Source organism: Chelon labrosus, assembly GCF_963514085.1.
Source record: "Chelon labrosus genome assembly, chromosome: 18".
Lineage (NCBI taxonomy): Eukaryota > Metazoa > Chordata > Actinopteri > Mugiliformes > Mugilidae > Chelon > Chelon labrosus.
Genome location: NC_140351.1, coordinates 15,241,385 through 15,313,473, shown reverse-complemented (window position 1 = coordinate 15,313,473; position 72,089 = coordinate 15,241,385).

The window sequence follows — 72,089 nt, the reverse complement described above, 5'->3', positions numbered from 1 at the left end:
CACTATATACAATTATTTTTTATACGGACAATGTTTCTAAGCGATTCATTAAATGAGAATGTGCACGAGGCCCACAAACAATAAGACTGAGGCTCAAGCAGCTCTTAAGTCTGCATTCTCATAAGTAGATGAGTTGTGCAGCAGAGGTATAAAAAACTGTTGTGAGTTGGATGCTAACATAAAAATGTACTGATTAATACTAATTTTGCGTGTTTACTTGACCTGTTTTACGGTTTGACTGTGTTGTAGTCAGCTGGGCTGCCACTGTGCTTGGAGAATGGAAGGCTGCGCTGTGTGGCTGTGAAGTCACATACCAAACCTATAACAATAAGTATGATTTATGACTTCCTAAAATGAATGTGGCACAAACAAAATTGTTCATTTTCATGGCGTGTGCAGGTATCAGAAAGTACCTTAACTTCCTTATTCACACGGGTACAACCAACGCAAGCAACTGAGACTTCTCTTTCATTTATGGTCAGTGACACTTTATAGTGGTGCAGAAAAGCGAGTGTGTTTTACTGACTGACACAGACGTGTGCACACACCGTTCCCCGAAACAGCCTTGTCTTCTTTCACTAAAAAAATACTTATCAGAAATTAGAAACTCACCCATGGTGATTTATGCAGACAGACACACACAAACCTACCCTTTGTCCTTGTAATTTATTCCCATTTATTCTCCCCTCTCTCTCTTATTTGCTCGAGTCAACAGTGTCTGATCTCCGAATCCATCTGAATAGTTGCTCTTCTTCGCCTATTAGCATGCAGGCGAGACGCCGCCGTTTTGCATGAGAATAAGCCGTTATTAAAATTGCAATCAGAAACTCAAGAGGATCAAAGATTAAATGGTTACAGTGACTGACACGTTCTGATACCGCTTTCAAGAGGAACACACATCTGAATAACCCATTGTTTACGCTCGCGTCATGATGGGAGGCTCTTTGGGCGGCAGGGTGACACGCGGTATTGCAATAACCTTCACTTGGAAGGTCTGGAATGAACTGCTCATGTTGTCAAGCAGAAGTCAAGTCCTGCTGCTGAAGTACTGTATGTTTTGAAGTAAACACAAGCTATTTTGTACAGATCTACCCTTTTCAGCCTGGTAGAATTTAGTATTCATTTCAGAAAGCAAAATGTATAACTTATATAAAGTATAATTAGGAAGGTACCATGTGGAGTATTTTAATGTATTCAATTTAACAAAAGAAATGGGGTGTTGGGTTTTCCATGTTGCAAGTTTATGCCGAACACAAACCAAGCTTCTTTTATAAATCCATTTTCTGAATTGTAAAGCATTTAATAATAAAACAATAATACAACCAGCACAACTACTTTCCAAAGGATATGCAATATGAACCTCTGGGATAAAGGTTACTGCCTGCACAACTAAGGCAGAATGAGCCGTTAATTCAGGTGCCAAGAATGAAGAATACACCAAAAAAAAAAAAAAAAAAGGAATGCAAAGGAAAGCAGTGAAAGCAGTGAAAGAAATGAGCTATCCAAAATTTGGAAGTCTGTCAACCAGCATGACAGCAGAAAATTGCTTTCTAACTCTTCTTAGCTATTACCCTAGAAACTCTTCATTTATTTTCAAGAACTTCTTTGTGTAGGTGGAGTGATATTTTACTCCTCCTTTTACCTCAGTATTGTTCACCACCATCCTCCCAAAGAAGAATCTAGTTTTGCTGCTAAATGGCTTTATATATATATATATATATATTTTATTTTTTTTTTCTGTCTGCCATAGCCAAATATACTAAGGGTGAGAGTCAACCAAACTGGTAAAGTGGTGATCAACGAAACCAAAACAATGAGCTCAAAGATTCTAAAATGCTCCATTGTTGAGGATATCTTCAGTGTCTTCAGGTGATAAATCACCCTCATTACTACCAGACACCATGTAAATATATGGATTATACCCACTTTAACATCAAATCTATCATGAAAAATACGGCCCGCTACATATTTTAGCTCAGCTCTGTTAGCGTGCCGCTGAATTCAAGACATACAGTGATGTAGAAAAATTTTAATTGTCTTTGCACAGCTCCACGGGCTGAGAAACTGCTTCTCATAACTCAGCTGTCAAAGGAAAGCAGCTAGCGAGGCTTTCGTCTGGTTTCAGACGCCGTCTTGTCAGAAACTGAGGAAATGTTGATGATGGAAAGAGCGGAAGCAGCAGCAGCAGCAGCAGCTCTGGTTAAACTACCCTACAGTACTTTAAAGCAAACACAAAGCAGAGAGCGCCCAGGATTGAGAAATTCAGACATCAGTATGCTTGTGAGAGATAAACATGAACATGACTGTGTCAAATACTGGAGTGTCTGGACTGTGGTCTCAGCCAGTGATAATGAAGCGTTTCTGTCTCGGCTAACAAGCTCTCTCTAAAAGCCGCCACCGCCGCACGCCCCGCTCTCTCACTGAAATCCTTAACAACGCATGATCACAAGGCCCCCATGTTGGCCTGTAATGTGAATAATGACTCAACGTGCTATGACACTTCTGTGATCATAGCAGGATGCGCCTCTCTTGTCTCACAAACACACAGTCACGCAGGGTGTTGTTATAGTGTGACTTCTCCCTCCACCACTTTGTCTGCTTCACTAATGTCGGGCTACGTGCCTCAGCAGGATTTTTATTGGCACCACTGCACAAACCGTGACATTATTCACCGGACCAAATGAATCTATGAGCTGTGAAATCATTCAAGGGGTGTAATGATGAGCTATCACAGATCTGTTCCGGCTTTTGCAGCAATAAAACACACCGATAGAGCTCGGGCTGTGGATATGCTGACACTTTGGAATATGAAAATCCGCAACAGCAGAGTTAGGATGCACTGCGCTTCCTTCCTATTTGCCCTCAATTCATCTTAAAGCGTATTTCTTCAGAGGCAGTGGAGACTTTCGCAAAACCCCAAAAGGATCCGCAGTATGTCCTTGTAGAGTGTGTAATAAATAACTTACAGTTAATGCACGGCTTGACAGCTTCTTAAATTTATTTTGCACTTTAGTGTCAGTTGGTCTGCAGGCAGGCACAGAAGAAGAGTTCACAAATCTTTTGATAAATTCCATTAAGAGACATTATCAGCAGTTCATTACACAGTAATAGTAATATGCTTTGGACGCTTGCGAGGTGGATTCAGTGTAGGTAAATAGATGTAAGCAGTTTAACCATTTCATGAAGCGTCACAGTAAAATTCAGAAGGAAATGCTGAATCTTGATTTGTTTGCTGTTGAAGGCTCGAGAAACGAGAAATTTGACGTCATTATGTTCTCGCAGCAGTCGTTTGGCTGTTCTCGCAGCTTGTTCTCGGCACATCATACATTATATCATATGCATATCTCAAGACAGAACATTTTTCTCGTGTGGGGTCCGGCAACTATTCTGTGATTGGTCAGAAATTGGAAGTGGGCGTGGTTAATGCGGAAAAGCTGAAATGATATTTCCGAATTTCCGAATTCCCGGATGCTAATATTCGCAGTGTGACCGCTAATCTTTCCTGTTTAGAGATCGGCATACTGTGTGTGGGTGCATGCTGAATAAACAATCCGGAGCGAAAACAACTGGCAGACATTCGAAAATAATAAGAACAGTGCGGCTCGTCATCCATCTCCTGCATCTCCCACAATGTTTAGCGCGTGTGACGTATGCTGCAGTGGGAGGGCCTATTGAAGACTTCCCCGGCACTTGAGTTTTTTGTGAAGAATAAATTACCCGAGCAGAACAAACTTTTTTCTTGTTCTCGCAGCCCTTGGAACAAATTTCTCACTTCTTGCGGAGTGTGTAACAAGGTATGGACACACCATACCGATACTGAAAAAGAGCTATTAGCTGGAAGGCTAGGAAACTAGGAGAGCGGTCCTTCGCTGAATCGTGCTAACCAGTTGGTCTAGAGGTTGTCCATTGTAGATGATCATGTTGTCACAAAAATATTGTATAAGTGAAGGCTAGGATTAGATGAAGATGACAACCAAGGAAAGCTTTCTGTGTGCCCACTGAACTCTGTTGTTTCGTTTTTCTTCTCGTGGTTCACTAGAGGACCGACTAGTGCCGTCGGTGTGTGATGAACCAGAAAGCTAGGGCCACAGAGGATGATGGAAAAAATGGCAGATTGTTGGCTTGGTGTTTTATATCCCTTCGTCTTTGCTTTTCAGTTAAAGGTTAAACATAAAAAGAAAAAAACATAAATCATGACAGCAACATTTCCCAAACCTTGACCAGGCAGTATTGGCTGTCTAACCTTACATACACTTGCAGCTATTCTCAAAACAATTCACTAAATACATGCTGACATTTGCCGAGGTTATACAGCTTTGACTGTGACCTGAGGCTAAGGCTACTAGTTGACAAAAATACTTCTACAGCCTTCAGTCTGAATGTTGTAGTTAATTACGCACACAACCTTTCAGTGCAGGTATACAAACCAGATAGTGATAAGCCCCAGCAGAAAACTGTGACAAAAGCTCACACTCACAGTGTTATGATGTGCGTAGACTTTAAAGAAAGACAGCATACAATGCATGAAACAAAGAACATGCCTCGTTATAGAAGAATGCAGAAGAATATTTCAGATTCAAGCACAACAGTCAGGGCATGTGTGTGCTGTTCACTTAAACAGTTGATAACAAAGCTAGAAATAAACTAAGCTACCAGTTTATTAGGTACTGTACACCTAAGTAGTATAACAGCTCTTAGCTCTTAAACATGCAAAGGTTACGTCTTAGCCTGATTTAGAAAGTTGCTGATTTAATTGTGGTGGTGATGAATGTAGATCCAACGTATTTACTCAATTAAGAGAGTATTTATTTTTAAGTAACGAATGCTTTTGAGCAGGGTTGCCCACACTTTTTTGGCTTGCGGGCTAATTGTTGTACAGCACCTTTAGAAAAATAGCGCTGTCCCTTTAAGAAAGATGGTAGTCTTGTTGTTGAGGTTGTGCATGGATGTGTGCTACTGAACTTGAGTTGCAATAAAAAGTAAAAAATAAGATGAAAGTTCGTCTTGCTCTTCGTTCTGGAGGTGCAACGGATAGATGATAGACTAACATCTAAATGTCAGAATCTCCTGTATGTTCCTTGTTGGCTGTGCCTGTCTCTGTGTTTTTTCTCACTGGGGGGTTGGTCTGGAGCTGGGCGGAGCTGGAGCCACTTACCTGCACACCTGCAAGAGCTCTGGAAGTCTAGACTCTGGTGGTGGTGGAGCAGACAGGCTGATGGAGACTTTGAGACTCTCCGGACAATGACATGAGGAAGACGAGGGCTGCAGGACGGTCTGAAGGCAGAGTGACATAATTGTAATGAATTTAGAGAATGGGGACTAATTGGCAAACAGACCATCGGACAGGAGCAGTGATGCTGAAATTGAGTATGAAGTAAATTTGGCAGCGTGGGAAAGCAGAAGAATAAAGCAGAATAAATTTGACCGTGGAGGTACAGAGACAGACCATGTGAGGAAATCTTCTTAATTGAACTTTTGAATAAACTTCGCTTATATAGAGGTGTCTTTTATACCATCCATAGAGTTCAGTAGCATCATAAACTTGCTAAACCTTCAATCAATCAGACTAAATTAGTGTTAGCTACATGTACCCACCAAATTGGAAATTAAGTATCTATATCATCTAGCCTCACTACATAACCTAGGTTGCTGATAACCTGATGCACCAAATTGTTTGCTGGAGAAAACACATCTGAGAAGTCGTCCTTGGAAAACGGTAGTCACTTTCAAAAAATACATGACAGGTTATTGAACGAACCATCAGTCTATCACGAGGCCTAACGCAGCAATGTGCAGTCTGAGGAGCTTTGCAAGCGAGCAATCAGTTAGTGTAGCTAGCTATACAGTATGCACATCTGTTGACGAGTCTGTCTGACTTTGTAAAGGCCAAGATATCAAAGTACTACCAGTGATGAAGGCTGAGTGTGGCTTCGCCAAAAAGATGCCCTTGAAGACTACAGAACAACTGTCGCCTGGCAGTGTTCATTCAGATGCAATGGCCTATTTAGGATAGAGGTTACTCCAAGTCACAGTACACCGATGTACATATCTCTCAGAGCTGGTGCCAAACTAGAAAGAATTCTCGGAAGCCAGGTCTCCACCACAAGAGAGAGACACGCGGCACTAGTCTTAAGAGATAAATCCCTTCTCTGTAAATATATTCTGGGCGACAAGCTGTCCTTACTTTTGGAAAGTTACAGACAAGGACATATGTAGAACTAAAGATTTCTGATTATAAAAGGGAGTGTTTCAGGGAGAAACACTTTCAGAATTGGGGTGGCAGTACCTATCATCTTAATTCTCCTTGATCGAGCTATTCAATAAATGTTTCAGCATTAGACTTTCACGCCTCTTGAGAAACATTCAGCACAGCCTCGTCACAAGACTGGCCCTTTCGTTTGTAATGGCAGGCTGGTGCCAGTGGTGCAGGACACACCACTAAGGCTAAAGCGGATCTTCCGCACATCTTTTGGCAGCACGGCAAGAAAGATTTTCACGAGATCGCATGATCTCACAAATCTTGTGAGTATTCAGCTGCCAGCTTGCGTGATAAAGCTTAGGATTTATTTGTGAAGCCACGAATGCACTGTAAGGAGAGCTCAAGTAGGTAAAGAAAGAACATGTATTGGAGAGAATATGAGCATGCGAGGTAAGTTTAGCACTTTGACTCCGATGACGGTGTCATTGAGAGGGATCTCAGAAGATGGAGGCAAATAGGGACAGGAGTCTAGATGTGGTGGAGAAGAAAACAAGAACATTGGTGGCTGAAGGAGAACTCTGATGAAGACTCATAGGTGGTGAGATATAGATGCTGAGGAGGAGGGTTGCGCAATGGATGACCTGCAGACGAAGTGACAGAATGAAAATTACTTTAAAGCACAGGGACAAGGGAATGATTGGCAGGGAGAAGGAGGGCAAATTGTTTAATGGATGAAGGTAGTGACGTAGTAACTGAGGAGGGACTAATTTTGACAGCGTGGGAAGATCAGGAAATAGAGCGTCAGCCGAAATTCACCAGAAGGGAACAGATCGTGAGAGGACAGATCTTCCTTACTGAACTTTTGCCAAAGCTTCATGTGGTTGTTTTATGAAGTACACCATTGCATGCATGTTAAATTAGTCATATACCAATTTTAGGACAACACCACATTAAAACAAATAAATAAAGTCAGAAAGGTTTGGTTGTGAAGAGCCTGGATGTTTTCAACTTTGCAGCAGCCATAGTTGCTGACGTAGTTTACAGTGTGATACAAAATCATGTGCTTTATATCTCGGAATAAAACTGCTGAGTGGTTGAACCCTCAGGTGGCACCTGGATTGTTAAATATAGGATACAGCTTATATATAGCTCACAGGAAACCTCTGCTTTGACTTTGTGTCCATTAGACATTGTCACCGTCTTTATGATATAGTCACACACAATGATTTTGAGGCTGAAGAGCATTTCAGTGCTGATTTTTGAGAGTAGCTTTACAATCAGGACAATCCGCATTGACTTGATTAGTATGAAAATGCGGTTAATGAGGTCAAAACTAGAAATCTCTTAAGTCACAACAGGCCTCTCTTGCTTGGCAGGGTCTCTCACCAGCACAGCCTCCGCCAGTGACTTAGACTACGTAGCCAATACCCCAGGGTGAATCATAAGCCCGTTGCCTAGCACTGCATCTCCTACCCATCGTTCTTCCCACTTGTCCCTCCCTCTTCTCCTCCCCCTGCTTTATAGGTGGCTCATTGCTGCCACCGCATACTGACTGCGGGGGAAAGTGACTGCCTCACCGGTCTCTGGTATCTCAGCGCCCATCTGTCATCACTGGTCAGCCTGCTTCCACGCTGTGTCCGGGGGAACATCAGGCGTGGGCTGGCCGCCCCGCCGGCTGGCTTGATGACTTCAGTGTGCGCTCACAGTCACAGAACTGCCCAGAGATTGGATTTGTGTCAAGTCGAGCGGCAGGTTTTAGCAGATATCAGCTGTAATCTTTGTGTGTCCATGTGTAGCCACTGCTGATGGTTTTCACAGCCTCAGCAGTTATCGCGTACTGCATGATTGGATGTGACTGAAGACTTCCATTCACATGACATACGTCTAAATACGATGTCTGACAGGATGACAAGATGACTACCATACAGTACAATATATAGTTCTAAGTTCGGGATTCATTATTTAAATATAGCACACGGAAAAACTGAATCCTGGAACATGATTAGTCTTTATGAATAAAACTTTCAAATTTAAACTGTCAGAAAATGTTATTTCCTAAATAAGAGCAGGAAGTTGTCTCTTCTGTAAAAGATATTCAAATTATTTGCTTAAAAATAAGACTGAATAAAAGTGTTTTAATTTCACCGCTAATTTATACGTATGTTTCACTACATTTCAGAAGTAAATATTACATTTAGCTTTTAAATACAACATATGCTCATCCCATAAACGTAATGCATTATTATAAATTAAATTGCAAAACAGCTTTCTAAGTATGGAAATGAGCTCTATTCACTATTTAATATTAACGTGCTGCTTACATTATGAATCAATTATTCAATAGTAGAACATATAAAATAGCCTTAATGTTAATTATGAAGGTTTTTCACAATGTTTTACCCTTTCAGCTACTTAAGAAAAAGGCCACTGACATTTGCAGTGGATACTGCAGGTACACATATACAGTAAGTGACCTTGTTATAACAGGCAACGCACGTGAATGCCTCTTCTGCAAACAAGAGGAATGTTTAACTGGAGCATTTGTGAAGTAGTTATAAAATTAAAACGGTTGATTTGCATGCATAGATAAAAAATGCAGACGGAGTTAAAGGGGAATTACTGTTTTTTACAACCTGGACCTTATTTCTGGCATAAAATACGATCGTTTACTCACCCATGTACCTTTTGTGTAATTTGTAGTCATTCGGGAGATATTTAGATCTGCGTATATCCATATAGTGGGAGTGACTGGGGCACCGAAACGCAGCCTCTAAATAACGCATTATCTGCCGCGAAACTCGTTAATTTCATGATACGCTAGTGCTATTCCCCGTTGAGTGAAATGAACGAGTTCGTGGCAGATAATGCGTCATTTAGAGGCTGCGTTTCGGTGCCCCAGTCACGCCCACTATATGGATATAAATATCTCCCGACTGACTACAAATTACACAAAAGTTATATGGGTGAGTAAACGACCGTATTTTATTGTAAACAAAATATATCATATCTGAGAGTCTCATGAGAGTTTGTCAAATTTCACCAACTGATTTGAATACATAGACACAAGTTTAAATTTTTTTTAAACAATGACCACAATGACATACCTATGAACGGTGCTATAATGGCATAATGGCTGACAAAAGTCCATGGTCAGATGGGAGTGCAGAGCTGTTGGGGCGCCGGCAGTCAAATGCAAATCCTTCGCGGGATCCTCTAGCGTCTCTGAAGGGCTGAAAGTGGTTAAAAGTCTGAAAATAAATTATTTATTCCATAAGTATTATAAAAAGTGACACATTTTCCACCTTCTTGGGGGATCGGCAGAAGGACGATATCTGTTCAACTCTAGCATTTCATACGGCTTCCTGAGTCCTGTAAGAGTCCATTGCTTTTTTCTCGTTTACACTTGAGGATTCATTTTCTTTCACTCGCTCTTTTCTCTCATTGAGGTTAGGTGTAGACAACAACAATACTTTTCAGAAATGATCATTTATTTATCTTGATAATTATAGAAACTTAGAAATTTGGGATGGTTAGTATAAAGAGGAGCTCATGCCACGGTCTCCACTGTTGTACACTCAGAATCTGATCACTCAAATAAAATGGTGGGCAGTAAATCCAGAGCACTAAATAGTAAAAAGGGTCCCAGACACAGCCATAGTTCATACAGCCGGGTCTGCGGGACATCTAACAACGATGTATAGTGACTGCAGATGAGTTAGGACAGAAATCTTTAGTCGCAAAGTATCACACTACTGTGTGTACGTGAAAATGACATCTTTGGGCATTTATTCAGCCACACGCGGCCCCCTCCTTAGTTTATGGCAGGGGACTGTGTGTGTACTATATCCCAGTTTCCAGCAGTAAGTGCTGAACATGTGATTCTATCAAAGGCCCGTTTCCAGTGGTTTCAGCATTTTTAAATCACTCGCTAACCCAGATTTGGTCTCTGCTGAATACCAACCCAGATCTGGTGTCTTGGCTAGCCACTCCACAGAACGCTGAATGGGTGATTTATCAGTTCTTGGAGTGGTGGGAAACTAAATGATTTATGAGTGAGCTCCTTTTTTACCCAAATCTTATTTATGTCACTGCCTCCGTTACTGTCTCTCATTTTCTCTTCTTCTTTCTTTAGAGGTCACGTCACCGTAACTTAAAGCTGGATCATAATATATGCTTTAAGTTCCGAGAGGCCCTGGGTGTTCCCGGTGAGTGCTTATGATGGATCAGAAACCGGAAGGATGTGACGTTTACTATCTAACAACAGTGACATATGTCAGTCCCAGAATGTATTCACAGTGGGATTAATCTGAAAATGCACTGGAGTAGACACACACACACACACACACACACACAAACCATGCAGGATTGTGTCAGAGTGAATTAATGCACAGGCCAAAGCATTGCCATATGCAAGTTATTGCTTATTCTCTCTTCTGCAGAGAAATGTGCCCGATGAATAAAACATTTTGCGAATAAACACGTATATTGATTTAAATATAACTATGAATATGCTATAGATTGCTCTTGAGATTTTTTCCCTTCTCCTTTCCCTTCACCCATTATTACACATTCACTGACGTTAGCGTATTTCACCATCTCTATTTTCCCATTTCACCCCTTTTGCTATCTGAGAAAAATGGATTGCACTATTATGATCATGCATTCAGGAAACGCAGCCTGGGGATATAAATTGGCCAAATGCAAACAAGTGGAAGCCGCTGATCCTAAATGTGAATCAGTCTCTAAGTCGAGAATTTTGGGCCTTGAAATGTCTGACAGCTTAAATCACTGTCACTCTGGGCAATGATGCAGAGAAAAACAGGACTGGGGGGGAGATGGAAAGAGAAAAGAGGAAGAAATAATGAGTTTTCCTGTAGTAGTCTGTCTGATCGGCCACAAAGGCCATAGTAAATATGAACAGCATTTAAATCTGAAGCCTGTCATCTGTGGCTCCATGCCAGATGACCACAGTTTGGCTTCATGCCTTTTTCATGAGCCGCCGTTGATAAAAATTCATAATCCCGATCTGCATTCTCTGATCAAAAGCCCTCCTGAAATGTGCAAACAGATTGTCACCTCGGCTGAAACAGAGACGTTCCCCTGCAAAGGGTGTGGGTAAAACCACTGCGGGACACAGGCACTCTTTCGGTATGAAAATGATGCTTGAAAGGCAAGATAAAATATTCACCAGAGAGAAATATGGAAAGATAGCGCATAGCCTTGAGCAAGCAGGGCTCCTGCTGAGAGATTCAGGGACAGAGACAGAGATAGAGGAGTGGGGAAAATGGAGAGTGAGAGGGAATGTAGAATGAGATTCAGCGAAGGCGAGACACAGAAATAGTAGGTGAAAGAATGACCAGTGGGCAATTAACACCTCTAAACTGGAAATGCCACTTGCTCTGAAGGGTCGCAACTGTTTGCAAATTTGTTAGAAAGTTCAGAAAAGGAAGGTAACACATGCCTAAAACGTTTACATGACTTATAATGATGCTCCAATTCAAAAAAATAACAAGAGTGCAGCAAGAAATCATACTAATTTTCCATCTGACATTTTGCCCCCACACTCCTTGAGAGACAAATTCAAAAAGATCATTAGATCATGGAAGAAAAGCATGATGTATCGACCCAGGACACAAAATTCTAGGTCACCATTGATTAGCAGACACAGGCTTTTTGCTTGCCTCTCTGTCACTGCCGGGCCTTGACTTTATTTTTAGGCGCCTGCTGATCGATAGGAGGCCGCTTTGTGCGAGCCTCAGTGGCATTGTGCCTCCCCGTGGAGCCTGTGTAGGTCAGACCAAAGCGCTCCAAAAGGTTGAACCAATGATGGGAATCAATGGATGGGAAATGTCAACTAACATGGCTGTTTACCGCACCGGAGGACACTTTCTGGACACATATTGTTTCATGCGAGCAGATGTCTGAAACCCTGTCCATAGTCATCATCTCTTTAAAACAGATTACGATCTGAGACAGGAGGCTAAAGAAGGTTGTGACATTCCACCTATACAGACACAAGTGTCTGGTCGCTTTATTTATGCCGTTAAATGATGCCGCAGTATTTGCCATTTGTTCGATTTGGCAAGTATATGTTGAACCTCAGTTACTCTGACTCTATTTCTGCAGCTGGTGGTAATGATGACTGTATTTGTATTGTGCACATAAATTGGCACAATACAAATTGGCTTCGAGACACGATAAATTCATAAACCTCTAGATGAATAAAAATAAACCTCAAATAGTCTATATAGTAGTGTCCCCAAGGTGTTTTTTATGTGCTTTACCAGTTAACCACATGCAGTCTTACTGTACATGTCAACATGTCTTTTGAGCTTTGCTGCTACAATATTCCAGATAGAGTACAGTCCAGTGAGTGGACATGGACCACCTTTATCAACTTAGAATCATGTCATTTCGTCACCAGGATCATTTTTTGTTCACCTTTTGGCACTGTTTTGGCCTCCACCAAGGGAAAACTCTTAAATCTCCTCTCACAAGCTAGCCTGGAAGCTAGTCCAACTTCCTATGCCCACAATTTATTGGGAATGTAATTAAGTGGGAATGGATTACGCTGTGGCAAAGATCTTCTGTGCCAATCAAATCATTCGGGAGGGCTTTAGTGACGGACAGAAGAACAACAGCAACGTAGCCAACCCTGACATCTGAGCGCCGTGGAGTTAAATTTGTTTACAACAAAATGGCTCTGATTGGTTGTCAGTCAGTCGGTTGAAACATGCCCCACAATTAAATCGAGTTGCTAGACATCTGTTTAGTTGACCCTTTAGTATTTTATTGTATTGCTGCGGGTTGTAAAACCAAAACAATGAGCTGAAAGATGATAAAATGCCCTGTATAGCTGAATGTAACTGCAAGGTTGAACATAATTATTTCACCGATGGTTAATATAAAGCCTTAATATCTACTTTAAAATATACAAATCACTGGTCAACATACTAGTAAACTACAGGAGAACTCATAATTTCCAAGCTTTTGAGATTTTGTTAAATTCATACTCTTCTATTTAGATGACCTTAATGCATGAACAAATGGCTAAAAAAAAAGTCAATAGTTATATATTATAACACAAACAGGACAATTCTCGATAGTATTTTGTTTAAAAAACAATTTTTGTCACGTTCAAGCAGAAAGAGATGCCGGTGCTGTACGTCCAGATCAGTTATCCACTATAATCTCTGCAATGTGTCTGACCAATGCAGTCCTGATGCGTTAAAGTACAACACATAATACAATTAAACAAATGCTTTGGACAGAGGTGACCTGACAGCCCAATTATCACTCCACCACGCTGTTTCAAGCTCCTCTCCCTCGCTCTCTCATTTCCATGCGAGAGTCCACTCATGGAGCGAACATCCGCCCACTTATGTGAGCCGCTTGAACTGCTCGATGACTCAGCGGCGCTCCACGGTGAAATCACAATCTGTTTTTGAGAGGCACTTAAAGATTTTTAATCCCCTCTGAAATTGGCCCTGATGGATGCGGCTGTTGTTGTTTTTTTTCTTGTTTTTTTTTTTTAACATAATGGCATGACAATCTGTTTGCTTATGGTTTCAAACCGTACCCAAAGTCACTTGATTGTTTTGTGCAAAATTCTCTGGACTGCAAGTGATGCAACTGTGAGGAAAACTGGCTCAACCGCATTTTTTTGCGGGGTTATTGTGTCCACGTTTCTTTTTCTGGAGTCTGTGTCAAAAAGGTCAGAAGAAACGAACTGATGAACTTTTCATATTTAGTACACTATAGATTTATTAAGACGTTACTTGCAGACATTTTAGGTAGTTTCTTAACTTAATTATCTACTATTTTCTTTTATAATTGGCTTACAAAATATTCAGCTTAACTGAAATATATAACCTTTGAAGGGGTTTGCAACATTTAAAGGGCTTGAAGGCAAAGCCCGTTTATTCGTTTTCCTCAAACCGAGTAAGCTTTTAGGTGATAAAGTTGTCATATTGTGTCCTTTATTAAAGCACTTTTCTCTCCTACGGTGTTCTCGCCAACATATTAACATATCAGTGCCTCGAACAAGAACATTTCTATCTTGCATCACTCGGGCTCAACCCAGAACCCACCAGAAATCCCCTCCTCTCTGTTCTTTGTCTTATTCCCCTCTGGTCTCTCTCCCTTTCCCCTCTCGTCTCAGTTCTATTACAAAGCAGATATAAGTGTAAAGCTCAAAGACACGCTCAGAGATATTCACCCTTGCATGAGTGCGTCTAAACGGAACAGTACAAGTTTGTAGATTTTTCATAGATATTGTGGCATGGGTCGATGTGAAGAAACCCGCGCCTGAGTTTGTCCTCTGTACCGCCTGTACGGTGGTTTTGCGGTATCAGAGGCTCAGGTGCCAATGTGAGAGAGATAACAGGTGATTATAGAAACATCCACGCCCGAAGGCCCGGGGGTCACCCGGAAAATCTCAGCGGTGCCGCTGTCAGCAGGGCTGCGGTGCATGCAGGGCAGCAGCCGGTCAGACTGGGGCAGCTGGTTCCCTGACACACGGCTCAGAACATTGATCCCCACTACCAGGCCTGCTCGCACTCATTAGTGGCATTACTTGGAGCACTGCGGGGCCCAGGGTTCCCGCTCCAACTGGACGACAGAGCTAGTCAGCGGTCTGAGGAGAAATGATAACATACACATTTTTCAGGCCAAGGAGCACACACAAGGGCCAGACGGATTAGAGGGAGGCAGTGCAGAAGTCTTGTTTGGCCAAAAAGAAGAGAGTTTGACAATCTTGTGGCCATCTGGTCAACTGCAGCACATATTAGAGGGTGAATTGTGGATTCAGAGCCCGGAGACCTGACGACAACATCCAGGCCAGCAACTGGAATAATAAGGAGCAAGTTTAAAGTGTGCCAGAGAAAGAAAAACAACACGATTTTGCAGATATTTATTTCTGCGCTTAGAATGTATTTACCTTCCAGTGTTTATTGCAGCGAGCCAAAGTCGCAACAAACGCAACGCTTGAAATGTCAGCGTGCACATAGCGAGAGGAAGATTTAAAATCCTCCTTTTTGCCCGCCGTTGATCTGCCGGTAGACCGAGGCACAATTTCATACCGTAAGCAGATGAAATGCGAGATTTCAGCTTGTGTTTTTTCTTTTTTTCTTTTGCAAAACCTGCACACATTTACATATTTTCCAGGAGGAGAGCGTTATCTACAGAAGGTGCATTTGACAGTGCGCGGGTCTGAGGTGAGGTTTTGTATGAGAGAGAGGTTTTTCTCCCTTCTGAACTCGCCCACGTATCTCTTCACCGTCCCAATGCAGATTCACTGGTAAACCGAACAAATGCCTGCCAAGAGTCATGCATTCCTAGCCTCTTCTTGGTAGTATACAAGCTTTTTCCTGTTAAACCTTACATCTTGTTGAAAAGTTTGCGTTAGACACGACGCCCGCTTACATTTGTCGCCAATTAAAACCACCACAGCCGCACAATGAGATGCATGCTCAAGATGACAGACCGGATCAAAGTGCACAGTGGTGTCATTTCTGCAGACAAATAGCAGCAGTGTGGACTTTTAAATGATGTATTTATTCCAGCCAAGCGGCAAAGCTGTGTTTCGCATTAGGGGATGAACACTTGAAATGGATCCTGACGCAGAAAATACACGTGAGGGAAAAACTTGTCATGTCTTCTGCATCTCATGTGCGTGTGATCACAAAGTGTCACTAACACGGCATTGACAACGCGTGTTAAAAAAAAAAAAAACTTTCATTTGATCCCAGCAGCAGCGCCGCGGTGCTCCCTCAGTACCGGCGCGAAAATACGGCAGCGAAAAAGCAGAAGAAGAGCACTGATGTTTCTCCGCTTTTCTCATAAACAAACGTCTGACATTTGCCGCCTTGCGCATTCAACACCGCACATTGTACTTCTGTCAAAGAATACCTTTGACTTTCACAAGTAATTCTTGTTTGAGTGCACCTGAAAGGATGATGTGAGGGAGGCAGCCTCCAAAAATAGGATGCTTATTTATATCCCATGTTCAAAGCCTCAGATATCACTTGGTTTATCTAAATATATATATATATATATGTGAGCTGAGCTGTTCGCTTTAAACAATATCTCGGATAATAACGGAGAAATTGGACGAATATCTGAATATCAATCTGACATATGTGGTAAAATGATATTAGTGAGGACAAATGTCATCAGGAGCAAAGCTGTGAAAAACTCCGGAGTCAGTTGAGCCGTCAGATCCATCCATTTGTCGCAGAATAGCAGTCTTGCATCTGGAAAATGAATGTCTTACTTAAGGGCACTTCAGCAGGGGTTGCTTAGCATTCAGGATTTTACTTTTAGATACGAAAAAAAAAATAAATGCATTTTAGGTGTTTTTCAAATGCAGCTCTGATCTCAAGATAATTCCTTTTGTAGTCTTTGAAAGGGCACGGTGAAATTAAAATGGCGCTGCATCTATTTTAGGTGCAGACGATCCCCAACAAATTTCCCCTCATGTTACTATCAGGGCCTGGAGAGATTTTTAACAAGAGCCATGTGTTAGGTTGGGGCTTGATAGAAGGAGTGGTGGCGCTGGTTGCGGCTGGGGTGTGGACAAATGTGGGCATTTAATAAAAATTAAAAAAAAAAAAGCAACTGGGCTACAGCTTAAGAAATACTTGTGTAAGATTCTCCTCAGACAGACTGCTTCCTCCAGCCTTTGTGCTAAGCTAAGCTAAGCTAACCAACTAGCGTCAAAATTCAAGATTGGAGTCATGGTTATTGTAATTTCCACTTTAAATATGTTAATAAAAACATACAGAGCTTTAAAATACTTTTTCTCCTAGTCCCACTGTGCTACATATATGCTGACAAGACACACACAATAACTACTATGACTGCAACTGCTGCTACACAACAACAGCACTGTCACTACCTCCACTACAACACTACACAGAATACAAACTATATATATTATATTATATATATATATATTAAACTGTACACTGTTACTGAGATCTACAATTACGCAGGATTACTCAGGCATAACATTCTGACCACCTTCCTAATATTGTGTTGGTCTCCCTCGTCCAAAACAGTTGTGACTCATCCGAGAATGGACATGGGCCTTCTGATATTGTTAGTGGGGGCCTTTGGGTCCTATGGGTTGAGGGGAGGAGCCTCTGTGGATCAGGCTTGTTCCAGTGCATCCTACAGATACTTGATCAGTTTGGTATCTAATTCATGTTTTCTGAGTTGTTCCCAAATCGTTTTTGTGTGTTTGTGTGCTGCTGCTGCTATCAAGGAGTGTCATTGCTAGGGGGTGGGGGTGTCTGGTCTGGTCTAGGTGGGTGCTACATGTCTAAGTAACATCCACACTAATGCCAGGTTCAAAGGTTTCCCAGCAGAACGTTGAATTGTCACAAGATGTTATTTACGTCTCCCTGTCCGTGGTTTTAATGTTGTGGCTGATCATTGTGGCTCATATTAGTGATGGGAAACTCGATTCTTTTTACTGACTCAAATTTATATCAGTCACTCACCAAAGGAAATCATCTGATACACTGAGCCAGTCAGTGGTTTTTATGTTGTGGCTCATCGGTGTATATAAACTGTGGAGATAGTTGCGCAATATTCATCACGCAAGCATCCATCTGAGCTGGAAGTGGCTTGTGCAATGTTTGGGAGTTTGTGGTTGTATGGGAGTGGGTTTTGCATGTGTTTGTTGGGGGGTTAGTGAGTCTTAGAGGGAGTGGGGAGAGTTTTAAAAGTTCTGACGGCCTGGGTAAGGAGGCTGCTGCTGAATCTGAGTGTGATATGTATGGTACAGGCATGAGAAATGTATTGATTTTCTCATTTAGGAATCAAATAAGCATATTAACTTAAACCCTTCCTTTATCATGTCTAACTAAGAGACACTGTCATGATGCATCACTGACAAATCTTTGAGATTTTAATACTCGTTTCTTATCAAAAGGCCAAGACTCCAGGAACACGTGTAGTACATGGAACAACTTTATTCGTCCGTCACGTTTCAGCTTGTGGCCTTCACCAAGGTCATCAAGAAACACGCTGCAAAACAAAATCTGTTCCTTGTCAGTCCTTTTTGGAAGCCTGATTCTAAATTGCCGCTACACCTTTAATATCTCGAGTTAATTCCTGCGTTAAAAGACCTGTCAATCAATCTAGGAGCCACAGCTGGTGCCAATCTTTTTCTAGTAGGCGGAACCTTTTTTTAGCTCATGCGTCTTAATGACTAGGGTCACCCTGCCACCCTGTTTGAAACGGGTGCCTTACACTTCCAACCCTCTCACCACTCTACACTTCCTGTGGGAGCACACATTATCACGCGGGTGTGAGCGACGACCACGTGATGTGAGCGCGTTGAGATTTAAGGCAGCGCTTCGGTCATTTCATGGTCTTTGAGAACACTGTGGTTGAGAAACAGCTGGATGAAATTATGTCAGCGAGGCCTGCCGTGGGCTCGCCGCTTGTCTGCTGTGTCAGAAATAGCACCCAGCAGCTCTTCCTTCAATCGGCCTGAATTAAAGAGGAGCCGCGGAGCCGACAGGAGCGAGAGAGGCAGGATGCACCCCAATCTTGACAAAATGGAATGATTAAAGCGCCTGGAAACCCACGCTCAGTCAGTTTATGACAGCTCTCATTACCGTCCTTGCGATGGCGCTTTGTCCCAGACGTGCCACACACTGCCCAAATTAGCAGTCCTACATCATACAGCCTGTTTATACATTCAAACCGCACAGAACGGGCTGTGAGCGTATAGCATGTCAGGAAAGAAAAGGCAGATTCTTGGCATCAACACGTGACGGTCTTTGCATCACTTCGCTTTGAGTGTACCTGCGAGATTGCAGCAATTTCCTGGATTTCATGTCAGCTCCATGAATCTCGCAATCCTTCGTCCTTTCATCCCGCCGTAGCAAGGAGAAGCTCTGCGCCCATTGTGTGCGTTTTCAGGGGAAGAATATGAAGTTGGCAGGTACTGAGCAGGCCTGATTGGTGTCTTGAATCATTAAGAATGGACCACGGTGGTGGTGTCTGCGTGTCTGACATTTCAGAGCGACACAAAGCCAGGCCTGTCACACTGATAACGTCCCTCGGGGTGAGGTTGCGAGCGAAAAAACACCAACTTTATTTATTTAATTCTCATTAATCCCGTGCAGTCGAGGTGGCAGCTGCGCGCAGAGATTGCCACGTTTGCGGTATCTTTGTTGGCTTCTCTTTGCTATCACAATGTTGCAACTTGCATCAAAAGTGCTGCAGCTCTCTGGGAAGCATTTGTATTCTCTTGCTAGCTTCCAACTTTTGATGTAAGAATGGTGGAGTAATGTATGCAAGTGCAGAACTACTGTAAGACCTCATGGAGTAAAATCCTCTTTGCTGTTTCCCAACTGGGAGTATGGGTTCAGGGTTGAACATAATTGAGGAGAAACAGGACTTGCCGGCCAGTTAGCGGTGGACCCTGGAGTAATAGCTCATGCAGTGTCTCCACTGCCACCTCTAAAAGTAGCATACTTCTTGTTTATGGTTGTGGAGCTTGCAGTTTTAAAATTCCAATGAGGCTCGATTCAGCTCTGTCTTTATCAGGCGGGATGATTTAAGTGCACCCGGGGAGCGGGAGACTGCCTCCGCTGCCTCCTTTCACGAGGCCGGTAGAGTGTGCAGCAGGGGGCCAGTGTCGAATGTGCTTGATCTTCAAGTCTCCTCGCTGGCCCTTTGTGAGCCCGTAGCCTTCAAAGACCAACGCAATGACAAAAAATCGTTGATTCACAGCTTTTGATCACTTGTGGACGTGGGTCTCGTGATGACAGGCTTTTGAAAAGACTCTTTCACTTTAATGGAATTACTTTTTTTTTTCTATAGCTTTATATAATGAAGACACCTCAAAGCGTTTTAGTAATTTCTTGAATTATTATAATTTAATTCATTGAAGTTAAAAGGTGACTCCGGAAACTGGCCACAATACAATATGTACGGCTAAAATACGATATATAAAATACAACAAATGTCTGAATCCTGATGCTCTCTGTGGGATTTGCAGTCATTGTACATTTGAGTCATCCTGACAGTTCTCAGAGATTAATGAGCCTCATCAGGGGCAAGAGCTGTGCCACATACCTGCGTTGTTGGTAGGCATACACTATCAATGCTTAGTTTGCAGTAGGGTCCAAGCAATTTATGGTTAACGTCTTGACTGTGGAATGTGGAAAGTTTATTGTACTTTATTGGGAATAGCACTAGCGTATGATAACAAAATATTGTTGAAATTAACGGGTTTCGCGGCAGATAATGCGTTATTTAGAGGCTGCGTTTCAGTGCCCCAGTCACTCCTACTATATGGATATACGCGGCGCTCCGCTGGATCTAAATATCTTCCGAACGACTCCAAATGACACCAAAGTTATATGGGTGAGAAAACGATCGTATTTTATGGCAGAAATAAGGTCCAGGTTGTAAAAAACGGTAACAATTGCATTACACAAACCAACACAGGACAATTCAAAGTATTCAAAGTGGTTAAAATTATTGGCACTTTCTTTTTTCAGATCTCATTATTTCCTAGTGATCGTGTAGCATATAATTTAGCACACAGACCATTTTAGAGTCACCAAATAACTTAACATGCATATCGTTGGAAGGAAGCTGGAGATCCATGAGGTATGGACATGCTAATTTCATGCTGTAGGGAGAAAAGTGTCAACTGTTATATTACCTGGTATATTAGCTCCTTTTTTTTTTTTTTTTTTTTTTTTTTACAGGAAATCATGAGACCTGTGAAGGCTACCAATTTGCATCTGAACCAACTACAACATCCAGACTCTTGCTAGCACCTATACCTAAAGTGGCTCAAAGGGCTTCCGTGTAATCTGTTAAGTCACTATCTGTCGCCAAATTTGGTAACAAACCAGTGAAAGTCTCCAAAAAAACAGGCAAATGGACTGTTTCAGTTCTGACTGACTTCGAGTCCAGTTTCCTTTGGTTCGGCTTTGTTTTTTTGGATACACCATGATCTAGATGACTGGGAACCACCACAGGCATGCGTGGAAGTCCTTTTATTTAGAGTATTAGGATGTGGGTGTCTGTGGAGATACACTATATTACCAAAAGTATTCGCTCACCCATTCAAATGATCAGAATCAGGTGTTCTAATCACTTGGCCTGGCCCCAGGTGTATAAATTCAAGCACTCAGGCATGCAGACTGTGAAACAAGACATTTGTGAAAGAATGGGCCGCTCTCAGGAGCTCAGTGAATTCCAGCGTGGAACTGTCATAGGATGCCACTTGTGCAACAAATCCAGTCGTGAAATTTCCTCGCTCCTAAATATTCCACAGTCAACTGTCAGCTCTATTATAACAAAATGGAAGCGTTTGGGAAAAACAGCAACTCAGCCACGAAGTGGTAGGCCACGTAAAGTGACGGAGAGGGGTCAGCGGATGCTGAAGCGCATAGTGCAAAGAGGTCGCCGACTTTCTGCACAGTCAATTGCTACAGAGCTACAAACTTCATGTGACCTTCAGATTAGCCCAAGTACAGTACGCAGAGAGCTTCATGGAATGGGTTTCCATGGCCGAGCAGCTGCAGCCAAGCCACACATCACCAAGTGCAATGCAAGGCGTCGGATGCAATGGTGTAAAGCACGCCGCCACTGGCCTCTAGAGCAGTGGAGACGCGTTCTCTGGAGTGATGAATCACGCTTTTCCATCTGGCAATCTGATGGACGAGTCTGGGTTTGGAGGTTGCCAGGAGAACGGTACATTTCAGATTGCATTGTGCCAACTGTGAAATTTGGTGGAGGAGGAATTATGGTATGGGGTTGTTTTTCAGGAGCTGGGCTTGGCCCCTTAGTTCCAGTGAAAGGAACATTGAATGCTTCAGGATACCAAAACATTTTGGACAATTCCATGCTCCCAACCTTGTGGGAACAGTTTGGAGCGGGCCCCTTCCTCTTCCAACATGACTGTGCACCAGTGCACAAAGCAAGGTCCATAAAGACGTGGATGACAGAGTCTGGTGTGGATGAACTTGACTGGCCTGCACAGAGTCCTGACCTGAACCCGATAGAACACCTTTGGGATGAATTAGAGCGGAGACTGAGAGCCAGGCCTTCTCGACCAACATCAGTGTGTGACCTCACCAATGCGCTTTTGGAAGAATGGTCAAAAATTCCTATAAACACTCTCCTCAACCTTGTGGACAGTCTTCCCAGAAGAGTTGAAGCTGTAATAGCTGCAAAAGGTGGACCGACATCATACTGAATTCTATGAGTTAGGAATGGGATGGCACTTCAGTTCATAGAATGAGTAAAGGCAGGTGAGCGAATACTTTTGGTAATATAGTGTATTTCCACACCAAATCACAAGCCACGCACAGTTGGTGGCGTGCGATCCATCCCCCAGTACTACTACACCCGACTACTGCATCTGCCAAAGAGGGTAATGTTCAACTGAGAAGGATCTCTGAGAAGTCAAGTTCAGAAACACATCTGCAGACAACACAAAAGGAGATCGTTGAGTTTGCTGCTTTAATGGACATTCTCAATGCTTGCAATGGAGCATTGTTACAGAAGAATACATTCACCAAGTAGAGCAATTTGTTGACCTCTTTCTCCCATGTTCTAACCAACCCAACAATGGTCATTGCCTCAGAGCACATCTACAGCTTGTGCAGATGTACAGTATGAACAGAGATCACTTCAGAAATTCAGCACTGCTGCATTTATTCTAAATGCAACTTTTAGACTCACAGCATTCATCATTTATGAGTGTTCCTTGTTTTTCTAGCATATGGTGCTCCGCCGGGCCTCCTCTTCCCATATGTCACAGTGCCCAGGAGAACACGCAGTTTAAGAGTTTAACATCACTGGGCTCTTGTAGGTGGTGAAATATCACTCAATCACACGCAAACCAAGCATGAACGGGGCCCGCACTGCCTGAACAGTTGATTATCACACGGAGCGGCGCACATTAAAGTGAAGACAGAGGACTGAGCTTAATGTAATGTGAATATTTCTGTGCGAAATAGGATATGTGATTAGGGTCTACAGTAGTTTGAAAAGCGATTTGAAGAAAACCCCTTCAGATGTGATTGGATTGCTGCAACATAGGCATAAATATAGCGCAGCGCAGAACTATTGGACTGTTATTTTCTACAGTTTCATACAAGATTTGACTTCAACCACACTAAGGTAATTTTTCCAGATGAAGCTCAAACACACAACTCTTACTACGATACTGCTCTGCTAGCTACTCACAGGCTCTCACAGGAGGCAGAGTAATTTCCAAGCATTATTCGCATTATTTAGGATATTTTAGTATTCCTTTTATTACTTAATATCGAAAATGATAATGCAACAATGTAAGTTTTTATTTCACATATATAAAACCCCCTTATCCTAACCAGTGTGTGCAATGACCTTTGTTAAAATGCAAGATTAAATTAGACACAGGTCCCTAATTTAGACATAAGTGATAATTAATTGTGTGCATACTTTGGTTTTGATCTCCCAGGCCATAAACTAGGGCTATTATCATCTGCTTTTATTCTGTGCTGAAGGAAAGTCTATATATATATATATAATAAAACACAAGTACCTCTAACAGGAGGATTGAACTCACATTGTTGAAGATTATTTTAACATTTCACACAATCCTCAGTACCGTGTTCAGTGGATTCTGAAGAATAGCCATTGTAAATGTTTGAGGTAAAGAGTTGTGAGGTCTCCGCCTGCCGTGAACGCGGTATGAGCGCCGATAATACGAAGATACGAAGAAGTTGATTTATGAAGTTTTAAATTTGTTATTTCTAAGCCCTTCCACTTCCTCGCTCTCTCCGTATCTTTCAATCACGGTGAAGGTAGTGAGTGAACACATTCGTCATTAGAATTTAATTCCCCGTTTCATTGTGGTCTCCGTGGCTCGGCTGTATCAGTGACGGAGTCTATCTCTCACGCTAAAATAACCGAATTACCGACATGGCAAAGAGAGGACTATGGATTCTACCATTATCGCCATGGCAACATGAGCTGGGAGTGCGAGCTGCCGGTTTGATATTGCACTCTGAGCTCCAGCTCAAGCTTGTTAAGAGGATGGGAGTTCAGACCATTGTGTTCTCTGGAAAATGGGAGGGGGGGTGGGTGGCTGGGGTAGAAGCATTGCCTCTTATTGTGTGCAAGCCTGCAGGAGATATAATCTGAACTATGAGAGGTGGCGAGGTTTTCTAAATAAACTGATTCCAACAAGGGAAAAAAAAGGTTGTTTTTAGAGGTATTTTAACAGACTCTGGACTGTAGCCTTGACGTGTGTCATCTCTGCTTTGAGAAGATTCAGCCCACATTGTGATAACCATAATTGGTTGTGATACACATACATTATGAAAGTACAGTCAGAAAAATGAGGAAGATAAGGATGAAGATAATAAAAAGGTGGCATTTTTTGGTTTGTGGTTAGGACTGATGTCTGATTGGCAGCCTCTGCTTTTGAATTTATAATTTAAGGTAAATGAAAATAATAAATCCCGAAAAACTGCTTGATCCTTTCCCTTTTTTAAAAAATAGCATGGTAGTCTTAAGAATACTTACATAAGTACTCTGCATATTGTTGTAACAAACAATGCAATAAACAGGCCTTTCTAAATCCATTGTTTCAGCTGTAGATGCGTCCAGTCATCAGTTACAACAATGCATAGTTCTTGTCGACAGGTTGTCATGCCGCAGTCGGGAATTTCGGCGGCTAATCTGAGGTAAGGCGCAGGTGAGGACAGAGGAAATATTCAGTTCCTTGCAACATAAAAATAATACAGTAGGGACATATTATTAGCCAAAAATACTTTTTGTACAATACAATTTTTCTGTGTTACGAATTATTTTACTTTCGATTCTTTGTGATTATGTTATTCTGTGTGACCTTACTTAAGTCATTAATTTCACTGCTGCATTTATACGTAAGATGAATGTTTCTCATCTGTGGTGCTGGCCCCACTTACTGGCCCAAACGCCAGTCGGCGCTGTGTCTTTTTTGCCAGTCGGGTTAATTTTTGTTTCTACTTCCTGTTTCACTTTCTACTTCCTGTTACACTCTCAACAATTTCTGAAACTTTTCTGAAACTTTCATGAGTCATACAAATGTTTTCATCACCGAACCTCCTCGGATAACCTTTCCTCAATGTGTCCCATCTTTATTGATCCAAGACAATCAATTCGAAAATTGAGGAGATGGAGAAGCAGGCGGAAACATGCTACTACCAAGCGGACCAATCACAGCTCTTGTGGTCTGCGTCACCGTGATGCGTAGTCACATTTGTGGGGAGGTGCAGGCTACAGGGTCATATCATTTTTTAAAAAAACGGTCAAACATGGAAAATATTCAGTTAACGCGACCCCTGCTACTTGTTGAAGTCAAACAGGTTTAGTGTTATCTATAAGAAAACAGTGGTTTGAATTCAGACATTGGGGTATCATTATGTCCAAACACATTAATAAGAAAGTAAAGAGACACATAAGACCAGTAATAACACTGTGAGGAAGGTATTCATTCATTCATTCATTCATTCATTTATCTTCTGTACCCGCTTAGTCCTGTTAAGGGTCGCGGGGGTCTGCTGGAGCCTATCCCAGCTGTCATCGGGCGAGAGGCGGGGTACACCCTGGACAGGTCGCCAGTCTATCGCAGGGCCAACATAGAGAGACAGACAACCATTCACACTCACATGCACACCTACGGCCAATTTAGAATCACCAATTAACCTAATGAGCATGTCTTTGGATGGTGGGAGGAAGCCGGAGCCTGTGAGGAAGGTATTACACTTCCATAATACTCTTCATGAATCTATAGCAAGGTATAATCACCCATGAGTTACATATTCAACTTTGATTTCGAAAAAGCAGGCTCCACTTCAGGTGTTGTCTCAGCCTGTTTTCTTGATGTGGATTGCCATAATTTAGGTGTCCAATCCATTGGTTTTGGTCCTGGTTGAAGTTTAGGTCTTGTGTCCATTCTATATGGCCCTTCCGAAGGCCTCATGGTAGCCTGTGCAGGGGTTTCTCCAGCATGCTCTTCAGAAGTTGCTAGAGGTGCTTTGGGACCTGCTACAGGAATCTCTGGAGATGCATCACATACAGTGGTAGCTGCAGCAGGCATTTCTGGAGATGCAGCACGCACATATGGAGATGCGGCAGCCATATCTGGAGGTACGGCAGGCACTTCTGAAGATGCGGCCGGCACTTCTGGAGATGTGGCAGCAACACATTTCACACTGTAAGCTGTAGAATGACATTTTGGGAAGTATGCTTTATATCCTTCTTGCAGAGACTTAATAAGACTGATACCATTCTGATGTCTGTTGAGTAAAGACAAAACAAATGAACACAGGGTGTCATTTCTTGTGTGTATTTCCCAAAACTGTCTTCACTGCTGTGTCGTTTGCAATTAAAATTTGAATCACATAACTTTAACAAATGAGAATCCACACGTTTGACTGTATTTTACCATCAGTGGAAACTAATTTTGGTTATCGCGGTCTAGATTGTCCCTGTAGGTTTAAACACAATTTCTTTTGTTTACATGGAATGATGTGACTCTTCTAGTATTCTTCCAGTGATGTTGTGTGGCTGCATTGACTGAGCGCCACTAGAGGATTCACAGTATACAAAGGACACACGGAATTCAGCACGAAGCGGGAGATGGTTAAAGTGGGAGCTGAACACTTTGATTTGATTGAACCGAGTCACAGCCAACCCTAAACAGCCATTTAAAGAGGCACTGCATTCATTGAAATTGGATTAGTTCAGGGCCTCGGTGGAAAGGAGCCTGAGTAACGCGCTGACATCAAGACCGATGCCTTTACCGACATAAATACTTAAAAAAATTTCCCCACCAATAGTCAATTCCTTGCATAATGAATTAAAAATCCAATTATGGTTGCTTGTTACCGTAAACAAACACCACATTAGCATCCGATATGCAAATTAGCGAGTATCATATTACTCAGCGTGATGAATCGCTGTGCACAGATGAGAGGGACTCTGATGTGTCTGCAACAGCCTTTGATTCAGGTTGAATGTGTGGAAACCACCCAGCGCACTTACAACTCGCAGTGTGTCTGAGTGCAGTTTTTTGAAGCAAATATAATACCCATTAAAGATTCATTAGTAAACCAATCTACCAGGCACATTCTTTCATCCTATTTGGTTTGCCGGAAATACTAGCTTGCACATAAAAATGACTCAGAAATGTATTGTGGTTTCCTTTGGGTCCATGCAATGAAGTCTGAACTGGTATGCACAGTAAACCAGGGAGATAAAAAAATAAATAAAATAAAAATGCCATTTCAAAGGCGAGTTGTCCAACAGGAGCCGATGGAACTGCAGTGAAAGGATTTCAGTTCAGATTTACAGTGAAGCAATGCCACTCAATGTATGTACTTAAGATGACAATCTGACTTTGTTTCCCACAGTGTTAGTGCTATATTTACACATGTACAATATGTCAGTGGCAGCACACCACAAGAAATTTCCAAATACCATTTTAACTAAAACCAGAAGCTCATGAATAACTACTTTATTCAAGTGATACTGAAATGTGGGACAAAGAAAATTAAACTGGATTGGATTCTAACATTTGTGTTAGAAAGTTTTTGACATGTTTTATAAAGATTGTTAACTGAAATTTGGGGGATCCAAAATAGTCTGGTATGTTCACACAAGCAGCTAGAGAGCGACAAGCTACAATTTTCAATGGGCTTTGGCACTATGAAGCCACAAGGAAACACTCATGACTACAAGTCAGGGGAGATACGTGACACGAAAGTTCAGCTTTTTTTGTCACTAGCAACATTGATCGAGTTGTAGCTTTTGTCACTCGTAGTGTAAACACACCATTAGTCTACAGTCACAGTAGCGTCTTAGCTAAACTAAACGCTTACCATTGCTAACACGTGTAGCAGGTTCTAGCAGGTAGCTGCTTAACAATATTCACCATCGCCGTTTAGCATGTTAGCATGTTCCGATTAGCACTGAACACACTTACAGCTGAATATAATTCATTCTTTTGGGCATTTTGTTATAAACAAAAGTACTGGACAAGAAAAATGTTGGTGCTTTTAGATTGAAAGGTGACGTTTCAATGTAACCTGAAGGGACCATGGATGCCTGTATGAAAGTTCCATTGTAGTTCAGCCAGCGGTTAAGACATTTCAACCAAAACAATCAAATGTAAACAGAACAAATCGATGATGCTCTCCAAAGTAATTAAGGGTCATCCTCAGGTAAAATTCAACATCTGTACCAATTTTTACATCAACATCATGTACCAAATTGAATGGTTATTGTCGGGAACCAAGCAGAGAGGCAACACTGAGTTTCTGATTGAAAAAGCGTATATTATTTACCCTTCAAATGCAACCCCCCCCCCCAAAAAAAAACAAAAAAAACCAAAAAAACACATTACAAACTCAAGAGTGGTCAATAAACTATAACCATACTCATCTTTAGAACAACAAAAACTGAGTGGAAACTTTACTTAGACTTAACACAATGCCTATACATGGACATTTAAATACTGGCTTCAACAAACCAAATGAAACACAAAGGGGTTGACAAATAAACATGAACTACAACTAAATACCAAGTAAACTTAAACTAGCCATAACCCCCCCCCCCCCATGCCATGTCAGCACATGGTACAGTCTGGTCAGCTGGCTTCAGTATTTATTTAGACTCCACCCTCAGCCACGCCTTTTGCTCACCAGGAAGGACACCATGACCAGGTAGGTAAAAAAAAACTAAAATGGAGGTTAATGCAAACAAAGCAAGAATACCAATGACCTTATAATGTTAATGTCTGCACACAATGTAACACTATGTGGTTAAAAAGCAAATGAAAACTTTACAGCAATTGTGTGTTAAATGACTTGAGATTAAGAGTGGGGGGCAGATAAAACTAATGGCGAGTGTGGGCTGTGTTGACCTAACCATGTGATGGCTGTGTCCATCACAGTTATTAATCCAACAAATCAAAGTCAGTATTTAATTAATTTGAAGTTAAACCGCAATTTTGTTGTCGACTAACTTTCCTATGGACCAACATGGTGGACTGATCAGCATTGCCATCACTTGAGCTGCTAGCGTGATTAAAGAGGCTAAAGTACAACTTGTCTAGGTCCTGAATTGACACATCAGACCAGGATCACTCACAGAAGTTGTATCAATGTACATATACTGTATTGTCAACCTCTTTTTCTGTGAGACATGTTTCACCACATAACGGCACAATGACTATATTGTGTGCAGAAAGCTGCTAGTTTCATTCTGCCCCTTTCCCTACTCTCGCCTGAAGGGAGGGAAAGTGCCTTTTCATTTTACGTCAGTGTCAAAGTGCGTTCGCTGAAACACATTATGCTCCATCACAGTGTATTTGCAGGACAATGACTGGACCTAAAGGGCTCCCATTTTAACAGTGGTGCATGTCAAGGTTATTGCTGAGAAAGTGGTATTTTTCTTTGGTGGGCAGATGGAATTTCTCGCAGGTGATTTGGAACAATTTTGGTGTCAAGAATTTCCCGAATTTACTGGAACTGTTATTTGTACTTTCCTTTGATGCATTTCTCCTCATACAATAACATATCTGCCATGATGGACGGGCTAAACATTTATAGGACATGGACGCTCATTTGCCCATTCGTTAGGTACACTAGTAAAAACAAATGCATTCTAATACAACAATCTTGCACCATATACCCCTTCATGATTGTTTTAATGTTCATTTTATGTTGAAACAGTGTCGGAAAGGTGGCAATTCCACTGTCTGATCATTGTTGGAGGATGTATTTTGTGGCGCTGTTAAACTGGATTCACTTACACACAAGTGTTTCTGTGATTTAACCAAGCCCACTAACCCAAATGGGGCTGTGTCAGTACAACACAATACAATAATACTACCAACCACAGCCTCCAAAATGAACATTTTAACAAATGCTGAATACCATAACCTTCATTAAGCTAAGATTTAATGCAGGAGTGTTACATTAGAATGCATTCATTTTCACAAGTGTCCACAGATCGGAGACAACACTGTTATAGGTGGTCCATAAGCAGACACATTAAAAACCCCGCTAACAATGCTGCATGTTTTTCCCATGCCGTAAATCCTGCCCCAGCCTCCACACGCATTAGTATTCATGAAATCATAGTATTGCACGGTACTGCATGCAATATACCAAACTTTAGAGCAGTGATTGCTATATAGTTATGATAATGTGATATGCATTTTCAGGAGGTGCTCCATACAGCTGGTTTGATTGCCGTCATGTTTGCTTGCACACATTTTAATTTATTTTTCTACATCTCAACACATTTACACATCCAAATTTTAAAAAATGTCATTTGATAGCACATTCATTAACCATTAGATTTTGTTTTTTCTATGTGCATTAATGTGGTGTAAAATGTGCACAGCTGCTGCAAGTAAATGACAGCAACTGTAAGGACCAATTTAAAATTTACCTCACATGAAAATATTCATTTGAACGAGTTTTACAAGCTAAAACAAATCCATTTAAAACTCCCTGTATGGTCTTTTTGGACATCTAGTCGCACATGAGTCATAGCATTAGGTCAGGCAGAGCACTGAGGTTGCATTCTCATCAGCTGATCAAGACAGCTCATATAATTGTTTTATTGATGCATCATATATTTGTGCTCTAGGCAGCCCCAGCCTTGATTACTCCTCTACGCCTTCCAGCACCCCATCTCCTCCTCATGTCACCAAAGCTTTATTGTCATCTTGGTAACCCACTCATGTTTATATATATATATATATTTATATGTATGTGTATATGTATATATATCTGTATATGTACATATATATATTTATATATATATATGTATATGTATATGACACACACACTGCCTGGCCACCTGGATTTAACTAAGCAAATAGATACTAAGCTTCCGATTGGATAATTATTGCGTGAGTGATTATCTTTCAGCTGACAACAAGTTATTTAACCCCAACTGATGCAATGAGTAGCTTCTCATTTCTTAAACAACCATGTTGAAAGACACATCCTGTGGTCGTGGAAAAGATGTTAGTCTGTTTGAGAAGGGTCAAATCATTGGCATGCATCAAGCAGAGAAAACATCTAAGGAACTAACTACTACTAAACTACTAAAATTGGGTTAAGAACTGTCCAACACATTATTAAAAACTGGAAGGATAGTGGGGAACCATCGTCTTCGCGGAAGAAATGTGGTCGGAATAAAATCCCGATCACAGAAACATTTGGTGAAATCAAATCGAAGAAAAACAGTAGAACTCAGGGCTATGTTTAACAGTGAAAGTAAGAGCATTTCCACACGTACAATGTGAAGGGAACTCAAGGGATTGAGACTGAACAGCTGTGTAGCCTTTAGAAAACCACTAATCAGTGAGGCTAACCAGAAAAAAGGCATCATTTTGCCAGGGAGCATAAAGATTGGACTCTGGAGCAATGGAAGAAGGTCATGTGGTCTGATGAGTCCAGATTTGCCCTGTTCCAGAGTGATGGAGGCAGATGAAGTGATGCACCCATCATGCCTAGTGTCTACTGTACAAGCCTGTGGGGGCAGTGCTATGATCTGGGGTTGCTGCAGTTGGTCAGGTCTAGGTTCAGCAAAGAATGAGGTCAGCTGACTACATGAATATACTGAATGACCAGGTTATTCCATCAATGGATCTTTTCTTCCCTGATATTCCAAAATGACAACGCTCAAATTGTGAAAGAGTGGTTCAGGGAGCTTGAGACATCATTTTCACACATGGACTGGCCATCACAGAGTCCAGACCTTAACCCCATTGAGAATATTTGGTATGTGCTGGAGAAGGCTTTGTGCAGTGGTCAGACTCTCCCATCATCAATACAAGATCTTGGTGAAAAATGAATGCAACACTAGATGGAAATAAATCTTGTGACATTGCAGAAGCTTATAGAAACAATGCCACAGTGAATGTGTGCTGTAATCAAAGCTAAAGGTGGTCCAACGAAACATCAGTGTGTGACCTTTTTTTTTTTTTTTTTTTTTAATATATAGCCAGGCAGCGTATTTCTCTATCCTGTCCCACATGCCAAGCAAACGTCTCTGTTTCATTCAAAAAATCTCCCTCGAACAGCATATTCCATTTGATCAAATGGAAGCGAGGTCCGACTCTTTCTGGTGGACCACCATGGGACGTCATTACAAGAAACTATGCATGGTAGTCAATAGCAAGAGACAAATCATTTTTGATCTAGCTTGAATTGAGCCATGACGTTTGATTTAAGAGATGATTTGCAAGTAAAGAAACGCTTGATTGATTCAAAGGGTGCATAAATCGTGTCAAGATTATTAATGCCTTTATTCTGGAGGACTGGGGAGAATGCCAACTTGATGGCCATGTTGGTGATATGTAGTAAATTATGTAAGACAAGATGAAATGATACCATCTTTACGTCAATCTGAGACCAACGGAGGATCAAAAAAATTTGTCACCCCATTAACCATTTATGTACACTGGTCAGGCATAACATTATCCTAAAATTGTGTAGGTCTCCCTTGTGCCTCCAAAACAGTTGTGACTCATCAGAGAATGGACATGGGAATGCTGGGGGTGTCCTGGGGTGTCTGGCAACACAGTGTTGTTAGTGGGGGCCTTTGGGTCCTATGAGTTGAGGGGAGGGGCCTATGTGGATCAGGCTTGTTTCAGTGCATCCCACAGATGCTTGATCAGTTTGGGATCTAGTGAATTTGGAGGCCAGGTCAACACCTTGTGCTGTTCTTCGTGTTTTTTTAGTTGTTCCTAAACCGTTTTTGTGTGTGTGCCTGTGTCATGCTGCATCCTGCTGGGGATGGCTGCTGCCATCAAGGAGTGTCATTGCTATGGGGTGGGGGTGCCTGGTCTGGTCTAGGTGGATGGCACATGTCTAAGTAACATCCACATGAAGGCCAGGTCCAAATGTTTCCCAGTTTCCCATTAAATGTTCTGGCTAAAAAACTAAAACCTGAAGCAATACTGTCAGCCTCCCTGTAATGTAAGTGGGTTGGTAGCCGTGCTGATCCCACTGTCAATCAGTTCCTTCTATGAAGCTTTTTAGCATCTTTTAATTTGTAATTTACTATTTCATGTTTTGGGGGCTAAACACATCCAGCAAACCAAGCGGACCTAACAACAGTTCTCCAACCAAAATAGAGATTTAACAGAATTATGGGAAAGCTCCAAGTGGGCTGCATATACTCCTCTGCTTCTGTTGGATGTTTAAGCAGGCATTTGTTCTTCTACATTTAAGCCATAAGAACGTTTACCAACTTAGTATAGAATCTCTGCTTTGCTGTTGCTATAGAGTTTTTTTTATCTGTCCCTCAGTCTTTAAGACTACTTAGTTATGCTTTATATTCTGGTTCATCATGCTCACTAATACAAAGAATGTCATCTCCAGTTTCCAAGGTTGCAGCAGATCCACTGCATAAATATTAGAATTTAGTTCCCTAACCCTGTCACGAACTGTAACGAATGCCACAGCACGGACTCGCAAAGCCATTCTTGAAAGTATTTTCGGCATTTCGACAGTGTCTCGAAACATCGAGTGTGTTCAGTGTGCTATTAGCATTCCCCACTTAAATCTTTACTCATCCAAATGTGTAATCCCCCTTGAATGCTTTCGGTTAGCAAAAGCTTTCATTTTTCAGGGGAGGAATTTGATATCGGTGGCAGCAAGTTCCTTGATATGGAACATTTTAATGAATGTAAACACTAAGCGCAACGTGACTGCAATGGCAGCTGATAACATTTGATGGGTTTTGTTCCGTCCAGATTGTTTAAATTAGGAATGTGCTAAGTTTGGCCTTATAGACGGTTATTACGTGAATGTCCCTCCGGTGGAAGACGCTGCCTAAATCTGTCCACCAGGAATTGGCTGGATAAAGTGAAACAGAGGTGGAGAGAGAGATGATCCCAAGAGAAAGACGGATATTTCCATTTGAAAGGACCGGAGTGTCTTTTGTTCCATGTGGTGGGACGACGTTCCCCCAGCCATGCAGGAGGCGATTAGGATTTCAGAATGTTGAATATGAATAACTTGATCTTTCGTCATTTACATATTGCAGTTGTTATTAGCCTTGATCTCTAGTTTTTAGCCATTGCACAGCCATGTGGAAACACATTTAACCTTCAGTTGCTTCCCATTTACCTCCTATGGAGACAGTGCCTTCGTAATTATAACCCTCAGCAGGGTCCCACAAACCTAAACAATTTTAAGGCTTCACTTCCAACAAATCCTTGTCATGTCTGAGCTGCAGGCTAACACTAATGGAAGGTCTGGCACAGCAGTCAGGCGCTCCTTTGATAAATGGCAGACTATATCGTCCCTTAAATTCGCTGCCCTATTTTTTACAGCGCGCGATAAATTATCCCCGGCGTGAGAGCCTCTCTTGTAAATTTGCAAACACATTCTCAGAAAAGCCTGAGGAATTTTTTATTTTTTTTGTTTTACCCCAGTTGCTGGCCACCTGAGAGTTCAGAGAATAGATTGGGACGGGGAAGTTCGACTGGCAGCGCAGCATCTGCTAGAACCGAGTGTCCCAGTAATCCCGCAGGCGAAGGTGTATTTTATTTTTTATTTTTTTTTTGTTTTCGTACTTCTTCTTCCCCATATCAAAGACTGAAGCTTCACGTCAGCTGTCTGCGAGGCGGGACACTGGCCCCAGCAACAGGTGCCCCTTACTGTGACTGCACCATTGCAATTTGGATACGGAGTAGGTGTCTACAGTGATGGGTGTATTGTGTCTATTGTATTCCATAACATTGTCCTGCAGACCTAATTTGCCTGAGGCAGCACGCCTCAGAGGGAGAACAGTAATTCCAGGCGCTGGCAGTCAGAGTGATAACAAAAACCTCAAACTACTTTCATGTGTAGACTGCAGGTAATTTAATATTTCTTCATATTTTTGAGCTTTTGTCTGCGTGTCATTCTGTCTTTTGTTAGAATTATAGTTATATTATATTATAAGCTAACCAAACAACCTTGAATTTGAAGTGGTATGAGTGTCATATATAAACCTGTATATATATTTAACAGCTTAATACCTTATTCTTCTGTTTTTGTTCTAAGCCCTTTGCTGTCCTTGTTTGCAGACCAATGCCTTACTGTTTACTTGCTATTTCTAGGGAGGCTCCCTCATTAGTTCTCGCAGTCCTCCTGTCATTTTGTCTCAGCTCAACTTAACATTAATCCTTTTAAAACCATTTTAAATAAACGGCTACTTCCAGTTTTTATGCAGATATGTATTTACCAATAAATAAACGTCTCCCTGTGGGGGTCCATAATGAATCACGACGCGGTAAAGCACATTTGTAATCATAAAAATTGTGTCTTGCCGGTGGAAACCTATAATCTCCTTTGAGTTTAGAGCTTAGTTACCGTGTGTTTCTGGATGTTCGTGGAAGAGAGGGGTGGAAGAGGGAGGCAGTGCCAAGCAAACAAACACGAGCCCTACTACCTACGGGTTATTCTGCCTTGTCCGCGGCTTTTTGTTGTTGTTTTTCTGGCTTTAATTCAGGTCTAGCCTTGGGGGAAGAGTCTGCTGTGGGCGTGTTTGGCCAACTTAACCATCTCTGACTGGTTCACAGGGATGGCAATTAACCTTTCTTTTCACAGGGGTCGTAGACAACTCGCACACTGAGAGGAAAAAAATAAAAACAGATGCACGGCCTGTTGGAATACATTCATTACTTTTGCTATGTCCTTCTCATGGACATTGCAGTATCATCCAATAACGCATTATGTCAAGTGCAGCTGACAGGGTTATTAGGAAGCTGCGTTTATAGCAATTTATGCAGATAGGGGGTTGGATATGGATGGTGTCGTTATTAGTATTGAACTTTCAAATGGGACATAAAACTACAGTGTTCAGACTTCTCTTTTGATGCAGGATGTACTGTTGTGTGTGTGCGTTTCAGTATTACTGTGAACAAAAGAATACATCTGTTCTAATGCAAAACCTATTTATGCACAGTATGTATAAACATACACGCTATGAAATAATTCTAAACCACTCTTGGAAGAGAAGACAACCGCCCTCGAAAGGATTTTCTGCCGTATCCATCGTTATGTTGCCAACAGCAACCATCTGCATTTCAAAACAGACGTTTCTTTGTAGAAATTGTGATCTATTTTTGTTTATTATTTCACGGCTGCGCGCGCTGCAGATTGTACATGTGGATATCATGTTTGGCAGGAACGTCTCCCTTCCGTGAATCCTGCATTAGGAAAACAAATGCGCTGCTTGTAATAAATTAGAGAACCGTGCCCCTAATAATGTTAGAAGTGCAAATACACCCCACAGGTGCCACGTGTTGATGCACATCCAAACAAAGGAGGGGCAGAGGAGCAGTTGTTTGATTATTAACACGGTGTGAAGGCTTGGCAACAGTAGTACGCTCATATGACCAAAGGATCAAATCCCATCATATTTAATTACTCGCCTTAGTCATCAAACGATTCTTGATTAGCTAAGATAGCAACTTGGCCCACAAACTATTGTTTTAATAAAGACGGCAGACAATAAATGGTCTTTTCCCCATGAGTCTGTGAGCTGCTGTGATCTGAGTTTATGCTGCAAACGGCTCAAGTGAACGGAGCTGGTTACCTGGCTAACACGTCGCAAGGGTGCAGCCCGTCACCTGCAGCTCTTAATCTAACAGGCTGCGACACCTTTTCAATTACTTCCTGCAATACTTCCGCCGACCTTTAATGTACAGATCAGCAGAAAGCTACAGGAAGTTATGGGTGAACAAGAGCAGCCCATTCTACCCTCAGTTAATGGTGCACCCTCTCAACCAGGTGAGATATAAGCACAGCTTTGACAAACGGATAGAACAAAGCGCTAATATCACCAACCACGCACTCACCTCTTGGCTGAACACACTGCATTTGTGTGCCAAATCGTTTTAATGTGAAGCTGCAGCCGTGGCAACAATAGGAAAGCAATCCCATCGGTTTAAGTGTGATGGTGATTTAGCCTTCTGCATTCATTAAGATGTTTTCAAAGCGCTAACTGCTTGATTGGTTTCCATTAGTGCACTCTGGTCAAAGGGTTCATTGGTTCATTTAGACTTCAGGCTTGACAGTTATTGTCCGGTTTCCATGGATTTTGTTTTAAAATCATTTAAAAGGTATGTCATTGGAGGTTGAGGACAATAGGTGCGTTGGGACGTCTTCCATTTAAAGATGTGAATTGGTTTCCATTTGTTGGTTTCCATTTGTGCAGTCTGGTCAAGAGGTTTCCTGTTTCATTCCAACTTCAGGCTGGCCAATCATTCAAGGTTGAGGACAACAGGTGAGTTGGGGGTACCTCTCTACATCTTCACCAACCAAGAACTTAGAGCCAGCCCCGAAACACTAGGGCAGGGGCTACTTTCAGCTCAATTTGATCTCAAGTGGGCCAGACCAGTGACATAATAGCATAATAACGAATAAATAACAACAACTCCTGAACTATCCAGTTTATGGACAATCAGAAACCGTCTGGTAGGCCGGTTTTGGTCCGCGGGCCGTATGTTTGACATTCCTGCGCTAGGGTATTGGTTGGTGCCACCATTTTGGTAAAGCTATTTTTGTCTTTTAAATGAAGACAGTTGGGTGTTTTGTTTGTTCTTTTACTTTCTGAAGTAGTGAGTAGTCAAATCTGGCTTTGTTTGTTCATTTTCATTTGTTTGACTCTACCACATGGTCCCATACCTCCCCCACAGTTTTTCGGAGAACCTTCAAGTTTACACCTGAAGGAAAAATTAAATCACTTAAGTTTTCCCTCTACTCTGATTCCTTTAAATTATCTGGTTGTTATGTTACCATACTTAACTTCCCTTATTGTCAGGGGATGTTATATTTATATTTACTTTGCATTCCCTGTACAGCATCAGCTGCCTCTGAAGCTAAGTCACAATCATCATGTCTCCTGAGTCTGCATAAAGGACAGACTTCCAAGTCAGTGCAGCCACATGAGAGTGCTGCCGTTTTCTTTCTGCAAAATTAAAGGTTTCAATTAAGTTAAAAATTCTACCCTCCGCTAAGCACCCGCACCGATGGATGGGCATTAGAGGTGGGGGGTTTACCTCATCTGTCATTTCAGAGCTGCCATGGCGTGCCCCAAACAATGTGGTCAGCTACGGCACCGCCAGCTGCACATGTAGAGTCTGGCAAAAGCATCCGTGACAAAATTTCAGATCACATGCCAGGCCAGTCACTAAGTGACATTCCATGGAAAAAGCCAAAAGGACCTCAACAGAAACTGAATCCATATGACAGATTTTTTTTTAATGACTGGGGTTTAGAACTTGTGTTTAAATGGTCACGTATTCCACAGAAGTTTGTCCACACCACAATTAATGGCCAGTGAATTATATCTTATATATTTTTAAGTAAGACATTTTACACCAACCTCACCTCAGCAGAAGTCTAGACTGTCTACGCAGGTGTTCAGTGTTGGCTTAGTTTGACAGTTACTGAGAAGATTTGATGTCTGTCAATCAGCACCGGCATCAATGTGAGGAATCCTCTGGCGGTAGTGATTGATTTGGAGGTCTATCTCATCAAAGACCTCTGAGTGTTTTTCTTCTCTTGGAGCCATGGGTTATAAACCGTCACGAATCCCTTAAAATTGTTTTTCTCTGCACCATCCGATAGACGAGACTTAGGTTTTGTTTGCCATTACATTTTAATAAGACAGATGAGAGAGAGAGAGCGAGAGAAGGGAGAGTGTTTTCAGAAGGAAAATAAATAATCAGAGACCTGCCTGACTTGGGGCCATATTGCGAATGAATCAATTGACTATTAGAGCCTGAAGCCAGGCATGAAAATGCATCTATCTTGAGCTAAGAGATATAGAGGTCAGAGATGACACTGGAAAGATGTGTGCTCCAGTCAGATCTGTGGCGATACTGTTGTCATGTCTCTTCTGGCGGAGTGGAGCTTTTGTTCTTAATGGCGCCATACGTCAAAATGGACATAACTGTCAACCACCCACCACGGCCAAGACTGGCGATGTTTCATCGCTATTGCATCGCGGAGAAAACACATTCACAAGCATTTTGCTTGCATATCCGAATGCGATGTGGCAGTAACTCCGTTCTCTCTCTGCAGTGAGTGCAGAATTTAAAATTTACATTCTTTTTTTTTTCTGTGGTGAGAATAAACTGGGGGGAAAAAAATCTCCCGAGAAAGCAGGATTGCTTAACAAACAAAAACGGTACGACCGGTTTACCATAGTCATCAAATTTCACCTCTGTCTCTTTGTTTTGCCACATAATTGCTGCTTGGGCTCTGTTCCTTGGAAATGTGCTCAAGAAGCAACTGAGATACCCAAAAATATGACGGTCATTCATTTTTGACATGTTCCCTAAAACTTGTTGATGTGGTATCTATGGTGAAAACAAAGGATAAAGCTATGTACGTAAGTGAGCAATGTATTTTTCCTCGGGAGGAGGTCGGGGCGTATGGATAGGTCAACAAAACACCCCACTTTCACATGGGAGGCTGCTGTTTGTTTACAGTTTTGTAAATCTAATATTTATTTTCTCATAGATCTATTTCTGGTCTCAACCTAGTCTTGAAGGGAACAGTGGGATCTTTAGTGTCTAAATAAACCACTGTGTGTGTACCAGAAAGTCAAAACCTTTGTCAGTCTGCTGTTTGGTGCTGTTGAGATAGTGTACAATTTAGTTCTCATCATTAAACTCAACATTCTTTTAGATTCATGCTGATTGAAGAAGGGTGCAATTCAGGTAGCGTCACATTTCTCTTTGCTGCTTCAGATAATCGACATGTAAAAAGAATTTCTAGGAAATATTGTTGGAAAAGCAAACAGACACACTCATCGTTGATGTCAACAAAGGCTCCGAACTTCAAATGCGTTTGACAGATGCCACACATTAAAACCATTCATTACCATTAATCATCACTGTGTCACCAGTAATTACTCCATTTAAAACGGACCAGCCCTGGTCGGCCCTCTAATGAAGGTTAATGTGCTCTGCAGCCATCGTTCCTCTGCCTGTGTTGTAGCACCAACAACAACAGCTCAGTGTTCTCAAGCCTTTTACTGTAGCAGTGCCATTATTGTGTCACCGCCTTGTCTCATCTCATGCAACAACGACTGCCTGACAACACTGTGGCCGCCGTTTCTGTAATGACATGCTGCAGCATTGCCTGGTGACCGAGAGGAAGAAAATATCTAAACGTAAAGACTGGGGCATTTTCTGGAGGGATAGAAAAGAGAGCTTATTTACATTCCCTCCCAGCATTCCAAGGTGTGAAGTCAGACAGGCAGGTAAGGGATGGTTAATATCGGTGTAATGTTAGCGAGAGGATGAGCGGATTAACAATAAAATTAAAACCAGCGGAAAACCAACTAGATTACGGAACCAAAAATACATCCTTCTTCCAAAAGGAAGCAGTAAGCGAACACATAATACAGCACTGACCCGCTGTCGGCGTTCTCTGTGTTCTATCACTTTGTATGCTCTCTTCCCCCAATGAGCAAGTGACATCAGGTGCACTCAATCACCTGCTGCTGTGCTGGGGAAGGACAGTGCCTGAAAGCACACAGGAAACAAGGGTAAAACACAGGTTTGATGAAAAATGTAGTTGTAAGTTGGCCAAAGATACGCCGATCACGTGTAACATTATGACCACCTTTCTAATAGTGTGTAGGTCTCCCTTGTGTCTTGAAATCAGTTGTGACTCATTAGAGAATGGACATGTGTGTTCTGAGGGTGTCTGGTAACATGATGTTGTTAGTGGGGGCCTTTGGGTCCTATGGGTTGAGGGGATCAGTTTGGGATCTAGTGAATTTGGAGACCAGGTCAACACCTTGTGCTGTTCCTCATGTTTTTTGAGTTGTTCCTAAACTGTTTTTGTGTGTGTGCCTGCGTCAGGCTGCATCCTGCTGGGGGTGGCTGCTTCCATCAAGGAGTGTCATTGCTATCGGGTGGGGGTGCCTGGTCTGGTCTAGGTGGGTGCTACATGTTGCAAGTTCCAAACGTTTCCCAGCAGAACATTGAATTGTCACAATATGGTCACTGTTATTCACTTCTGTTATCCACTGTAAGTGGTGTTAATGTTGTGGCTGATCGCTTTATGTAACAATTTAAGAAATATAGCTTGAACTTTTGTTTTGATTTGAGCAGCTTTGCATTCATTCATCCTGTCTATGGGGCCGTCCACACGGAGACGCGTTTTGGTCTAAACGCAGATGTTTTGCATCGTTTTGGCTGATCCTCCACACGAATCCTGTAAACGCATTGCCCTAAAACGCACTTTTCTGAAACCGGGTCCCAAGGTGGAAAAATTCGCAAACGCACCTCTTGCGTTTTCGTGTGGAAGGCGAAAATGGCGAAAACGGAGAAGAGCGTTTCGATGATGTCATCGCCACACCCCTCGAGCAGCCTTCCACCTCTTATAGACGTCTCATAACAACATCAACAACAATGGCGGACTACATGCTCGTGTTCCTGCTGGAGAAGATATTGAGCCTATTAGGGTTACCAGGGCAAAATATAATTTCTCCTTAGTTTGGTTTCTTCTAAAGCCGATTTGTAAACAGCGCTCAAGCTTTATGCGCATGCTCCGCCTCTTCCTCTCCGTTTTTGGTGAATTTCTGAAACTGAAACAGCGCCACCTATAGGCCTGGAATATGAAGTAGCGTTTTCAGTCGTGTTGAAACGGATCTGTGTGGACGCGGATATTCTTGAAACGATGCCAGGGAAAACGGAGAGGGAAAAGATCGTTTTCGTACGTGTGGACGTGGCCTTAATCTGGATAAAACATCAATGGATCTTAAAAACCAGTTTGTTCTGTTTTCTAGATCCTTTTAATCGTATTTGATTTTGCATATTATTTACACGAGGCCAGATTCTTTCAAGCCAATCACTATCCACAAACTCAAACACACGTATCAACTGCATTCTTTGGGTTGTGGCAAGTTACAAAAATGGCTGTATAGGCTGCCTGTCCTGTCCCTCCTGTCAAAAGTTTTGAAAATAAAATACAGTATAATGACAAATACTCACTACAGTTGCTCCAAACCCCAAAGTAACTTCTTCAAATTGCTAGTTTTGTCTGTCGAGCAGTAAAAATCCCAAGATAATATCTAATTCACAGCGCTACTACAGGGAAAAAAAAAGCAACATATCCTCACATTTCAGTCACTGGAGCCAGGAAATTGTTGACAAATGCCAGAATGCGGTATAGAGTATTTGGAACAAGTGTCAGATGGTGAAGTCGGTGACACTGCAGTGAAATCTGCTGTAAAGCAGCGCATCTCTGTTCACTGGATCACACTATGAATGAATTTAAGTTCTCAAATATTTGTATGGCTGGCCCACTGGCCATTTTCTGTACGTGTTGTTTTGTTATCTGTAACAAGTGAAGCATTTGTCAACAGACACAGCCCATCGCCTTGTCTGGGTGGCTGAGGGGGAAGATAAAGCAGCGTCGAGGCAGACTGCCTTTCTGACAGGAAGCGAGAACAGAGGAATAGGAGCACCCCGTTTGATCTCAGAGGAGGGAGGACGCCTCACACTCTTGGCTATAGTTCTGCATACTGAGCGTGATAAGTGGGTAGCGTGTTTTGTACACAGCCGAGCGGTGTGGCGAATTCAGAAGTTGGAGTTCGACCTTTACAAGCATTTGAAGGTGCAAACGAGCAGAAGTATGTTGCGACGGAAATCTCCAGGGTCTAAAACTTACACGTAAATATTGAATAATCTCACACTGGATCGTTTTGATTCTGTTAAATTACAGTTATACTGTATCTTGTAAGTTTTATTCTTAGTGAAGCCCTCTGACATTCAGACCATAACTTCAGACATTAAAATGCTCCATTAATTCTCTTGGATAATGAAAGTGTCTCACATGGGTTAGCAGCTCTCCTAGGCAGAATGACTCCTCCCAGCCATTCAGATAAAGCAGAAACCCTGGGCTACACTGTGGCTTTAAAGAAAGGTTTCATTCCCAGATATATAACTATATAAATGGATGAGGGGATTAAAACATTCTAGTGAACGTCTCCATCGCACGTTGTTGATGATGCAATGATCTAAGCCATTGTAGAAATAAAAAAGACATTGTACTGTCTATGTGAAATAATCTTTCCGAAAACTCCTAATCACCCCGTCTATTTGTTGTCGGATGGCTCCTGAAGCTGCCGTAATCACCCCTTCAGTGATAAATGATAAAATCTAAACAGCTATATTGCCTTTTGTTTTCATTATTCAGAGCATAATGACACTGAGGCCGCTAAGTTGTTTCAGATGACACAGTTTTATCATCAGCCTCTGGTAAACCAACACAATTGGGCGGATTTATAATGCAGTCCACGGCAGTAATGGTGTTCTAATTTGCGAAAGCCTTTTCTCGCCGAGAAAACTGCAAATAAGGTGGAATACCTTGGGTTGTCACCCGAGCGGCTCTGAAAGCCTCCGTGCCCTGTTCCTGCTGAAGGCACCCACTCAGCCTACCGTTCCTCCTACCGAATGTTAAAAACAGTTCCACACTTTAACAACAAGCGGGCGATGTAGTGCAACTGCGGTAAAGGCGTCTGGAATTGTTGGAGTCAGCAGCAATGTTCTTTGTACTGAAGCGGACTGCGGTTGTTTTCGTCTTAATTAAATCACAGCCACAGTTTTAGGGGAATCTTAAGTTTTATGGACCATGTGTTTATGAAGGCAGAGACTGAAATGCCTGTAATGCACCACATGGGCAGTGCCCCCTCTACAGCAAAACACATGTGCCTAAAGGCAGCTGAGATGTTCGTGTCTGCTCAGACATAATCGACATTAGGCTGAGAGGAAGCATAATAAAGGGCATATGAAACCAGTCTGACAGAGCAATATCTTTATGAACATTAAAGGTCATCCATATTGTTAATTTCTATATGCTCACGACACTGGGTGTTCCCCACCACTTGCCGCACCACATTCAATTTAATCTCACGACATACTTATAATTCAAATTTTATCATGCTTGGCGGTATGATTTAATCATCAGATTTTCTTTGGAATAATTAATGTCAGTGACCTCTGTAAGATCAATAGGAGAAACCTCCTAATGACAAAGCCTTGGCACGGACCTTTAATGACTATCATCAGTCATTTCTTTATCTATTGATATGCTATTTATCATTGACGCAATTGATGTCATTGTCCAGGTAATAACCGGCCAATACGTTGAAAATGAGAGCAGCAGAATCCTCAAGAATGAAGGAGTTCAGACACGGAAAACATGCAGTTTTAAAGGATCTTGTAGCTACAGTGTAAAACCTTTATCTGTCCGTTCTGGCAGTGGGAGTAATTATTTAAACACTCTCTAGGCCTAGAGTACATATGACAAACGCCCTGAAGTCTACAGTCCCCAGTTGAACACTTTATTTGTAAGTCTTTCAACTTTTCCTCAATGCTGAGTTTTTCTTTTTTTTTTTTTTTTTTATCAGACGCATTATGGGATTAATATTATGCCATAATTCCAAACTCAGCAAAGAGCAACCAAGAGGTTAAGTCATATGGCCCTGCCTGAAGAATACTGACTTTTTTACAAACTGTCCGTTGCAGAGTTTCCAACCTGAGCTGTGAGAGACTGCTGCCAAAAATCATATGACTTGCAAGCTCGGCACTCTGTGGTCAATTCTCCAAAACAGCAGTGCAATACGAGTGCAAATGTACATCTGCCAACGTTTCAAAATAAAATTTTCCCCATTTGAAATTTAAGTTTCAAGTTTTCAGAACCTTTTTACAAATGCTACTAGAGCAGCTTTCAGATCCCACTTCACAGGGCTTCAAACCTGGCAAAGAAACTAATACACCAGAAGAACACTGACAAATCTGAAACAGAAAATGTGCAGGCCACCAAAACTTTGTTTTAGTCTTGCCAACCCCTAAACCCTAACCACTTACCCTAGCTTTCTAGCCAACACTGAGTTTCCTTTCAGAATTTTGTTTTCAATTATGAATTATGGCATGATATCAATCCCTATGCTTCCTAAGCTCTATTTTATTCTGCCTGACCACCAGAGCCAATGAACCCATAGAACCATAGTTACATTTGTAACTTTTTATACTTTTTATACTAGGGGTTGTACCGACTAGTCGCTTAGTCGTCTTTACTGCTGTGCCATAACACTTTAAGCATCAAGTCAGAGTAAGTGAGTCCTGACATGCAACAAAAGTACTACTGCAATGCACACTCATCTGAAAAGGCATCCACTAATGCTAACAGAGGAACGGTCCAAATCCTCTCAACAGCAGTCACTGAGGCTGCTAATCAACAAGATTGATGGTGAATTTCATCTTCGAAGCTATTAGATTTTTACTGCTGTACATGGAAAAGGCTTCAAGGCTACACTATCCTGTCTTACAAAACAAGTACTATTAAACGTTTTTGACAGTGCCGACTTATACAGGCTAAACATATCTGCAGCGCACAGTATTGATAACCTCATGTGTTTATGTTCAGTTCTGTTGTATTCTATTAGTTGGGACTGTTGCTATGGTTGTAGCTCATGTTTTTTTTTTGTCCTTGATGTCAGTGAATGCACCATGTGAGAGACGGATGTTAAGGTAGAGCTGAGAGTTTGTCGAGCTAGATCCGCAAATTATAAGTGTCAGACTGACAGTGTTTATGTTGTTGTCGTGGGCTACGGTCGACAGTAGCCCGTGTTCAAGCTTCAATAAACTCCGTAGCTTCCTTTGTGTTAGACGGCACGGTAGGTATTCAGGTCAAGAATATAGATTCAATTATTGCAAAGCATTACTTTCCACTGTGTTTTTATGAGTGACATCATCTGCGACTAGCCAACTTTGACTCAACTTTCATCACATAATAGTCGACTGATTGCCACGGACAGCATATTTACAACTGGTATACAGTGAAATATATACAAAATACATTTAACCCGTACTCATGGGCCGGTATGCAACGTTCACTTATATGTCAGAGTGTTGCACGATAACTTTAAATATATAGATGACATGTAGACCAAAGCACATGCCTATTTTAACTGGCAATCGCCCCGCCAACACTGTGAGACCTCCAGTGGTGTATTTTCATACCACAGAGTATAATTAAAAGTTGCTCAGAAGTGTGAATTTGGCAGAGCAGCTAAATAAAAGCCCCTGGGTGAGGTTAGAGGCACCTCATTATCGGACGGAAAGGATGTCGCCAAGAGCCAGACAGATTACTGCCAGTGGAGAAAAAAAGAAAAGAAAAAAGGAACAAGTCATTTATTAAACGATGGCTACTTTTACATGAAGCTGCCAGGCATCAAGAAAACAGTTCTTGCAATGCTGGGGCCCTTTGACGTCTCAATTTATCGCCTGCCCCGCCGTCGCTGATGCTAAGAGGTTTCTATTAGAACAAGACAACTGGAGAGGGCCGAGCTTTAATGTAAACGAAGAAGAGATTAGCTTGTTGAGAACAAATTACAGAAGTTAACACAAATACGCTGTAATCGTCCTTTGTCTTTATTTCTAGGATTCATTTTATCTTGTTGATGTATTTTGTGTTCTGTAGTTCTTGTTCTGTTAATACCGCTCGACAGGGTGATTTAATTTGGACTTGATAAGATGACTGGCAAACGTGGATAAATCAGCATGTTGGTTATTCAGCTTCACATTGATTCCTTTCCAAAAGAGAGGGACATGATTATGCAGTCACAGGGATGCCTGTAGCGCTTCTGTAATCACTGGCACATCAGGGCATTTTCACAATGACGCCTCTGGTGCCATAATAATTTGTTGTTCTGTAGAGCAGTGGCAGGAATAAAGGAAGCGAAAGCAAGGTCCACCATGTTATCATTTATGAGAAAAATGTGTTGGTAATCGTCATCTGTGCATCAATTTTCCATTGTTTTCACCACAGACCGCCGTTTATGCGAACAAATTCAAAGTCTAGTAGGAAAAGTGGCGGCTGGAAAGCATGCACAGCTTTACTAATGACCCTGAGTGACTGAGTGTACTTCGGCACAACAGTAATTATCCATATGCTAACAGCCTGTGAGCATTTTTACAATAGTCATGTTTCCATGTAATTCTCTTGAGAATTGTTGTTTAAATTGTTGCAAACTATGGACAGAAAAAAATAAGAAAACGCATATAATGTGTCTTTCCACCTGCTGGTTTGGATCGAATAAACGTGGCTGGATAGAGTTGTCAGAAAGTTGCAGTATAAGTTATAGAAGGTTGTGATTTTCACAAACTGAAAACACATGGAGGAAAGGCTTCAGAATTGTGCCGTCTTTTTGTGTTTGTCACCTCAGAGTCTGTTCCCATCTCAAGAGAAGTAATTGTGTAAGTGTGAAAATGTAAGTTTTTTCAAATGTTTCCATTTCCATCAAAGAGATGAAAACATACACTGATCAGGCATAACATTATGACCACCTTCCTAATATTGTGTAGGTCTCCCTTGTGCCTCCAAAACAGTTGTGACTCAGCAGAGAATGGACATAGACCTTCTGAGGGTGTCCTGTGGTGTCTGGCAACAGAATGTAGTTAGTGGAGGGCCTTTGGGTCCTATGGGTTGAGGGGAGGGGCCTCTGTGGATCATCCCACAGATACTTGATCAGTCTGGGATCTAGTGAATTTGGAGGCCAGGTCAACACCTTGTGTTGTTCTTCATGTTTTTTTGAGTTGTCCCTAAACCGTTTTTGTGTGTGTATCTGTGTCAGGCTGCATCCTGCTGGGGATGGCTGCTGCCATCAAGGAGTGTCATTGCTATGGGGTGGGGGTGCCTGGTCTGGTCTAGGTGGGTGGTACATGTCTAAGGAACGTCCACACAAATGAATGCCAGGTCCAAAAGTTTCCCAGCAGAACACTGGATTGTCACAAGATGGTCAATGTTATTCACTTCTCATGTCAGTAGTTTTCATGTTGTGGCTGATCGGTGTATTATGGAAGCCAGGCAGATGACGATGCTACCATGCTGAGGTATAGCACGTAAAATGCTAATTATTCATCATGACAGCATGCTAATTAGCATGCATTTGCTGATTAGCCCAGCAGGCAGTGCTTTTTTTGCAAACATCTGGTCATCAAGTACCACGCAAATGGAAATATACTGTATTTATAGACAGCGATCGTTTTTATTTCTCTACAGAACTTGAATAATATTAGCTTAAATATGTATCCCAGCCATACATTCAAGGGCTGTAAAGACATTTGACTCCATAATGTTTTCACTGTGACACCAAGGAAAGGTCCGGTGGATATAAGTACTGTATCAGATATCATATTAGACGTTTCTAAAGCGCTAATAAACACTGAATATGGGAGGTTAGAAAAAGTATAGTAAGTGATGATTATTTCACTGACATAGCATATCACTGATGCACTTCTTTACAAATTTTCCAGATAAAAATATCTACCTTCCTACAAGAATAAGCCAACGACAACACGGCACTGCAACACAGATGGCCCTTTTAGGAACAGCTTGAGAGGACACAGTGATGGAGATTGTTTTTTGTTTTGTTTTTTTTTGGTTTTTTTTACTACATTAAATGAGTCTCCTGTTCCCCACCTTTACACAAGCAAAGCCTCTATATGATCAACGTAACATCTCCCACTGGAAATACAATTTCAAGGTCTGTTTGATGCATAAAAAGGCAATGATGCGTTGTAATTTAAGAATCCCACTATAGCTGTTCTCGTGGCTTTTCAAGAGACGTCTTTGATAATCCAGGTGCGATGGAAAAATGGCTTCCACACACTCACTCACACACATTCCCAGCTTCAATTAGAGATAATGAGCAAATGTGTTCTTCGCACTCAAAAGGAGTGACTGCTACTTCACTGGTAATTGACATAATAATACCATTTTTGTATCTTATCCTGTACATTCAGCTTTAGTAAGGGATAATACAAATAATACCAAAAACATTCCCAAAATCCATCAAATATATACTGTTTCTGTAAAGAACAAATTGTTCTCACCGGTAAAACATCAGCATTGTTTACAGAAATAGCATGAAATGACAGGCTGGTAGCCATTTACTTTTCTGCTGCTATGCTGAGTGATAGACGAAAATTCATGAAGTCTAATTAAAATCGAATGCCCTGCTGAGTGTGCCTCTATCTCTTGTCAATATTCCCTATAAGAAGATTGATCAGTGCATGTGATAGGAATGTTTATATGTCCGACGTGGATTTCACGTGTTGTATGCTTCCATGTGTAATTATTGTGCATGGATTTGGAGTCGGAGGAGTGATTTGCAACGTACCCATCGAAGCACGTTTCCTGTGCTCATGTTCCATGCTGGGACAAATGGGTTATGAAACAAATTAGATGGGTTCATACTAAGTAGTCTTTTCTTTTTCCCTTGTAAGATTTGGCACTAATGGCATAATAAAGAACACCCTCACATCTCTGCGTTAACTATGTTCCATGAAGTGAGTTATACAAAATTTCACTCCTGTACAGATTTCACAAATGGAGAAATTAACTACAGAGACCAAAAACGTTTTTGTCTTTTGTTTTTTTGGACAAGGTGTAACATTATGACCCTAACCCTGATATTGTGTAGGTCTCCCTTGTGTCTCTAAAACAGTTGTGACTCGGCAGAGAATGGACATAGACCTTCTGAGGGTGTCCTGTGGTGTCAGGCAACAGAATGTTGTAAGTGGGGGATTTGGGTCCTACGTTTTGAGTGGAGGGGTCTCTGTGGATCAGGCTTGTTCCAGTGCATCCCACAGATACTTGATCAGTTTGGGATCTAGGGATCCATTCTGCTGGGGATGGCTGCTGCCATCAAGGAGTGTCATTGCTATGGGGTGGTCTAGTCTAGGTGGGTGCTACATGTCTAAGTAACATCCACACGAATACCAGGTCCAAAAGTTTCCCAGCAGAACACTGAATTGTCACAAGATGGTCAGTGCTCTCAGAGCTAAAGCTAAGGAGCTTAACATTAGTTCTCTAAACACCAGAAGGTGACACTTTCATTAAGCTGTCGAGGAACAGCAGGTTTTGGCACTTGCGCTTTGGCTTCCAGTTTCAACCATAGACTGCACTGGCCAAACTTGATGCTATTTTCGCAGGGATATGAGCACCGCCATCTTGCGACCTTGGAGCCAGAGTCTGTGCAGTACGGAGCCACGCAGAGCCGCGATGTCAATGACCCGACCACATTTCCACCAGACTCACTCGCTTTTCCGTTTAATTAATACTACAATCTGCTCTACTCCCACCAGTTAAAAGAAAATGTTGGATTATGCACTGTGGAGGGGGTGGGGCTTATGACCTATACTGCAGCCAGTCACCAGGGGGAGCTCTACTTGCTTATGCTTCACTTTTGAGGAGCTGTTCCGCTGTCCATCTTTATACTGTCTATGGTTTCAATTCATAGATTTCATAGCCAATTTCCCATCAACCTCAGATTTCATTTTTGTGCTCATGAATCATTTTTTGGAGCCTGCCTCAAGCGGTCATTTAGAGAACTGCAGCCCCCAAAGTTGCAACTTGATGTTCTTGGTCTAAAATCCCCTTCTAAAGCATACACATTTATGTGTATTTTTTCATTAATGTGTGCAGAAGCTGACGTTTTGGTATAACAACTATGTGTCCGACTTTTTTTTTCTCGCTCGACACAGGACAAAATCTCTATAAATCTTAGCTTTATAATTATTGTTCCCGTCTTACACTCAGCCAGAAAGCACTTACTGGAATGAGTAAAAATGTCAGGCTCCTGTTATTTTAAAAGCAATAACACTACCTCTAAAATTCATTTTGTGTTCAGCCTGAATACAATGTGGTTCATGCCTACAACTTTAATTGTCATTTAGCTGAATAGGACTGTTTTTTTTTTGTTTTTTTTATTTTAGGTCCCAGAAAACTGTGTCGTTGTGTCCTTGTCATTGCAATACCAGAGTTTTAAAAGGATAAAATGTAAAGCCTTAATATTCAGCATGTGATTTGCAGTTGCTTATAACAGATGTGTGTTTTGTCATTTAAGGCAGCAATACAACAGCAATTTTAAGAAAGTCGTAGCGTGGTTTATCTCCCAAAACAAGTGCACAAGGCTTGCTATGTATAGCTACCAGCAGGTTATTTGTAGTGTAGTAAGCAGGGTGTAGGCAACTGATGTATCAATCTGTCTTCCTGAAAAATACCTATCGCCGAAGGAGTGAGATACAGACTCCTGAAGTGACAAACGGCAAGGCGGTTCTCCTGGTTCAGCAAAAAAAAAAAGCAAAAAAAAAGCAGTGTACTGTAGAAAACATATTTATTTGTTTAAGAAGAGTTTGGCAGGGACACCTCTATTTGTCATGGAGAACACAGCGAGTGAAGAAGTGATTGAGTGCAGCAAGTGACCCGGTGCAAGGATTACACAGGATTGAAACGGTGACGGAAAAAAATGGGGCTGAATTTGAAAATGGAGGAGAAGCATCCTGCTTCCAGATTTCTAACCTGTGATCCATGTGAGCGTTCCTCAAACAGTAAATAGGCCTTATTTATACGGACAAATCTTCATGTTAACTGAGGCTGCCTTGCTACCTTTTCTCTGGGTGTGTGAGAAAACTCACTTCCTTCTTATATTATTCTCCAACTCACCCTCTCAATTTAACTTTAATTCATCCTGGGGGCACGGTTAAAAACATCTCCTGAGTGGCCGATGGCCCTGCTTTCACTTCGTAGCGGGGAGAGTGTTTGGGCTTTTGTGCTGCCAAAGCGGCATCCACCGCACGCAGGTTATTTTCTCATGAGGTGCCATCGGCTGTTTCGCCCCGCGAACTCCGTCTGTGGGGAAGGGAAGGGAAGGGCGGGGAAGTGGGCGCGTTAGTGACAGTCAAACAGCGTGGGGCAATTTTGGTGAAAACGATGATTGTTATTTACTCGTTAGATTTGGAGGCCTGCTCACTTGGACCAGCGAAGTAGCGACGATGTTTCATTTGAACACTCGGGTGATATTTTTGCCCAATGTGCCTTTTAAAAGGCCGGCGTTCAAGAAGGAAATAAGATGCAGTTATTTTTTATTTTTTTTATTTTTTTTATTTTTTTTAAAGTATACAATTGTCTGGCTTTAGTCTTTTATATTCTTAATAGCTCTGTCAGAACATGTCATGATTTCAAAAGTGGATTTATCCTCCATTAGGCCTGCAACTTGCCTGCATTTCTCTGGGAAAATTGCCGGTTGCACGGTGCGCAGCTGATGAAATAATTAAACTTCAGTCACCGTGTGGCTGTGTTCCAGTAAAACGGAATAACAGCGGCTGAAGGAGGACAGCCATACCCGAATTTTCAAAGCCAGTGCAATGATCAAACTTTTCAGCCTCGCAGCCCGTAGAGAGAGCGGCCGACTTCGGCAAAACGAACGGGAGGCAAGTCCAGTGAATTTCTCGTTAATGCGGCACACGTGAAATGAGGTTAGCATGTTATTTTGGGGCTGAAATAAAAAAAAAACTTGCATATTACAGGTGCGTGCTAAAACTGCAGATGAGTTACCCGCAGGTGCTGAATCAGCCACACTGCGGCAGTTAATCCCAACGCTTTGGAGTCCTGCCAGACGAGGGCCTGCTGATTCATTCGTCCAAAAATAGCAATTGCAGAACACCTGTATGTGATATGTATCGGCTGATATGTTTAGCTTTATATGTGACAATTTAAGATTTTTAAAAAACCCGTGAAATAACACAGACACACTGAATGAGAAACAAAGACAAAGGTGTTTGTGGTTAGTCATAATATAATTCCCAGAATCTCAGTGTTTAAGCTGTCAGCGCGGGGAAAAGACGAGCCAACGGCATGCTGTTACCCTGGAAACGAGACTCCAGCGCATCACCTTTAGCTGCTTGGAGATGTCAGTCACACTGTTAACACCCATGTGTGCAGGTGAAATAAGCTCCGCTCTGCCTTCACAGGAGGGAGTTATTTGATTATTTCTTTCTCCACGAGGGCCGCTTTCTTGAGACCTCTGCTTAATTACAGTTTTTTTAGTTGCTGTTGTTTATGTGCTTCTTTTCACTGACTAACTGATCTTTCCCCACACATTACAAATGGTAATTTAATTTGTCAAGAAGATGCAGCATTTTTTTCCAAACAGAACATTTGTGTTTACTAGAACTGACTGAGCTGTGATCAAAGTGCACATACTACTGCTGTTAAAAGGCAGCCTCTCACCTTTTACATTTGATAAGCGAATTTAACTCAAATTGGATGTGATGCTCCACTTAGACTGATAAGCTGTTATATTTAAAAAAAAAATAAATAAAAAATGCCTAGGGTGGCAGTGCAATCAGTGTGAAGTAAAACTAAAATGTTTCATTTTGCTGTAGATTACTTTGACATTTCAATTACACAGCTATATTTCCTGTAGCTAAAGTGTGAATAACAGTATAGTAAAAGTAAAAGGGGAAAATACTGAAAGTGCCACAGGAGCATATCCTAACTCGAAACCTTCTTGAGAGCGCAGCAAGCAGCTGCGAAGACAAACAGATCTGCGCGCCTGCATTTGCATGACTCTCCAGCAATCAGGAAGTGGTGGAGTGGTGGAGCGCGCAGGAAGCTGCTTTGATTTGATCAATCAACAACAATACGGCCCCGCGATGAATATGCAGCTAAACACTGCGCTCCGCTCGCAAGAGGGAAGACTGAGAGAGTTTTAATTATGATTCCCAAAATCCGAATTCAACCGCGCAGGCACGGCAGCCGCTGAAACAGGAAACGGGAAGCTTGAGCAATTGTCAAGACAGACAGAAGTGGCATCAAATATGTGTGCAGTTGAATGAACCAGGATGGGAAAACTCTCCATGGCGTTAAAAATAAAGCTTCAAGACAAACTTTTTAGATGAAGTATGATCCATACTCAATATATATCACGCATGCAAAGACTCATACATTTTGGGGATAAGTAATACCCCTTTTACGGACAAGTCTGATAGATAAACAGTGAATTCACACACACTTTCACATCACATCCTGACAACGAAGTGCAACCTCTATCACAGAGGTTGCACACGCCCGTTAATTGGTAAGAGACAAAATCCCACTTCCTCTCGTATTCTTATTGTGTCTAATATATATATATATATATATATATATATATATATATATTTAACATATCGAGGGAGAGGAGATGGTGTTTTCAGCACTGAGGTAAAAAATAGTTCACTTTGAATTCAAACGCTGCGGCTCTTGACAAAATCTGAGCCTCTGCGCTTTAAGCTTAAAGGAGCGCTTTGGTCCTTTCATGAAAAGGCCATTTGAAATCACCAACATGCACTCCTGCCCTTTAAATGCTGCTCTACTTTATGGATCCGTGCTGAAAATGCAAACCGAATCATTCGGAATGATTTTTCACACACTGACAGGCCTATGATGCCGCTTAATTATCCAATCGGTGCAGAAGAAATACTTTGAAGCTGACATAATTTAAAAGATAGCAGAACAGAGATTTCAGGAATTAGAGAGAGCACAAATGATAAATTACCTGAGCATGGATAAATGGAGATATTGTCCTTTAAGTAGGTCTAATACTGGGAAAAAAATGCATGCTTGGCTATGAAGTGCAAGGGAGCAACGCAGTAGGACTTGCTAGGTATCCAAGGAACAATATTTTATGATTAAGTGCTCTAATGACTGCCTTTAAGGGGCAAAGGCATAATTTATAATACACTTTGCATGAGATTTTCTAATGCTTATTCGTCTAACTCCCGGCGAGCCTCCATTAATTCACCGTTAGCCCAATCAAATTAAAAGTGGCAGTCGGCGTCTGGGTTTGTTCATTCATGAGGTGGATCTGATTGTGCTTCAGGCCCTGTCAGTGCATGCAGCTTGATAAGAGGCTTGTACCGCGATCAGGCTGATTGCGGAGTAATGTTTTGGCTGCCACTGATGCAGAGCCCATTGTGCCGCTGATCAGGCTGAATAACAAGGTTGTTATGGTGACGAGACCGAATCCAAACTCGGGTGTGAGCAATAATCTGTGAAAAAGGAGAGACAGGTTTTTTAGGATTTTTCTGACTAATGAGTAGTAGGGATTTTTTTTGTTATCGTGTATCATTAAACAAGCATCGCTCCCCATGTTTTCATATCGGCTAACCTGTCATTCCTGAGTGTCATTCCACAACAACTGAAGAAGCCTATTTGCAATATATATTTGTGCGTAGCGTTTGTTTTGACTGCAACATCGCCGAATAATTTACGCTGCTGGTGCTGCTAATGCGATCCGCGCAATATCTGTGTAGGTCGGCACTAAAAATAATTTGTTATATAATTCCAACAGCCAAGCAGGGAGCCAGCTAGGGGGTCGACCTCAATTAGTCCCATCTGTGACTTTGTACAATTCACCACGTTATCATTCCAGTCACAGGGAATCTCAGCAGCCATCAGGTGGGCCATGAACCGTGAAATGAAACACTTCAGCTTATGAACAAACACCTGCAAAGCACATGGCTTTGCCGCCGACTGTACATATAGATCGGCAGACCCTTCGTGACCCATGAGATTCCTGAAGAGCGGTTTTGAAGGTCAGTGCATGTCACCAACCTCACGGTGCCTGGCTTTGCATGACTCACGGCTAAAATGGGCAAAGAGCTGAGGCGGAGGGTGATGCTGAGCCAGCTTGTGAAGCCACCCACCCGTTACTCGAAATGCCACACCCTTGTTTTTTCATAACTTTCAGCCTTGGCATAATTTAAACAAATTAAACAAATGGAGTTGTCATGGATGGCAAGATTAGCTATAGAGACCAACAAGGATGTTTTTTTGTTGTTTTTTTTGTACTGAGCTGCAAACGTATTTATTTTGGGAGTGACTCACTTTCGGAGCCAGTCTCAAGTGGCCATTTGCAGAACTGCAACTTTTGGCACTACCGCACTGGCTAAACTTTTTAGGACTGGTGGCTGCTGCTTCACCATCAGCCTCAGTTTAGCATTTAGCGCTAATTAGGACTGGCATGCTACCATGCCAACCTAAGAATCCAAACAATAATCTACTCTCTAAATACCAGAAAGGATCTACCAGAATCTTCTCCATCAAGCTGTTCTTATGCACAATCATGCCCAGAATTGTAACTTTGTTAGTAGTCATGTAAACAAAATGTTTGCTGCTGAAGAGCTGTCTAGAAGCCACCGAGGCTAACATTTATCAAGGTAACTTCCATTAACTTAGTGTAGACTACATCAATGATTTCCTACAACATATCATAGAGTTATGGGAAAAAAAGCCTTACGAAAAGGTCAGAAATGCCAAGACTCATCAACTTGGACCTTATGGATAGTTTACCACTTTCAAGGTTGTCAAAACCACATGTGAGCGCCATTTATATAACCTTGTAAACATGGCAAACCCAATCCTATTTGAAGGCTGCATATTACCTGCTTGTTAGCTTGCTAAACTGTTAGCCTCTGTGGCCTGTAGACATCAACAGTTGCCTAGTAGCAGTGTTCTCACAAGTGCACACAATTCCCCATGTCATAATGACAATACAATGACACACAAGCTGCATTTAAAGACGGCATTGCTTCCACTTTCCAGGTAGCAGCTACCATATTAGCCTAGCTTGCTAGTTTCCAGTCTCCAGGTGGAACACAAACTTTCACAACATTGTTGGGATCTGAACCTGGTGGTGCATAATCAGGTAACCACATGGCTGCTTTTGTCTTGGGAACAAAGGAGCCCTGGAAAAACCCCAGTATCCCACAATCCTCTAGGTGTGAAAACTGACCAAGCAGTTCACTGGCTGACAGTGGCATGTGACCTATGAGGTCATCAGGTCATATAAAATGCACCGTTTGGCCTTTGTTCTCTCTCTTATTCTCTACTCTTCCACCTCTTCAACTCCACACCTCCACGTGGAGACCCCGAGCGGCTCAGCTGCAGCTGGCTGCCAGGTAGTCTGCTAACAAAGAGCAACTACTTGCAGGCCTGTTCTCCATACAGCAGCGAAGCGAGTTCCTGCTGAGGAATCTACACCAGCTCTTTAGCCAACAAACAAAAGCTTTGCAGGCTAAACTCTCAAAGAACAGGAGCCACATGGCTAGTTAGCACCGAGCTGCTAACAAGCCACTTCAAAGGACTTCAAGGAGCGGCCGGTTTCCCTCCGTTTGCCATCAGGAAAACACAGCAAGGACTTCAACTTTTCCCAGCTCGGCCCTTCCATCAGCCAGCTTAAGGAGCAACACACCAGAAATGGACTTTCCACCAACTGGTAGTATGACCTGGGCCTAGTTAAGCTAAGCAGAGCATAGAACTTAAACTTTGATTGAATGTGATATTTATGTTTATTGAGTTGTTTATAGTATAGTGGTTTGATGTTAGTTTAAATTGTGCAACACATAGACTCAGGGTCTTGCATGCTTAACTAACCACTCTTCCTCTAACCTGGCACCTCATAAAACCCTTATCACATTCCACACATCTACTGGCGAGCACATGGTCTGAGTGTCCCACTCAGCAGCCATTGTTCCTTTGTGTTCAAGACCTCAAGGCCCAGCGGCCATCTTGACACGCCCACAACCGGCGGCCATCTTTGCACGCCCACAACCAGCGGCCATCTTGGCACGCCCACAACCGGCGGCCATCTTGACACGCCCACAACCACACACACACACGCACGTAGTATTGAGTACACTGTAGTTACCTTGTATGTTAATTTTATTCTTGTTAATAAATGTCTTTTAAACATACCTGTCTGTTTAATATTGCACAAGAGTGAATATTGCCAACCTCTACACTGCCAAGAACTCCGAATTCCTTCAACTGTAACTAGTTGTTAACGTGGTAATTTTGGTTATAGTTATTAAGTTAATTATTAATCCGAACTCCAAATTGACAATTAAGTATAATTTATGAGACTGTTTTGATTAATTGGCTATCTTTTCCCTTCCTAGAAGGGTGGTGCCCCGAGGTGATCTAGTAATTCAGATCCAATTATTTAATAATAAATAATTATTTTTGATAATTATTAATTATTCATGATAGCCAAACCCCAATACTGAGTGCCTTAGTACCAGGCCCAACAACATGATGTGTCCTCCCACGAATTCAGTGTTACAGCCGGCTTCAGTTGCTGTACTTAACCAACACTATATGGGCTTGTCAGAAAAGAGAAATAAAACACGTCTGTCAGAGTGATAGCACACCACAGAAGGTGACAGCACATCTCTTAGCATTGGCAGCCCTTAGATGTCAGTCAACAGCTGCCATGGAAACACAGAGACAGATGCTGTCTGCACAAATATGTCCAGATAATGGTTAAACCCTTATTAAAAGAAGAAGAAATCAACGAAAAAGAATCTCAAAACCATAGCTCATATTTCAGGGTAAAGTAATAAGCCTATAGCTCAAAATTGTTCACGCCAAGAGCGTCTAGCATAGCCAAGGCCCTTTAATACAGGCAGTCCAAAGGGAAATACATGATCACTGGCTGCTGTAGGGGACACAGAAAGGTTATGAATGTCATTACAGTCCTCTGCAGACTTTGTGGTGAACTCATTCAAAGTAGTTCATAGTCATGCTTCTGAAAAGCTCAGATCTGGCCAAAATGTATTATACTCATAACAAAGAGGTGATGTGGTTCTGGCCACTTGTAATGCTGTAGATAATCAGATAGGCAAGGAACACAATGAGAGGCAGTGGACCTGACAGCATGGAGAGCCTGGATTAGACCACTCTATGAAAACAGAATCACTCGTGACAGACACTCGTGGCCTTTCATAGAGACGGCTCACAATAAGGGATAGAGAGAGAAAAAAAAAATCATTCCCAGTCATTTCTCTTATCAAACTGCTCTTTTCATTTCCTAAGCTCACTATTGAATTTTCTCACTCAAGCTCAACATGGGTGATGGGCTTTCTTTTCTTTGTGATGTGTCATCCACACAGTGGTCTTGCCCAGAGGTTAATAATGAAAGTTAAAAGAGTGTTGCATATTAATGCCAAAATCTATTGAGCCATACGGCAGAGCAATAACTTTCTTTCAATGGCTGGCTGCTGTCTTAAAATAATTAATACGTGTGACTCATTGGCCCGTTCCATGCTCGGCTTGAATAACAATTCAGGGAAGTTCTCGCTTGGATTTTTAGGCGACAAAGAAGCCATTATACTCCATGATGACATTTTTGTTTTAGCTCAACGGATTAAAAGCAAGTCCATTGCTGAAGCAGGCTCTTCGTTCTCCTAGTTAACTTTAATTAATCCTCATTTACTCAGCATACGTTAACATGGATCAAACATCATTTGTACTCATTTACTGCATGATATGTACAGATGTTCAATAACTATATTTTGTGTCTTATTTAAGGAGATGTCAGGAACATTACTCATCCAAACGACTGTGTTTTCACACTGAAGCAAAGTTTAACAAAAACCCACTAGACACATTTATCCAATTTGCATGATAATATTTCTGCTGTTTGAAGAGAACTCAGGACAGTTTTGTTAGCCGCTAATCTACATTAAGACTTTTATAATGTTGAGAATGGGTACTGCATATTATACAAGACTAGCAAGATAATAGTTTTTGTGGTAAGTCTTAATTAAGTCCATTTTGACATTTTGTTAATTGTCACCAAGACAGAAACAAGAGCAAAACAAAATAAAAAGTGAAACTGAAAAGTAATGAATATTCATATGTAAATAAAATGTACTGAGATAATGGAAAGGATGTGCAAATGAACTAATTAATCTGCATGCATCCAAGGAACCTGTTTGTATTTATTAGTAAAATAATATCCTCCACCGCCCACGACTGTAGGCAGCATCTTGAATTTCAGCCTTACATTATGGCATTGACAGTAATGCTGAATCTGGTTATGAAGTTGCATCTCACACATACAGGGGGAAACTGCACAGATATTCTCCTCTCTAATCTCAAACATGCACAAACTACAGGGTATTATGCAGATTATCGTGCCACATCAGGGAGCATTGAATGCACCACAACATGTGATCGCACTTAGGAAAAGGATGTAAACAAAACAGAGACTTCCTGTAAACCTATTAATCCTTACTCCAGTCCAGTAGGCGGCAGTAATGAATCTCTAAGCTGCCAAACAAACAAAAAATAGGAGCTTTGCAATACTTTGCAATGAGAAAAAAAACTAAAACAGAAGGCTACACATGTGGTTGAGGCTGTAGTACTACTAAACAGTAGTATGTTGGCTAACGTTTTATGTTACCCATTGCTTAAAGGGGAATTACCGTTTTTTACAACCTGGACCTTATTTCTGGCATAAAATACAATCGTTTACTCACCCATATAACTTTGGTGTCATTTGTCATTCGGAAGATATTTAGATCCAGCGGAGTGCCGCGTATATCCATATAGTAGGAGTGACTGGGGCACTGAAACGCAGCCTCTAAATAACGCATTATCTGCCGGGAAACTCATTAATTTCACCAATATTTTGTTATCGTACGCTAGTGCTATTCCCCGTTGAGTCCGGAGTTACATAGCTATTATCATCATCTGGGGTCCGTAAATTGACCTACTAACTTCTGACCTGGATGATGTCATCTCTGAGCCCTGCGCGCACCCGCGACGGTTGGCTTGTTTACCTCTAATTTGCTACTGCTAGTTTTTTTGCAACATGGCTGAATATTTGAGCCAGAGTATACGTATGAGGAGCTCGTTGAAAGGAGGATGCGAAGGCAGAGAGAGGAACAGCTGGCCAAAGAACAACAAACCGCTACACGTTTGCGAATAGACGACAGGTAACTCTGGACTCAACAGGGAACAGCACTAACGTATCATAACAAAATATTGGTGAAATGAACAAGTTTCACGGCAGATAATGGATTATTTAGAGGCTGCCTTTCGGTGCCCCAGTCACTCCCACTATAGGGATCTAAATATCTTCCGAACGACTCCAAATGACACCAAAGTTATATGGGTGAGTAAATGATCTTATTTTATGCCAGAAATAAGGTCCAGGTTGTAAAAAATGATAATTTCCCATTAACTCATTGGCTGCTGCAAATGTGCGGACAGAATTATCCAGATTTCACATCCTAAATATCAAACGCGTCTGATATTAACCAATGTCAGAGGTTTGGGAGGTTTAAGAGTGTATCTGTAAACCCATACATTAACAGATACATGTGTTAATTTTAGCTAACTTTCACAGGAAGTGGACATAAACCACAAAAAAAGGCAGGGCAGCTGGCTTAATAAAAGAAATTAATAAGAAAATAGACAAACTAAATCAAAGTTTACTGTTAGGGTTAGTTCAGACAATTCACACCAGAAACGAATAAATACCTTACAGAATCTAGTGTACAGTCATGCCCAGTCTTTATTTCATTATTTTACAATATATTCCACCTTCAAAGAGCCCCTTCCTTTAATTAAAAAAGGCGAAACAGAAGCCCGAAGAGGTTTTGAAACTGCACGTATCCCCTCTGAGTCTCTACTTCTGTTGGAGATGTTGAACTTTTGATTGATTGTTTTCTTTAAAGAATTTAACAGATCCGTCAGATAATACACTTGATGCTTGATCAAATTCCCATTTCCCTCGTGTGTCAGCCAATTTAGATAACCCTCTATGATGTGACACCGGTGACGGGTGTTAATATGCAGTGAAATATCGCAACGTTTTCAAAGTTAATTAGAGCTGGGGTGCGGATCTTTATTAAGATCAATATTCGTTTATCTATCATTTATCATTTTTCTATTGACAGAGATTAGTTTGACTAGATGGAGAACAGATTTAGGGGGAGAAGGAGGAAAGCTGGAGGAGAGGAAACTGACAGGGGCTATGTGTAACATGGGAGGAAGATGGAGAAATAAATGCCTTGAGCAGATTTGACGGGGAAGCAGGGCGTTATGAATCGACCACAAACTCCCCAAATCACTTGAGGAAATGAGCTTATTCTGAGGTCACTTGCAACTCTGTTATCCATGCAGAACTGTTGAGTGGGCTTTTTAAGTCAGCAGGTCCAGCTTTCCTTTTGGCCACTGCTGATGAGATCAGCTGCAAGTTTATAAAGTCCAGTCGAAGCCAGAAGCTACTAATAAGTAATGACAGAATGACTCTATATTTAATACCACTCTCTCTTGCCAGATCATACACAAAGCATGATTTAATCTGACCTAATCACATTATGAAAGCTTTTACATTACATTTGATGACAGCAACACGTGTTATTCTTGGGCTCTGAGGCGAAACTAGTGTAAACATTAATATTGCCTCAGATTAAAAGCTTTCCAAGATGAGAAGAGACAGCAGAGAGAGAGAGACGCTGAAGAAGTTTTCTTGTTTCATCTCTTTCAGGCTCCGTCTTAATTGCAACCTCAAGCTGAAAACACTAGCAAAATAAAGGTGCTGCTTAGCAGAAACAGCGTAGCTCCAGGGTTAGCTTTGTTCATTGGATATTGAGTTCACAGCTTTAGTCCAGACTGAAATATCTCTGCAGTTATTGCCATAAAAAAAAAGATATTAGAGTCGATAATAGTTGCTAGATTTGTGTGCTTCCCCTACCTTTCTTTCCCAGCTGCCACAAAGAGGTTCATATTTGGTGTTTTGCTGAATCCCATTAAAGCCCATCACCCAATTTGAATTGTGAAGATATCTGAAAAAATTAGACACGGATTGAAATCTGTGAATGTGATGAGTACCCAGGTGTATTCGATTCACACTTAAAAAAAAAAACACTTTCGCACATGATAGGAAAGCTACGACCTTCTGTCACTTTGTAGGAAATAGCTGGACTAACACAAAGCGGCGACCGCTGCGGCCGAAAAATGAAGCCAGTGCCTTGAACGGCAATTTGGGGCTGGCCTCAAAAGCGAGTCAATCTCCATAGCCGTCCATGTTAAAATGCCAAACTATACAGCAGAGACACTCACGTTTAACACTCACGACTGTTTAAATTAATCGCCCTTGCAAGATGGTGACGGCCAGGGCCACCTCATTGAGCTTCAGAGCTGCTCTTTAAGAAGCCTGTGGGTGACATCACAGAGGGTTTGTCCATCTTCGTATACAAATAAAACATATTGACTGGCTTTTTTCTGAGAGGAGAAGTGTGTTGACACAGGTTGCTGTTTCTTAAAGGTTGTTAAAAGGAAGGTATTAAAGTATGTCAGTCTTTATGATCTAACTAAAGGGTTAAGGGCTTCCCTGTTTTTTTTTTTGTTTTTTTAACATTACACTGTTTACATGCAAGCTTCTTTGTCACTGCTATTGTTGGTGCACTGCTTCTACAACCAGTTGGTCGATTAGTATTACCTTGTGCTACTAAACTCCCTGAATGACTTGATTTCATGTCTGCACATCCTATAAATCAGAGCTGATGATTCACCAGGGAAAAAAAAAAAGAAACCAAGAAGGACTAAGCTAACAGGCTTAACTCCTCTTGCCAGTAACACACATGGCCCTGACCATTAATGAACAAATCTGCTGTATAAAAAATTGTCACAGTCAGAGAATCATTTAGTATTAACAAGAGTGATGATATCTCAACGCCGCTACAAGGTCAAGGCCGCAACATCATTTGTTTTGCCACTTTTCCCTTTAGCAGGAATCACTTCATCCTCGTAGTCTGCTACTCCCCAGCTCCGTCCTTCAAACACATCCTGTCAGACTGGTGTAATTGCATCATGACAGGGCTGATTCCTCATCCCCATCAATCACTCATATGGAGATACGGGCTTCTTCCTAACATGAGTACACCCACGCTCCCTCCTCCATTTCCCTCCCTGATCTGCCTCCATGCTTTCCGGTAATGGTGATAAATAACAAATCCGATGTTCAGCCGCCTTCATCCAGGCCAGATTTCCTGGCCTGCATCCTATCAGGGCAGTACCAGGAACACAGTGCATTGAGTGATATATTGGCCATGTTGGGTTTGTGACAGATTTTTTTAGGTTAGCGCTACTGGGCTACCTTTAAGCACTCCCTCTGTTAGGTGTGTTATGTTTTCTGTGTGATTTGTGGACCACCATTGAGGCATAAAGTAAAAGAAAAGGAAAATGAATGGAATTAATGAGTGGTTTGTTTGATGGAAATACATAAAGAATGTACATAAAAAATGTGCATAAAGGTCTTAATATATAACAAGATAAATAATAAAAAGAAAAGAAAAAGATGAAAGCATGCACAGTTTCAGGGGAGGCCACAGTATCAGACACAGTAATCTGGGACTTCTTAGATCTGCCGTGGAAAGATAAGAACTCTGGCGTTTCTAAGTAGCTTGTTCTCATGGACAATGTGATTATAGTATACAATAGAACTGACCAGGAGAAGGATCTTTATGGCCTTTAATTAATGTGCTTTGTTTTTTTGTTTTTTTTGCATTGAGGTTTTTGTTACATCCGGAAACAGATCAGCACTGCGGTAGGTTCACAGGCAGGGTATTCTATTCATAGCCGTATGCACGATTGAGTCACTGGAAAGCCTCTCTTCATCTGCACCAATATAAAGACTGTTTGTGTTGCGAGATATTTTGTTTCTTATCAAAAGAAGAGAAGTGGGAAGAGCGCTCCTAGGGCCTGGTGATACAATCTCAATCCGCACTGCTATGGAAAAGCTGATTTTACAAAACTAAAACGCATTCAGTACAAGCTTGAACCTGTGCACTGAGAATATGTTCAGCTGTGCTTGAGAAAACTGAACCGAGTTTATATCTAAATGTCCCACAAGGTCCTTGTTTCCAGGCTTAGCCCCGGCACTTTATGTTCTCTCTGTTTCCCATTTAAATAAAAATATGAATGCTACAGTAGAAACACGACTAAAGTTGCCCTTGACCTAACCACTTTCCGCAGAACTAGACTTGATCCCCTGGTGCTGCTCCGTGGCTGCACATTGCTCCTAAATAGTTAGGATAGATTAAATGCATGAGGACAAATTTCCCCACAGGATGAATAAATAATAACTTGCAGATTCAAAAACACCCAAGGTTGTTTGAACATGTACATGCTATCATTTCACATTCTCTGGCTGCATACTCTTCAGTTCATGTTCTCTGGGCTAAACTGATGTGGTCCCAGACTCGCTATAGTTGTACATGTGCACCTTTAATAGCAATATAACATTAACTAAATTTTCATCTAATTTATTCATGCTTTAACTCTAGAGTGTTTGCTGTGTTAATTTTACTCAAACAACCACTATACTGTTTTATGATACCTGTCAACAAGGCTGAAAACACACTATCAGCTTTTTCAGTTATTTCTTTCCTGTTGTTTCCATACTTTCATAAAACAGAGTCACTTTAAGCCCCTCAACTATGGCAAAACCCATTGAAACAGGTCGATGACGTGACACATAATAACACGGTATAAAGTATGTTATTGTTAGTATGTATATGTTATTGACCTGAATACATATTGTAACGTCTCACAGAAAAGAAGCTATGGAGGCTTTTTTGCAAGTTTGTTGAAGCTTGAACACCGGCTACTGTTGGTGGTAGCCCACGTCAACACTATAATCGCCGTCAGTCTAACACTTCTAATATGCAGCTCTCGCTCAGCAAACTCTCAACTCTACCATAATGTCTCTCACATGGTGCATTCACTGACATCAAGGACAAAAAAACACGCTCTACAACCAACGCAACAATATCAACTAATAGAACACAACGGAACTGAAAATTTCAATACTATGCACTGCAGATATGTATCTAAATTGGCAAAGTGAATAGTGTTTAATAATATTTCACAGCATGTTCTAAGATAGGATAGTGTAGCCAGAAAAAAAAATAAATAAATCTTCAAATCCTTTTTTCTGTGTATAGCAGCTAAAAGTTTAATAACTTTGACAATGACATTCACCAACAAATTGTTGATCAGCCTCCTCTCTGTTACTGCAGGGCATTTGGTGAAGTTGTTAATTGACTGCTGTCAAGACGATTTGTATCGTTCCTCTGCTAGTATTAGCAGATGCCTTTTCATACGAGTGTGTATTGCAGTAGTACTTTTGTTGTATTTCAGGACTGACTTACAATTCCACATACTTGATGAACCGCTGTTAGTTTGCTGCAATGACCCGCTCCTCACCTGTCTTCTTAGAGGCGTCCGTGTTGTTATTGTCACATTATCAGTCACTTGTTGACTTCATGCTTAAAGTGTCATGGCAAAGCAGTGAAGGCTACTAGTCGGCCAGTCGGTACAAACACTACTCCACACCACATCGAAGCATTAAGTGGTGTACCTTTTTCATTGAGGAGGGGAAGGTAAAGGTGTAAAGGTCGGTGTGGTTCATGGAAGTGTAGAACATATTAAGCTTTCCTCTTTTTAATGAGCAAAACTGTGAACTTTCTGCATCAGCAGCCAAGTGATTTAGTTGCCTAACCATTGTATGTAACCATAGTTTGGTGGCGGCAAGATAGTGGACAATTTAGTAGCAAATGATCTGAATATGTCTGTGATGAGTTTGTGGAGGGCAAACACAGACCGAGTAGAGAGTAAACACTGACATTCATTTGAGAATTGTACTGTTTTGATTTCACCGTGAATGCGAAACATTTTGCCAGATGTGTGAAATTGCATGCAAGCAAGCGGTTCGATGCCCTGGAACGTGCCACATGCTGAAGTGTCCTTGAGCAAGACACTGAACCCCCAGTTGCTCCCAATGCATGGCAGTGGTGTGTGAATGTGTTTGTGCTTGTGTAAGTGAATGGGTAGATTTGTCTGTGACTGTAAAGCACTTTGAGTACCAATAGATACCATTTACCTATGCCCGTTGTAGGTGCTTTTGGCAGTGGACGGCATTTTTCAGCAATTGAGCTACAGTAGTTCATCTGTTGGATTGGACCACATGGGTCAGCCTGCACTCCCAATGTGCATGAATAAGCCTTGACCAACCATTACCATGTCATCAGTTCCCCACTTTACCTTCCCTGGAGCCATGTTGATAGGTACTGTCCACAACAGACTGGAAACACCCCATAAGAGCTAGCCATCATAACTTCGCCCTTTTCAAAGTCCGCCCACTTGTACATTTTTCCTACTTTTAACACACCAACTCTAAACATTTCTTTCCCAAAAGATCATTATTAAAAAAAAATAAAAATAAAAATAAATACAGGAGGGGTATTTCCATCAGTGTAGAACTGGTTGTGTTCTAGTTTCTGAGATACTCGCAACCAAAACAGTTGGTCTCCATTAGGAACCACAAATTACAAGGACATTCGGAGGGAACCACGATGTAACGTACCCATTCATCTTGCATGTAGTGTCTGCACAGCGTCCATATCATTTGCTGGATAAAAAGAAACAGTTCTTAAGAGCAGCCCTTTTTTTTTCCCAAAGGCTCCCTTTTTTGACACTATATTCTCAGCAGTCTCACAATGAAGATCAGCATATAGAGTATACACACTGTATACTATATATGACGAAGATACTTGATTGGAGGCAGCCAGCATGAAAATGATCTGTGCATAATATACATTTCAAAGCAGAACAAATGCAAACTAAGCTACTGGAGCTGTCGCTGACATTATGGGCAAAGACGGCGGCGGCTGCTCACTCAGGGACTGCTCATGCTAAGATGAAGTGGTTTATTCTCAAAATTGCTCATCCCGCTTGAGAAATCCATCATTTGTACAGTACATGTTTGCCTGTGCATGCTGCAGCTCCCACACAAGTAAATAAAATCAGGAGAGAGGATGTGGGAGAGACTGGCTTAAATGTTTGTCCCCACATTCCCCACAATTCGGACACAAACAGATCCCAAAGCTGGAAACACTACAGCCAAGGGTCTTTTTATGATCCTTGATACCAGTGAGATAACTGGAAATGTGACAGTGACATCTAGATTCATGACTGTGAGGAGAGTATTGTTCATAAACGCAAAGTTTTGGGAAAATGTTCAAGGTTACAGGTACCATTGTGTTTGAAGGTGGATTTCTTTTTGTTTAATCCGCTTTGTACAACTCGATTGATATCAGATATAAAGTCACATGAACTTCCGTCCTCTAGTCCGCTTTCATATTTCCAAGGTTTTTATTTCATCAACTATCCCCCATGAAAGAAATCTATGGCACTGTGAAGGCGAACCCGCCCCCACCGTACACTTTGCAGTGTAGGCTTTGTGTCGAGGAGGGAAAAAGAACAACACAGCTTTCATGTTCTTTTCAGGCCGTAGCTTTGATAAATGGTAGTGGTCACAAACAGCCTTCTCACTTGTTCAAAGGGATCAAACTGAAATATGAGAACGGGAGTAGTTTTCCCCCTGAACTGATAGCCGTGACATTTTCCTTCACACAAGGACTTTGCAAAAGGGAAACTACTGTGTTTTAATGCGTTCTAATCATTTTTTCTTTTCTCATTAGGCTTCAGTCAGAAAAGCAACAAATGGCCTTTCAACTACATTTCCTTTCAGTTGAAATGAAATCTCTGGATGATAAACATTAAGAAAAAGGATGAAAAAAAATCAATACTTGCAATTACAGAAATGTATAGGAAGCAATTATGACACTTGTGTGTTGGAAATATATATTGTTCTAGATTGCTTCATGCCTCTGGCTAAAGCAGAGAAATGGAAGCATCTGACGAGGAGAAAACTAGAAACCACCATTATCGTGGGCAGCCTCTGTAATCTCCCAGCTCATTATGATTTAAATAGAAACACGACCACCTCAGCTGCTATTTTAGTAACATTAGCCCACGCGTTAGCCAAGTATGGTATTATCGTTTTAATCCTCGTTTCCCCACTTCTGTTTAGCAGACACCAGCTGACCCCTCGGAGACAGATTGGCTAACCGCTTTGGGATGATGGGTGGGAAGGCTGAGGGCGTATTTGTGATGCATAGGAGGAGAAGTGAATGCATATTTTGTCAACACTGCCATCACGAGCACAGGTGTTTTCGCTCCGGAGTCGGCCTCCGTGTGGCTCCAGCTTTTTGGCTCTACCCATCTGTGGCTTCTGCTCCGCTGGATCCACGCCCCCAGAAGTATGGCAGTCGGTGGCGTTTCCGAACAGGTTAATGGACTTCTAACCCCTCATCACTGATTAGCATGATTAATCAGACAGTGGAGTACTCCCCGATTCCCCTCCCTGTCTCTTTCCCCCCAGCTCACTAGCTCTCTATTCCTGCCAGATGGTATCAATGCAAAGCTGAGAGCAGGGGAAAATCAAAGGTAGGCTTCAGAAGCTTGAAAACGAAGAAAGCACTGCAGTTATCTCCTGCTGTTCACATGTCACATTTACATGCTTCATGCACTCTGTGGAGAATAGCACCAGGAAACAGTGCAAAAGACTCTTGACTGCACTCCTTGGAACACAGCTTTTATAGCTATAGTGTTGTGCAGATGAATGAATATATTTCCACTTAGAAATCTGCTCTTAATGATTTTAATGCAGACTTAATTCTTATGAAATCAATGTCAAAACCAAGTGGCAACCTCCGGGGCTGAAAAATTAAGCCGATTCGGAAGCAATTCCTCAAATCTCAAATGGTCACAGTCAATCCCCACAGACCTCCATGTAAAACATGTTCAGCTTTAGAGCAGAAATACATATTCACAACCTACATACAAAAACTGTTATCGTCTCTTTAACGAACTTCACTGTTCACGGAAAACTCCACAGAGAATCAAGGCTTAACTTTAAAATATAAATATAAACACCACCATATAAATGTAACCACTCACACTTCTGCCCCTTTCCCTGTTTTTAAATTAGCCAGGAGTTACATTAGCTGGAGTCAGACCCTTTCAAGATGGTGACAGCCAGAGCCACCACACTGAGCTTCAAAAACACTACTTCCTAAATCCTATGTCTGATGTAACAGAGGGTTCCTCCTACTTTATACACAGTCCAGGGTCAAAACTCCATGTCCTAATAGTTGATAATTGCTTTAAAGATTCTTCTTTACTGTAAAAACAAGCCACCTTCCATGCTTGTCCAACAAAACTGCAGCTAGACTAGCCATTTACCACGTCTCTGGTCTTCCTGGCTAGGCTGATCTAAGCAGCTGCTGACTGCACATTTATCACATGGATCCATCTTTTGATTTAATTTTTGGCAAAACAGTGACAAATTAAAGTGTTTGAGCACTGATTTACAAATTAGTGTCATGTAGCAGCAGATGGTTGGTGATTTACGCAGTTCCTAATACTTTGCTGTATTAGGACTGAAACCTCGACACATTTGCCGACAATACTCACCAGGTATTTTTGTTTCCTGAACCGAACCCAGACTGAAATCAAAAGGCAAAGTAAGCCGCGAGAGAAAACAAAACTCAAAAATATCCACCATCACGACCACCCGTCCAAACCGCCAATGTGGACTTGTTGTTTAGCTTCTCTACCCGCTGATGCTGTACCTTCATATGTGCACGTACTCATCAAGGCAAACCGTGACACTGACACGGTGTCTGCGAGGAGAGTGGTGCAGGTGGGTGAAAGGAAAGAGCATGGCACAATGAAAGGAATTGTTTACTTGGTGTTGAAGGTGTTCTGGTTCACACAAACTGCAAGAAAAAAAAAAAAAAAAGATCTGTTGACCGGAATTGTCTTGTCATGAAGACCTACTTTAATTATTGATAGAACACTTGCAACAATACAATATGGTTGCTTCTCAGTAACAGCATGCCAATGTTTATGAATTAAACATCCCTAATATGAAGTTAGGAGGAAAAACTCTTTGTGCCGAGAGTCTCTCTTGTGCTTTCCACGAGACAGTTTTTGAACAGAAATCCAGAGCTGATCGACACAGTTACATCTAAGAAGCTCTTGTTAGCTCAGTCACAGATTTGGCATGCACGCGTACGAAGCTATGAAAAATCCTAAGCCCTCAGTCGGCATCATTAGCTGGAAATGTCAAGGTGGGCTCAGATCTTAGGGGTGAGAATCACAGGGCTGGAGTCAGCCTCTGGAGAAAGAGGGCAAGATATTTCCGTCGACTGTCTCCCCCAATCAAGCCCACCGCCCCCATGCACTTCCTGTTTGGTTATGTCAATGAATATAAAGATTCAGCAGAGATGGCAGATTGCCAGGGTGTTTTCTCTGAGACGGAAGCGTTGATGAGAGAGTGTGCCGTGTTATTTTTGTTTTCCTTTACGACACCGTGGCGTTCATGAAGAAAACCATTTCCCAAGGGTGGGGGCTGCAGATAAACTCTTTGAGGAACTCCGAAATAACACATTGACTCACGGCCTTTCTGTATTCCTAAGCTTTAAATGCATGATTTAATCTAGAATCCAATTCTCTCGACTCTCATTGTCGCTTCGCTGAGTTTGGGGAGCTTACGGAGCGGAGGGAAACAAGAAAATGAGTTTCAGCTGCAGCCCCGTCAGACCTCCACCCGAGTCCCACGGGCATTCTTATTTCAAATTCAAAGACAAAATAATTAGAGGCCGTTTTGTTGAGGGTAGCCTTCGTTTAAAGCAGATCAAAGAACTGTGCGGGGACATGGTAGCTCTCCAAGATGTAGAGTCCATGTTTTGTTTAGTTTATTTACTACAGTTTCCAAGGCCTACATTCCACACTGAATTCAACAGAGAAGTTTTGGGAAGCCACATAGCTCCTTTGACCACAGGGCCATTTTCTCAATCTCCCCTTCAGCCTGCATTTATAACTTTAAATACACCTTTGACGGGGGACTTTTAGTAGAGTTGGTAAATGTTGGACAATGCTTTTGTGATTTATTTATTTTTTTTGCTTTTTAATTAAACACTGCTTGCTTGCTTGCTTCCAGCTGGCAGAGGGCGATTTTAGTAACTAGGACAAATGTATTTTCTCAATATCTGATGGGAGTGAAAAATAGACCAGATCAAACCAGGAAATAACTTGGAAAAAAAAGAACGACTGCATCCTGTTCAATCTGTATCAAATTTCAAGGGTGTGCTCATGATGTTCACATCTGCCGTGTGAAGATAATCCTTGTTTTTCATCCCCTCGGACTGTGTCATGGATCAGATTTAAAAGAAAACGGTTTGAAATGAATCACAGATTAATGTGACACATTTGTATTGCTGACCTAATCT